This window comes from Pinus tabuliformis, chromosome 1_1 (genome assembly GCF_031772625.1).
Source record: "Pinus tabuliformis cultivar Carrire ecotype Pingquan chromosome 1_1, CPIR1, whole genome shotgun sequence".
NCBI lineage: Eukaryota > Viridiplantae > Streptophyta > Pinopsida > Pinales > Pinaceae > Pinus > Pinus tabuliformis.
The window spans coordinates 239,693,632-239,765,720 of record NC_142297.1 but is presented as its reverse complement, the minus strand read 5'-3'; the positions used below and the strand labels follow the sequence as shown (position 1 = coordinate 239,765,720).

The 72,089-nt window shown below is 39.3% G+C and overlaps 1 protein-coding gene across 1 annotated transcript; it reads left to right on the top strand.

Moving 5' to 3' along the window:
- Nucleotides 1–25,944: 25,944 nt before the first annotated feature.
- Nucleotides 25,945–28,560, top strand: LOC149212409 (disease resistance protein RPV1-like). The gene is made up of 3 exons (XM_089390605.1): nucleotides 25,945–26,825; nucleotides 26,920–27,713; nucleotides 28,005–28,560. Exons 1-2 carry the CDS (start codon nucleotides 26,176–26,178, stop codon nucleotides 27,674–27,676), a joined length of 1,407 nt encoding a protein of 468 aa, XP_089246731.1. The 5' UTR covers nucleotides 25,945–26,175; the 3' UTR covers nucleotides 27,677–27,713; nucleotides 28,005–28,560.
- The last annotated feature ends 43,529 nt before the right edge of the window (nucleotides 28,561–72,089 follow it).

Below are 72,089 nucleotides of genomic sequence, written 5' to 3'. Positions count from 1 at the left end.
TCGCCTTTACATTTATTTTCACATTGTTTGTCATTTTCTAGAGAGGAAATGCCCTAAGCATTCCTTGTTGATGTACACATGAGTGTCACTGACTTGCTTTTCATCACTACTAAACATAAAAATAAAGTATTTCTTTCTTCCTTTCTTATCCTAAAGCAACACAAGGATAAGTGACCTGTTGTAATGTGGTGATGATGTGTGGCACATCACAGTATGCCCCCATATAATAATTGATAAATCATAATTGTTGAAATTGTGGAGCTCCTCGGGCTTCTCCTTAAATCTAGTTGCATCACTCCACTTCCCAGTGTATAGAACATAAAACATCAATATTTGTTGCATATAGTGAAGGTCATTATCATCTACCTGGTCATATTATGCTTTAAATATATCTAATAGGAAAATAGTACCACTACCTATAAGTTCAGCTTTTAAGACTTGGACATTTGTCAGTAGCAGAATGCAAGTCACTAGAACTTCTCTACTTTTATCTATAAAGTGACAGCTACTGCTTAAAAATATTGGTCAAACTTATGTCATCATGGGAAACATTTGTTATAAAATACCATAGAAAAAGGCCTACACATGAAAATCTTAAATCAAGCTAAACCAAAAGTAGGCAAAATAAGAACTTGAATATTCATTTGTTGATCTCTGAATTATAGAAAAACTGAATAAAATGATTGACTGTAACAAACCGTGTTTCTTTTGCAGGAACCTTGCTTGCAAGTCTAGCTGTTTGAATGGCAGCATTAGTAGATGTTGCCTCAGGAGTAGCATGTAGAATCTCACAAATAAGCTACTGGAATTCACTCTGTCAGCCCAAGTCAAAGCAGGTTTCCACACATCAGTTGAAACAGATAAACATGTAGATGAAATCAATGCCATAACATGCCTACCAAACAACTTTTATTGGAAAATCAACATTCCACAATGACAACAACTTTTGTTGGATTGATGTTTAAGTTTACTTCAGACAAATAAGCAGTTCACTAGTTGACCATGATATAGGATTTAAGCAAGTTAACTATCACATGAAAGAAATAGGATTTCTCTCTTACAAAAGCACTGACTGCATGGTACATACCTGCAGAACCATCAAGGAGAAGCCCAAACTGTAGCCTCTAGTTGCACGAGCAGAATCAGAATCAGGATTCCAGCTTAAATCTCCATTTAGTGTGTTCGGTGAGCTAGATTTACCTTGAACTGTAGACTTCAGTTCCATCATTTCTCCAACTACAACATGATTTTATGTAATTTTCCAGTGTTGTCATGTCAATGCATACCAAGAAATTGAAGGAGAAGGGGTATCATATGAAATTTGAAAAAAAAATAATGTAAGGACGAGTGCAAATAACTAAAGCAGAGAATGGAAGGTATACATAAAAGGTGAAGTTCAACTAGTATTTGAAAAACCATTTCCAGTATTGATTCTAAAAGCTCCTGTGCTGCCACTTGAGCTGGACCCATAGCAGCCATTAAAGATGAAATTAGACCTACTGCAGGTGTTGGAGCTATGACTATTCTATCATTCTGATATTTTTGTTTGTCTGGAATATTTAACCAGCCAAACCTACTCCATTGGAATGTTTCAAACCAGGGAATAGCTTAAAATCCTTTACATTCCAGTGATCTATTGGCTATGATTTCATAGAGAGCCCTCTTTGGTTTGGTAGGGCTAGCTACCAAACTAAAATCTTGGTCTATGGTTACTTCCGTCGATCTCCTCATCAGCCTGGGACATTGTGGATGATAACAAAAGGCATAACAACTAGGGAGTGCCAAGGTGTTCTAGTGAATGTAAGGTTCCAAAGTCATGGAAAAATGTAATGCTAGTTGTGATGTCATGACTGCCAAGGTGTGTTAGGGAATGCTAGGGCATGCTACCATGTGCTAGATAGTACGAAGACATGTCAAACAAGCTAAGATGTGCCAAGTGCTAAGGCATGCCAAGATGTACAAGGGTTCCAAGTCCCTCCCTTCTCTTCTTCCATATGCTATCCACTTATGACATTTCCTTTGTAATATTTGGTGCATTTGCTAGTTATAGGTCATTTATAGGTTATAAATGTCTTCAGAGTTTCACTTCTAATTGAGTATTCAACTAAACATATTGATTCTCTTATACATAATTATTTTTCCCTCCACCCACTTTTCATAACTTCAATAACAATTAAGTAGGGACCTGCAACTTTGATGTTGCTTTGCTTGTTTAGTAAAATATTGCCGAGACTTTAATTTATTGAAAATTGTAGAATTTACAATTTATGATGTTTCAAGGTCTAATTTTTAAAAGTATAATTCGTTAAATGGTGCTAACTCAATGGAAGAGCACCTGCTTTACAAGCAGGAGGTTTTTGGTTTAATTCCATCGTGCCCTGACATCCATATGGAATGGCCAAAATAAATTTTTGGTGACGGAGGCTCTTTTGACCAATTCACTAGTGAGCTTTGGTGACATTTTTTGACCCTCACCAAAAATTTGAAATGATGATGGTCAACAAATGACACCACATATACGCATCAATAGTGATGACCCTCAAAGGTCCATAACCATAAATCGTTGTTGTTGATATGAAATGGTGACGGTCGTTGTCTGTCATTATAGTCATTATTCGTGACAGACCTTGAATGTCACCACAACACCTATACTTCTGGAAATGAGGCTTTTGGTAATGGTCAATGAACGTCAACATATATATGCATCAATAGTGATGGTCATTAAAGATCCATCACAATAAATCATTGTTGTTCATATGAAATGGTGACGGTCACTATCCATCATTATAATCAGTATTCGTGACAGACCTTGAATACACCTATACTTTTGGTGACATTCAATTTTTAGTGACCGAGGCTATGGCCCATCACCATTGCTCATATACAATGGTGATGGTCGTTATCCATCATTATAAATCATTATTGGTGACGAACTTTGAATGTCACTACAACACTTACACTTTTGGTGATGCCACCTTTGCTGAAGTTCGGTTTTTGGTGATGGAGGCTATGGTTCGTCACCATTGCTCATATGAAATGGTGACGGTCGCTATCCGTCATTATAAATTATTATTGGTGACAGACTTTGTATGTCACTACAACACCTATACTTTTGGCGATGCCACCTTTGGTGACGTTCAGTTTTTGGTGATGAGTGCTCTTTTAACTATCACCAATGAGCTTATGGTGACATTTTTCATCCCTCACCAATGTTCTTTTTTCTTGTAGTGCTCAGTAATAAAAAGGCTTTTGAGGATCAGTTCATAACATTTTTTCAATTCAGTTTTGGGAGCTCTCTCTATTTTGTATATTCTCTCATACTCTTACACACTTAGAGTATTCTTGGAGCACCCTAGCATTGGAGAAAGGAAAGCAAAGGAAGGAAAAGGAAGCAAAGGAAAGCAAGGGAAAAACAAGGAAAAGTTGGATCAAGAAGCTTCAGAAGGAATACTTGTAGGTAACAAGTTTCATGTGTGATTTCCTAGTCAGTTTATGGATGCATGGTGCATGCATTTATGTATTTGGTTCTTTTGTTGTCATTGACATGGGTTTTTCTAGGTGTGATAGTGGTTTCAACTTTGCCTTGTCATTTGTGGATAACAATTATACGATTGGGTTCTTTCATTTGGTTAAGATTTGTATTGCCAGATCATTTTGGAATCGGGTGATGTGGTCTCAGGAAAATTCACAAGGGGTTAGGAATCCCTTGACTAGTTTTGGCGGGATTGCAGTAAAGCTTGAGGGTGGAGACGGGAACATTCCTCAAGGTATTGGTGAAGAAACTCTAAGGCATCCAAGCTTGTTTTGGGCCTAGGAATCCCTTAACTAGTTTTTGGCAGGATTACAGTAAATCTTGGTAGTGTATGTTCTTTTTTTGGGCCTAGGAATACTTTCACTTGTTTTGGTGGGATTGTGGTAAATCCTAGTTGTATGTTTTTGGGCCTAGTGATCCCTTGACCAATTTTCGTGGGATTACAGTAAAGCTTGAGGGTGGAGGTGGTATAATGTATGGGAAGCCCTGTTTGTTTTGTTTTGAGTCCAACATTCATGATTGTAATATGGCACAGGGGTGATTGGATGAAACAAAGATTCAGTTCACCCGAGTCTATGTCCAGGTGGTATGTGGAAGTCCCTGACTTGGTTTGCTTTTGCATATGTTAATAAGAGCTCTTTTCCTCTTGTATTTCATGAGTATTTGTACTTCTTATCATGTGGTTTTGATGGTTGTTCTATTATGGTTATTATTCTAAATATATGTTGTTTATAAGCATGGTTCCATAACAGGCTCTAGCTATGGCTCTTAATATGTTTGATTCGTGGGTGAATGCTTATTGAATGCATTAGCTAGTAGATATTATTACAGCTATTGTGAGAGGGAATTATACCTTCTTGACGATTATCTGATAAGTATCAAACCCCTATGTTCATATATGCATTCATGACCTGTAGATTACATGTTCTCAATATGTTGGACGAAATGAGTGTCATGGTTAGGCCTGGTTAGGTCAAATTTGTGGTGAAAATTTGTATATTTCTCCTTTTCATTGAGTTACTTATAATTCTGGAAAGTCTCACTGAGTTTTGGGCAGTGGCCTAGAGGCTAACCTGGAATTTAGGCTTAGAATCTGGGACCGCACCCTCTAAATTGAGGAATTTATGTCACGACCTCTACCTAGTGGGCTTATGCATGTAGTTGGAGGCCCTCAACCACATGGAGGCATTCTCATGCATGTGGTTGGGAGCACAGGTTAGCAAAAATACATTCCATCTCAAGATTTGGGCACTAGGAGTGGTTGTTTGGCTCCTCGGTGTCCTGTAGCTCCTGAGGAAGGTTAATAAGGTTATAGTTTATTGATTCCACTTCCTTGATTGTACTTAGGAGGTTGAGTTATGTCATAGTAGCTTTTTGTCTCATGTTTACCCTGGCAGGGCAGTGAAAGTGGGTAAAGGTGGGAGGGCATGGTTAGAGGGTGGCATCAGAGCCACGTTCAATACTTGGACTAGATGGGTAGAATGTATTTGAGATGCATATATCTTAATTTCTCTATGGTTGTTAAGCACGCATTATCATGTTTATGGTTTTTGTGCATGAGGTCATTATATGCAATTGGTGTTATCATGCATGATGTCGATATATTGCTATGATTATGTATATACAAGTATCATGCTAATATGGATTGATTTTGCAGACAAGATAGCCTCCCCTAAACTTCATGTTAGTTATTTTTGTATTCGGTTTATATGACATGGTTTGTTTGCACGAAGAAGAGGATCAAATATGACTAGAAAAATGGTGGATTATAGTTCACGAGACTCAAATTGCAAATTAGTTGAGCAACCAAGAGAGGGGTACCCTCCTGACATAGCAAACACTTTGAGAAGCTGAAAGGAAGAAATCCAAAGTGGTAAGGTAGATAATGACAAAATCATCCAGTCACAAGAGAGACTTGCTAGGGCATAGGAGAAAAACGCAGAGGTCAATGCAGTTATCCTTCAGATTTTGTCAGACTTGTAGAGACATGGGCAAGCACAGATCAGTTATGGACAGGAGGATAGAACTAATGGGGCATATGGTAGTAGGTCTCATGGTGGGCATAGGTCGGATAAAGATCACACAGTTAGAGATGGTAGGTTCTTGGATACACCTGATAGGAGAGGCAATGGACATGGGTTCTATCCTAGTTTTGGTTCATAAAGGTATCATGGTCATCATCGCTATCATCCTTACAAGATGAGTGACATGGGATATTTTCTAGATGAGTTCAAGAAATCCAAGCCACCTATGTTTGATGGAGAGATGAAGAAATTGGAATATTTTGAGGTTTTTTTATTCGGATTGTCCACAGTCTCCATTTTTCAGTCAGAGATGAATAAACTGGAAGATGTAGAGGCACGATTTCTTGGAATGAAGAATTTCTTTGAGTTGCATGAATACACAAAGAACATGAAGGTCAGAATAGCTATTTTTACCCTCAAAGGGAATGAAAACATCTGGTGGGAATATTTGAAGTGTGTCAGAGACATGAAGATATGGAGTTGAGTTGACATAAATTCAAGAAACTCTTTAGGAAGAAATACTTGCTAGGAGGTACTATGATAGTAAGGCCAAGGAGTTCTACGAATTGAAGATGGGATCTATGACAGATGAAGATTACACGACTAAGTTCCTAGAGTTTTTGAGGCATGTTCCGTATCTTAAGGATGCGAAGTCAAAAGTTCAGAGGTTTATTAGTGGATTTCCGTTAGCATTTAAATATCAGATTGAGTATGATGAGCCTTAATTGCTTTGTTATGCTCTTGACCTATGAGAAGATACCAGAATACAAAATATGCGAGGAAGTATACCCAGAACACAGAACAATAAGAAATAACAGCAAGTATTTTATTATTCAGAAAGCAATGTTCACTTGCCTCTTCGAGGGGGCAACCTCCAATAGATCTAGGCTCAATTACAAAATAAGACATGATGCTCCTTGAGGGGAGTTCTCTATCCTTTATATAGGATTCATACATGCAATACCATGGTTCTTATTAATACCATCTATCTAATACCATGGCCCATTTACGACTAACTGTGGTCCCTTCTTTAAATGCAGGTCAACCACTTACAATTATTAATATGGGCTCTATTGACTCTTTACTTAACTATAACTATGACTTGATCCTATTACAAAAATAAGAGGGTTAGGGTTGGACCCTAACATGCCCTCCCCCATAAGAATAGCCTTGTCCTCAAGGCTAAAGCCATGAAAACTGCTGAAGGATAGTGGTTGGTTCCCAAGTCGCATCTTCTGGAGAGGTGTCTTTCCACTTGATGAGGACTTCCTTGATCATGTGGCCGCGTAGGTGCCATTCTCGTGTGTTAAGAACCTGTTCAGGTTGGAGCCAGATTGACCCTTCTTCATCCAATTCATGTAGACAGGTTTGAATTCAGCAATGGTTCCCAATCACTTTCTTGAGGCATGAGACGTGGAAGACTAGATGGATTTTTGCAGTGGGTGGCAAAGCTAGCTTGTAGGTGACTTCTCCAATGGGCTAAAGTACTTGATACAATCCGTAGAATTTTGGAGATAATTTCTAACAACCTTTGTCTTTGAGTGATGTTTGCTTATATGTTTGCAGCCACAAAAATACCTGATCCCCTTCTTGAAATTAGCGTTCTAAGCGATTTTGATCTACCTATTGCTTCATGCGGTTTTGGGATTAATGAAGATTCTCTCTAAGGTGGGCCAGCATGGTTGTGCGGTTCTGTAGAAGTTGATCCACTGCTTGTACCTTCGAGTATCCCTTGATATAAGAAGTAGCTGAAGGATTAAGTTGACCATAAACTACTCCATATGGAGTCATTTTGGTGGTGGCATGATAGTTGGTGTTATACCACCATTCGGCTAGAGGTAACCACTGTACCCATAGATGTTGCTTTTTTGAAGTGAAACACCTAAGGTAGGTCTCCAGACATTTGTTGATTGCTTCAATTTGACCATCAGTTTGTGGATGATGGGAAGTACTGAGCTATAGTTGGGTACCTTGTAGCCTGAAGAGTTCTTGCCAAAAGTTACTGGTGAAGATCGGGTCACGATCAGACACAATGGAAGTGGGCATGCCATGCAATTTGAAGATCTGATCCATGAAAGATTGAGCGACCAAATTCGGTGTAAAAGGGTGGGGTAGGGTGCAAAAATGAGCATACTTAGAAAGTCTGTCCACAACCACCATGATGACTGACTTGTTTCCTAACTTCTAAAGACCTGTAATGAAATCCGTAGAAACCTCCGTCCAGATTGAGGCCGGGATGGGCAATGGCTGTAATGTGCCTGGAGATTTGACTGTTTCTCCTTTGTAGTGCTGACATACGTCGCACTTAGCTACAAAATTAAGAATGTCCTTTTTCATGCCTATCCAAAAGAATGATCGTTGAATGCCAGCATAAGTCTTCTGAAAGCTTGAATTTCTTGCAGTGGGAGATGATTGCAACTCCGCCAAAATGCGGCTTTTGAGGGTGGATGTTGGTGATATCACGACTCTGTCCTTGTAGCGAAGAATCTCATCCTGCCAAGAGTAGCCCGCTGTGGAATTTGGATCCGCCTGCAATTGATTAATGAGTTGGGAGAGCCAGGGATGTGAAAACCATTCCTTGCGAGCCTCTTCAATCCATTCTAGAATGGGAAGGGAGATTTCTAGCAGTGTTCTTTTCTCCTCAAATTGGTGTGATAACGCATCTGCTACGGTATTTTTGCACCCTTTCTTGTAAATTATCTCATAATCATATCCCAGCATTTTGGTGAGCCATTTATTTTGTTGTGGTGAGGATAGGTGTTGCTCCAAAAAATATTTAAGGCTTTGATGGTCTGTGCGGATTTGGAAATGCCACCCCAATAAGTATGGTCGCCCTGTATCTACTACATGTAAGATGGCGATCATCTCCTTCTCATATGTAGATTGTCCTAGATTTTTCCCACTTAGTTGTTGGCTAGTGAAGGCCAAGGGTCGACCTTCCTTCATTAAGACTGCCCCAATACCCATACCAGAATCATCACATTCAATCACAAAATATTTGGTGAAGTTGGGTAGTGCTAATATGGGAGTGGAACACATGGCATGTTTCAGAGCTATAAAGGCCTGTTGTGATTCATCATTCTAGAGAAATGAATTTTTCTTGAGGACTTGAGTGAGGGGTCTAGCAATGCGACCATAATTGCGGACAAATTTGCGATAGTAGCCTATGAGACCCAAAAGTCCTCTCAAGCTTTTCAAGGTCTTTGGTTGAGGCCAATCCTGCATTGCATGGATCTTTTTGGGGTCCACCCTGACACCTTCACACCCCACAATGTGTTCCAAATACTCAACTTCTTCCATGCCAAAAGAGCACTTGGACATCTTGACAAATAATTTATGCTTTCGGAGCAGTTGCAAGAGCAGATCTACATGCTGAAGATGTGTGGCCCAGGTGCGGCTGTAGATGAGGATGCCATCAAAGAAAACAAGGACAAATTTTCTAAGATATGGTTTGAGCAGGTGGTTCAGAAGGCTCTAAAAAGTGGATGGGCATTACAAAGACCAAATGGCATGACTAGGAACTCATAATGGCCTTCATGAGTTTGGAAAGTAGTCTTTGGAATGTCTACTTCTTTCATGTGAATTTGGTGATAGCCCGAGCGAAGGTCGAGCTTAGTAAAGAATTGAGCCCCATTTAGTTCATCCAGCAAATCATCAACAACCGAGATGGGAAATGTCAAGTTGTTGAGGGCCCTGAAGTCTAGACACATACGCCATTCCCCATCTTTCTTGAGCACCATGACCACAGGTGATGAATAAGGACTAATGATGGGACGAATGATGCCTGCTTCCAAGAGTTCCTTGATGATTTTTTCAATTTCATTCTTTTGGGTGAATGGATATCTATATGGGCACACATTTGGTGGTTGGGCCCCTGGGACGAAAGTAATGCTATGATCATGTTCCCCTCTCGAGGGTGGAAGCTCATGAGGCTTGTCAAAGACTAGTAGATGGTTATTTAAGATCTGTTGCATCTCAGGATGAATATGAAGAGAAGTGGGTTCGAAGGCTTGGATAGCATTAAATTGGGCTATAACTCCATGGTGGCCCTTTTTTAACAATTTTTCCATCCTAAGTGAGCTGATGATAGAGGGATCACCCGCCTAGAGTCCGTGAAGGGTATGTGTGTGGTTGTTCTACTTAAAGCTCATATATAACTCCTAGAAATCCATTGTGATTGGGCCAAGTGTGCGAAGCCATTCAGCACCCAGGACAATGTGGCACCCTCCCATGTGTATGGAAAACATGTGGGTCTTTAACTAATAATCCCCCATTTGAAGTTTGACATTTTCAAAGTGGACTTCACATTTCATTATCCCCCCATCAGCAATTTGGACCTAGGAGTTAGAGACTGCTCTGACAAAACAATGCACTTCTTCCGCGACTCTTTGATGGATGAAGTTATGTGTACTGCCACTATCAATCAAGACTACTACCGGGTGATGCTTAATAAAACCTCTGATTTTAGAGTTTGGGGAGAATAAATCCCTTCCAAAGCATGCATCGAGATAACTGGTTCTTTAGGTACATTGTCCGGCTAGTTGTCCTCATCTTCCTCCTTTGGTTCCTCAAGTGGTGGGGCTTCCTCCGATGAACTCTGATCAGTATCATCAATTTGAAATAATTTGGGCTCCTTGCATTTATGCCCGGGGGAGTATTTCTCATCACAGTAGTAACACAATCCTTTCTTTCTTCTTTCCGCCATTTCCGCTGGTGACAACTTTTAAACCTTGAGTGTTTGGGTACTGCTTTGAGCCTAGGTGGGGTGACCCTTGGCTATGAAATTTGGGCGATTGGACTGGGCCGCTAACACACGTTCTATTTCACGAGCTATCCTGCAAGCATCCAGCCATGAGATAGGGTGTTGCAGTCAAACGTGGACTTGTATGGCTTCTTTGAGACCACTGACAAAACATTCCAAGTAGAACTAATCTTGTAGACCTCCTGTGTGGAAAGCTAAGGCTTCAAAGGCTATAATATATTTGTTCATTTTTCCTGTTTGTCGGAGCTTAGTGAGACGACCCAAAAAGTTAGATTCATGGCCAAAGTGATCTGTAAGAGCTTTTGTGAATTTCTGCCAAGTCACAGGCCTTCCATAGAAACATTGATGCCATTGCCACCATTGTCATCTTTCATTGTCCAAGTACATGCTACCCACACTAATCTGAGTCACATCATCTCTGATGTGATTCAGTGTGAAATATTGCTCCATTTGTGCTATCCATGTGGCCAGATGAGAGCCATAAAATTTATACATGTCCAGCTTGGGTGGTTGCATCTAGGATTGTTGGTGATTGCCAAAGAGGTGAAGAGAATGGCTAGACTCACCCTCAATGTTTTCATTGAAAATATATGCCTCTGCGCATTCCTCCATCTTGCCCTTTGTGAGTGTGTCAGCTAAGTTCTTAAGTGACGATAGTACTAAGTCCAACTTTATTTCAGGACTATCGATCTTCTCATTGGCCATAGCTTGAGCTCTAGTTTGTACCATGCACCGATCTGGAGCACTTAAAATTTGGGACCGCTTGAAATTTTTGACACTAACAATTGAATGGTACCACCTTGCTCAGCTCGTCGTCCTAATTCTGATGGGCCAAGTCTCCTATAAGCATCCCGAGTGGGCGAATCCTAGAAAAGTCAATGTTGCCCAATGTCCTATGAGAATCACACCCAAGTATAGGAGCCCACACAAATAGTCAGATCTATTGAAGAACCCTCAATTGCAGAGTATGAGTAGGAATGTGGCAGTGATCGAACCCCTTCTGCTAGATCTGAATGGTGGATCTAATTGTTGCGACTGCTATAGAACCCAAACTGCTAGATCTGGATGGCGGATTAGATAGCTCTAATTGGTGGATCTGATGGATCTAAATGGTAGATCTGATAGATCTGAATGGCGGAACTGATTGTTGGTGTTGTGACAGAACCCCACCTTCTAGATCTGATCTAGTAAAGATGATGCGTGATCCAGAGAGACACGAGAACTATGGTCTCAAGGAGTGTCAGGTGCTACAGATCGCAATATACATAAGGGTCTGACAGTAGTACTTGGCCCAATCTTTCAAGGCACTAACCAAGGAGGATCAACTGTACCCTTAGCCATACAACCAAACTACCCTATCATATGCGCGAGTAACCTCCCCGAGTGCTGTTCTTGGTGTACTGTAGCATCAAGACGGTCGGCGGTTTATCTAAGGCGAGGTTTCAAGAGAGCCTAGGGGGCTTCCGGTATACCCAAAGGGTACTTGGAAGACAGTCCGTGCGCGGTTTTTTCTAATGCACTACTACTCGAAGGGGTACCCACAAGGGTTACAACGGAGTCCAACAAGCGTGACCACCTCTTGTATTTCCTGCGTGCATGCCTCCCCAAATCCGTAGGTTTATGCGCTTAACGACAAATCCCGTGGTTTAAAGACGTCGGAACACGTCTCTAGCCAAAAAAAAAATTGCTAAAAATTGGAGATTCCACCAGCGCTGGAAAGTGCTCTGATACTACTTGTTATGCTCTTGACCTACGAGAAGATACCAGAATACAAAATATGCGAAGAAATATATCCAGAACACAAAACAATAAGAAATAACAACAAATATTTTATTATTCAGAAAGTAATGTTCACTTGCCTCTTCGAGGGGGCAACCTCCAATAGAGCTGGGTTCAATTACGAAATAAGACACGATGCTCCTCGAGGGGAGTTCTCTATCCTTTATATAGGATTCATACATGCAATACCATGGGTCAATACCATGGTTCTTATTAATACCATCTATCTAATACCATGGCCCATTTACAACTAACTGTGGTCCCTTCTTTAAATGCGGGTCAACCACTTACAATTATTAATATGGGCTCTATTGACTCTTTACTTAACTATAACTATGACTCGATCATATTACATAAATAAGGGGGTTAGGGTTGGACCCTAACACGCTTGAGAAAGTCATTAGGAAGTTGAAACATTGTTATGAACAATTGAAGCATAAGTCTGAATCTAAGCAAGGTTGGAAAAGGAATGAAAAAGCTAGGGGAAAATGGCCACCAAAGAGGGCAAGACCCTAGGAAACAGGTGAGAAAGAGAATGTTGCTCCTTACAAGAAATTTAATGTAGTAGAGAAGGGAAATGGGTCACAACCTGGAGAGTAGCAGAAAGAGGTGATGGTAGGAGACTGTTGCAGTGTTGGATATGTGGCAAGGATCATCTCAAGAAATATTGTCCATCATATCAGAGTGATAGGCCTCAGATCTATAGTGCAAGGGAGGCAGACATAGCTGGGTATGTTGGTTAGAGAATTCCATAGATCTATGCAACATTGGATAATAGGCAAGCAGATAACCAGGCATCTATTATTGAGATGCAATGTAAGCTCTGCGATCAAGTTTTTATTTTCATTTTGATTGACCCTAGATCTATTTATAGTTATGTTAACCCTGAACTGGTGGATAAGTGTTGTTTTAGAAAACAAGTGCATGTTGAATCATGGTTGGTGCAGTTGGCTACAAGTACTAAGAAAAGAGTTAATCATTGGGTAAGAGCTACAAGTACTAAGAATTGTTAGAAACATTATTAAATTCATAGGACTGTCCAGATCGAATGACCTTAATCTTGAGTAAACAATATCACTCTAATAAAAACAAAGCATAATTTTTAGTTGGGCATCTATAAGATAGAGCATCAGAATAAATGGAATAGACTTCCTTTGTCTACTCTAGGGATTTCCCGAGCTGGACTTGTACAATCTTTAGCTTTTTCTTCGTTGCTCTCAATTTAGCATAAGTTTCATCCTCGGTGATTATTAATGCCTTAAAGTTTTGCAGTAATTCTTTTTACTCCCTTCAGGGCACCACCTCTCCTTGATATTTCGTCAAGGTTTCTTTTTGTTCTTCTAGTTTATTATTTAACACCTGAATGGTAGCATCTATAGTTAAGGGGGTATAAGGAGGTACATACTCTTTCTGTGTAGTCCTGTCAATAAGAACTAACAATTATGTTTGAGTAATTGCTTCAACAATCATCACGTTGATGTCTACAACATCCAAGTCAGTCTATGTCCATATAGTGACATCAAGGGTTTCTTCCGTCTCAGTTTCTACAGAGGAAACAAAGTTCTCAGTTTGGGCTTCGGGTTTCTCACTTGCCTTTGTAATTCCTCTTGCAGTTCCTTAAACATTTTTTGAGCTGCTTTACCTTTCTCTGTAGTTTTAGATTTTCTCTTTTAAGAAACTCTATTTCATGACCAATTCCACATCACAAGACAAATTGTACGAGTTAACTAAGTTAATTTTACTTAGTTGGTTCAATTAATTCGAGTTGAAGGTATAAATTGAGTCATGTAGAGTGTCTCGTACTTTATAAGAGTTGTGGTTGAGTTTATTTTGGGTTGTAATTAATTAATTCAGTTCAAGTGAGTTAAAGTAAGTTAAACTAGTTTCAACTGATGGAGAAACTAGTAGTAGGTCCAACAGTGGGGTGTTGCTTCATGTGTTCAACTAGTTAATTGATAATTCAGTCATAAATAAATCATGCATGTGAGATCTGAGAGTTGCCCAGTTGAGATGATGCAGGAGCATCGGAATGGGCCAGCAATGTGGGAAATTGCCCACATGTTGTGGCCTGACAAAGTGGAATTCATTTCTGTTCAGTTTGTTAAAGAAGGCGATTTTACAAATAATTAGCTATTACTGTAATAGGCATGTCTATCTTATTGTTAAGATTGTTATAACAGGTGTATGCGAGCCCAAATAGGTAGGAGATTATTGTTAGAATTCTTATAATTAGAAGAATATGTATCGAGTAGCTAGGGGGAGAGTGTGACAGTGTGTATTAGAGTGAGAATGTGACAACGTGTATATGGTTTTGTTAGTTCTGGAATAATAAAAGAAAAAAAATCCAATCCAAAGCTCTGTTTTTATCTGTTTTGCATGATTATATTCCAAAAATCGAATGACAAACACTGGAGGTTGCGCACTGATGTCTGTGTAATGAATTTAGGTAAATTCAATCTGTGTTGTATTAAAAATCGCATAAAATCTGTGGGTATTTTGGCAAACAGAGCGCTGTCGCCCATTGTGAGTTGGGAAGTCCCTAACATAGAGAACGTGGAGTAAATTCCTATCGAATTACAGATGTGGAACTGAAAACCACCGTTTGAACTGAGTTGGATCAGAGAAATCCGCATTGGCGTTATGAAATCGGTAATAAATAATTGACAATCAGTCCTGGCGATGGCCGATCCACCGCATCGGAGCGGACTTGTGATCTACTAATGCGGCAATCAATTGTTGGGACAAATGGTGACTACCGATCCATCACATCGGAGCAGATCTGGATCCGGTATCGCGACATTCAATTGCGAGATTAGTGGGGGTGACTGTCGATCGCGGTAAGTGTAGTTGTGTTGTAATTGAACACCTGTCAATCGACATACGCATGTGTTAATTGACCGATTTCTATGGGATCACATTAATTTTAAACCAGACTGCAATGGTTGGCATCGTTTTGGGTTTTAATCGCGGCCAAATGCAACATAGGTATGCCTGCAAAGGTTTGTAACGAGCGCTTTAACACGGTTATATGATTGTTAAAGTATTGTCTTGGTTGCGCTGTCTTTAGAAGAGGCTAGGAATTCGGTTCCAGTGTTTAAACAAAACAATGTTCCTATTTGTATTGTGAATGGGTAATTGTTGTTCACCTGTTATTGGATTGCGCCCAGCAATAGTTGGAAGTGCGCCAACGTTTCAAAGATAATCATCATTTTTTTGTTTCAACAACAGAGGAGAAGTGCGCCCAGCGTTTTAGGTTCTTCATCATTTTTTTGGTATCGGAGCGAAAAGATACAGGTGGTTGCAGCCAAGATGCCGCCAAGGCGAGGAATTGGTTGAGGAAGACCAGAACCAAACGTAGTCCTAATAGAAGAAGTGTGAAGACTGCGTGAACGAATGGAGACAATGGAAACAACTCAGAGAAGAGCACCTGATGAGATAACTGAGAGTTCTTCAGAAGAATCTGATGAAGAGGTGGAGGCAGGAGAAGAAAATGAAACTGCCAAAGTCATCAAGATGCTGGCAAAAGTTGGCAGCAAACCCAAGATAGAAATTCCTATGTATGAAGGGAGTTTAAATGCTGAGGAGCTCATGGATTGGATCAGATCCATAGATCAGTATTTCGATTATGAAGAGGTTGAGGAGAATAAGAGGGTGAAGTTTGCAGTCACCAGACTGAAGGGCCATGCAACCATATGGTGGGATGAGTTACAAACATCAAGAACGAGAAAGGGGAAATCTAAGATCAAGCAGTGGGATAAGATGGTAGGCAAACTGAAAACTAAGTTTTTGCCTAAAGACTATCATTTGAATCTTTTTAAGCAGATGCAAAATTTGAAGCAGAAAGGAATGTCTGTTAAAGAATATACTGAAGAATTTTACAGGTTAAACATCAGAACAGGGCATGTAGAAGATGATCTGGAGAAAGTAGCCAGATATGTTAATGGGCTAAGGTATGAGATCCAAGACGAGATTAGCCTGTTAAGTTTGAAAACTGTTGAAGATGCCTATCAAGCAAGTTTGAAAGCAGAGGAGAAAATATTGCGGAAACAGAGTCAAAGAAACAGAGGAAAGAGCTCAGCAAGAGGTAGAGGATCAGCCAGATCCAGAGGAACACAACATCAGTTTGAAGCAGGAAGTTCAAGCAGCAGATCACCACAGATGGGTGAATCTAGTAGGGGGAGATTCGCGCCCAGAGGAAGAGGGCGAGGAAGAGATGTTAGGTGTTATACCTACGGAGAATGGGGACATATGTCGCGGGACTGTCCTTATAACAAATCAGCAAACCAGAGGGGTGCAAATGTGGCTGAGGCAAAGCCGGAACCACCTCGACTTGTAGAGAAGGAAGAACCACCGGAGGAAGGTGAATCATTGCTGCTCAGAAGAACTTTGCTAAGATCGGAAAAAGAGATTGGAGAACCTGCGCAAAGGAAGAACTTGTTCAGGACTACATGCAAATCAAAGGGTAAGTGTTGTAAGGTTATAATTGATAGCAGGAGTACTGACAATATTGTGTCTACAGAGATGGTGGAAAAGCTTGGGTTAACAAAGAAAGCGCATCCTGCACCTTACAAAGTATCTTGGCTTCAGAAGGGTCACCAAGTCATCGTGACAGGACAGTGTAATGTGGAAATGCAAATTGGCACATACAGAGATGTGATTTTATGTGACATAATGCCCATGGACGTATTTCACGTGTTATTGGGGAGGCCTTGGCAATTTGACAGAAAGGCGATTCATGACGGAAGAAGGAATACATACACCATAGAAAAGGATGGAGTTAAGCATACGTTGCTGCCAGTGAAGAATGATGCTGATAAAGAGCTGCCTGAAAATAATATTATGCTGATCAGTGGCAAAGAATTTCTACAAGAGGTGGATAAAAGCGCAGAGATGCATTTCGCTATTGTGGGAAGGCCAAAGGTAATTTTAACCTCCACAAATTTACATGATTTGCCTGAAGAAATTCAATCTGTGTTAAATAGTTACATGGATATCATTGTGGATGAATTGCCAAATGAATTACCACCGGTTAGAAGTATAAGTCACCATATCGACTTAATACCAGGAGCAAGTCTACCTAATAAAGCTGCATATAGATTAACTCCTCAGGAAAATGCAGAAGTTGCAAGACAGGTTCAAGAATTGATGGACAAGGGGCTGATTCGAGAAAGTCTGAGTCCGTGTGCTGTGCCAACGGTGCTTAGTCCAAAGAAGGGAGGAGAATGGCGCATGTGCACCGATTCCAGAGCTATCAACAAGATAACAGTCAGGTATAGATTTCCTTTGCCCAGGATGGATGATTTAATGGATTATTTAAGTGGATCCAGGTACTTTACTAAGATAGATCTGAAAAGCGGGTATCATCAGATCAGAATCCGGGAAGGCGATGAGTGGAAAACAGCTTTTAAAACCAACAGTAGATTGTATGAGTGGTTAGTGATGCCTTTTGGGCTCACTAATGCGCCCAACACATTCATTAGACTAATGAACGAGGTTCTGAAAGAATATACAGGTAAATTTGTTGTTGTTTACCTTGATGATATTCTAGTTTTCAGCAAAAGTAAAGAGGAGCATTTGGAACACTTGAAGTTAGTTTTGAAAACTCTGCAGAAAGAGAAACTACTAATCAATCTGAAGAAATGTAGTTTCATGAAAGAGGAGCTAGTATATTTGGGATTTGTGATTTCCAGAGATGGTTTGAAAATGGATCCGGAAAAGGTACAAGCAATCAAAAACTGGCCTACTCCCAGGAGTGTCTTTGAGGTAAGAAGTTTCCATGGACTTGCTAGTTTCTACCGAAAATTTATAAAGGGGTTTAGTCAAGTTTGTGCACCAATCCTTGAGACAATCAAGGAGGTCAATCAGCCATTTCGATGGATAGAAGCAGCTGATAGGAATTTTAATTTGTTGAAAAGAAAGATAACAAAAAAGCCTATTCTAGCCTTACCAAATTTCGAGAAAGTCTTTCAAGTGGAAATCGATGCAAGTGGAGAAGTAGTTGGTGCGGTGTTAAGCCAAGAGAAAAGGCCGATAGCATATTTCAGCGAGAAGTTAAATGATGCAAAGAAAAAATATTCTTCTTATGATAAAGAATTTTACGCTATTGTGCAGGCATTAAAAAAGTGGAGACATTACTTGCTACCGAAGGAGTTCATCTTATATTCAGACAACCATGCTTTGCAGTTTATTAATAATCAGCCAAAGCTAAATCATAAGCACGCCAAGTGGGTGGAATTTCTGCAAAGTTTCACTTTTGTAATAAAGCATAAAAGTGGTAAGTCTAACAAAGTGGCGGATGCATTGAGCAGAGTAAGTTTTCTTTTGCAAGAATTTAAAGTGGGTGTTGTAGGTTTTGATGAAATGATAGAAATGTACAAGGATGATGAGGATTTTAAAGACGTCTACACAACAGTGCAGAATCCGTTGAGCAATAACAGAAGTCAATGGATGGATTACCTTGTTCAAGGAGGCCTGTTATTTAAAAGCAACAAATTATGCATTCCTAAATGTTCCATGAGAGAGAACATCATTAAAGAGAAGCACAGTGGAGGATTGTCTGGTCATTTTGGACAAGACAAAACTTTTGCTCAGGTGAATGCTTTTTATTATTGGCCTAAAATGCAAACTGATGTTAAAAAGTTTGTTGAGAAATGCAGGGTATACCAGTATGCCAAAGGAAGGAGTCAAAATACCAGACTATATCAGCCATTGCCCATACCAGATCGACCATGGGATGCAGTTAGTATGGACTTTGTTTTGGGTTTGCCAAAAACTCAGAGAGGAAATGATTCTATTTATGTTGTTGTAGACAAATTTTCTAAAATGGCTCATTTTATTGCTTGTAAGAAGACTAATGATGCCACACACATAGCAAATTTGTTCTTTTCAGATATTGTAAGATTGCATGGTTTGCCTGTAAGTATTGTATCAGATCGAGACACTAAATTTGTAGGGCATTTCTGGAGGACACTTTGGAAGAAACTGGGAACTAAACTCAGTTTTAGTTCAGCTTACCATCCTCAAACGGATGGTCAAACTGAAGTTGTAAACAGAAGTTTGGGGAATATATTAAGAAGTTTAGTACATCAGAATCCCAAACAGTGGGATTTGGCATTAGCTCAAGCTGAATTTGCTTACAATGACACACCAAACCGAAGCACTCAAATGAGTCCATTTCAGATTGTCTTTGGAATGCATCCAAGAGGAGTATATGAGCTAAGAGACTTGGGGAAACAGGAAGCTAGAAGTGCAAGTGTTGAAGATTTTGCTGAACAAATGCAGAAGCTACAGGAAGAGGTTAAAGGTAAACTACAGGAAAGTAGCAAGAGATACAAGCAGAGAGCAGATTTGAAAAGAAGAGAAAAAGAGTTTCAGGTAGGAGATTTGGTCATGGCATATTTGAGAAAAGAGAGATTCCCTACAAAAACTTACAATAAGCTGAAACTGAAGAAGATAGGGCCATGTAAAATCAAAAGGAAATTTTCAGCCAATGCATATGAGATTGAGTTGCCGGAAGGGATCGGGATATCTCCCATTTTTAATATTGCAGACTTGTATCCATTCAAAGAGGCAGAAACAGAATTGCAGATTGAAGCTATAGGTGATGAAGTTCAAACTGTGGATTGGAAAGAACAGGTACCAAAAATATTCAAGAAAGAAGTTGAAGCTGTTTTAGATCAGAGGATATCCAAAAAAACTCGAGGGCAGACATATTTTCAGTATCTTGTCAAGTGGAAAGAGCAGCCAATGGAAGATTCCAATTGGTTGACAACAACTGAATTACAGAAATATGGCATAAATCTTGAAAGTTTAAAGAACCAATCTTTTCTTCTCTGGGAGTCTGATGCAGGAGCATCGGAACGGGCCAGCAATGTGGGAAATTGCCCACATGTTGTGGCCTGACAAAGTGGAATTCATTTCTGTTCAGTTTGTTAAAGAAGGCGATTTTACAAATAATTAGCTATTAATGTAATAGGCGTGTTTATCTTATTGTTAAGATTGTTATAACAGGTGTATGCGAGCCCAAATAGGTAGGAGATTATTGTTAGAATTCTTATAATTAGAAGAATATGTATCGAGTAGCTAGGGAGAGTGTGACAGTGTGTATTAGAGTGAGAATGTGACAACATGTATATGGTTTTGTTAGTTCTGGAATAATAAAAGAAAAAAAAACCAATCCAAAGCTCTGTTTTTATCTGTTTTGCATGATTATATTCCAAACATCGAATGACAAACACTGGAGGTTGCGCACTGATGTCTGCATAATGGATTTAGGTAAATTCAATCTGTGTTGTATTAAAAATCGCATAAAATCTGTGGGTATTTTGGCAAACAGAGCGCTGTCGCCCGTTGTGAGTTGGGAAGTCCTTAACATAGAGAACGTGGAGTAAATTCCTATCGAATTACAGATGTGGAACTGAAAACCACCGTTTGAACTGAGTTGGATCAGAGAAATCCACATTGGCGTTATGAAATCGGTAATAAATAATTGACAGTCAGTCCTAGCGATGGCCGATCCACCACATCGGAGCGGACTTGTGATCTACTAATGTGGCAATCAATTGTTGGGACAAACGGTGACTACCGATCCATCACATCGGAGCGGATCTGGATCCGGTATCGCGGCATTCAATTGCGAGATTAATGGGGGTGACTGTCGATCACGGTAAGTGTAGTTGTGTTGTAACTGAACACCTGTCAATCGACATACGCATGTGTTAATTGACCGATTTCTATGGGATCACATTAATTTTAAACCAGACTGCAATGGTTGGCATCGTTTTGGGTTTTAATCGCGGCCAAATGCAACATAGGTATGCCTGCAAAGGTTTGTAACGAGCGCTTTAACATGGTTATATGATTGTTAAAGTATTGTCTTGGTTGCGCTGTCTTTGGAAGAGGCTAGGAATTCGGTTCCAGTGTTTAAACAAAACAATGTTCCTATTTGTATTGTGAATGGGTAATTGTTGTTCACCTATTATTGGATTGTGCCCAGCAATAGTTGGAAGTGCGCCCAACGTTTTCAAGGATCATCATCATCATTTTTTTGTTTCAGTAGTAGAGAGAAGTGCGCCAGCGTTTCAAAGATAATCATCATTTTTTTGTTTGTTTCAACAACATAGGAGAAGTGCGCCCAGCGTTTCAGGTTCTTCATCATGAGATTGGAGTTCAAGGGTCATGCAGTATAAGTTGTATATTTATCCAAATTGTACAGATGGTGCATGCAGTCAGAGGAAGAGCCTAAAGGAACTGCACAATCCAATGGAGGAAAATTCTTATTAGATAGTGGCCTAGTTCCTCATTGAATAGAGCAAGGAAATATGAGCTTGGCAGACAACAAAATTGGCAAAGTATTGGCCAAAGTCAGCTTGTGAGATAGTGAGATAGATTATACATGTGGAGAGATTGTTCATTTTGAACAAGCATTGTATTCTTCTCTATTTTTCTGATCTAATGCAATATACAAATAGGAATGGGTTTTGAGCAACAAGATTTCCCCTTAGATAAATATTTGAGCATATGTTATTGAACCTTGTCTCATGTTTATGTTGTGATTTCTCGATCGACTAATTGTTTATGTTGATGAGTGGAGTAGATTCAAGTCTTTTGTTTTAGAAAATTACAGAAGCTTTTTGAATCTACAAGGAATTTCTACATGGTATCGGAGCCCTGAAATCACATTAGAACCAATCCTTGAAGTCCTCATGTACAATGATCATTTAAGGACTAATGAGTTGTTAGAAATAAGAGTTATGGATCCCTAGTTCAGGGAAGATCTAAAAGACCCTATGTGCAGAGTTCTTAAGGAAGCTAGAAGGCTGCTAGTGGGCAGATTAGTGAGCTAATGTTTAGTGACACGAAAAGGAGTTGTAATCATTGATATTGGTAGAATGAGGAGTAGAGAGATTTCCCACAGGAGATAGAGACTCATAGGGAGTCTAGTTTCAAAGGGAGCATCCCTATCGAAGCTAATACTTTAGGATCTGAGGAGATCAGAGTCATTATTGCAGTAGTTGCAGCAGCAGTGCGAAAGCAGCAACAATATGTGTAGATCATATTTTTCCATGCATGCATTCATACCTCCAGGAGTGAGGTGGGGTGATGTAGATCCTTAGTCTCATAATTGCATAAATTTGGGCATGGTCCATTAAGGTGGTTTTTTTCTCTCTCATGGACCATTACCTTGCTACGGGAGCACACATTATTCAATAGCGTGAGGATCAGTGTCAGTTACATATCGAAGAGTACGAAGAAGTGTTGACAACAGAGCAGGAAGGCTCAGTAGCAAAGTCAGCAACAACACTGTTTTCCTAGTAGACAGTTGCAGACATAGTTGATTCAATTTGTTATTTTTATGCTCTTTAGCTGCAAATGTTGCAGTAGAAAGAAAAAGTGTGAGAAGTGTTGCATGCAATACATTCCAAAGGTGTTGGATCGAGATAGATGTGAATCCCTTTCTTGTTGAGAGGGAGTGTTGAAAATGCAACAAGAAAATCTTGATTTAATTTTCCCTTGAATTAAATTAGGGAAAAGGTGTAATTCCACATCACAAGACAACTTGTATGAGTTAACTAGGTTAATTAGACTTAGTTTGTTCAGTTAATTCGAGTTGAGGGTATAACTTGAGTCATGTAGATTGTCTCCTACTTTATAGGAGCACTGGTTGAGTTTATTTTGAGATGTAATTAATTAATTCAGTGTAACTGAGTTAAATTCAGTTAAGCTAGTTCCAACTGATGGAGGAACTAGTAAGAGGTCTAACAACGAGGTGCTGGTTCATGTGTTCAACCAGTTTACTAATAATTCAGTCATAAATAACTCATGCATGTTAGACCTAAGAGCTACCTAGTTGAGATTGGAGTTCAAGGGCAGTGTATTATCAGTTGTATAATTATTTGAATTGTATGAATGGTGTATGCAGTGAGAGGAAGAGCCTAAAAGAACTGCACAATCCAATGGAGGAAAATTCATCATTGAATAGTGCAAGGAAGTAGGAGCTTAGAAGGCTAGGAAATTGGATAAGTATTGGCCAAGGCTTGTCTAGGAAGCAGTGAGATAGATAGAGATAGTGCAGAGGTTTCTCGGGCTTGAGAAAAGCATTGTAATCTTGTCAGATTTGTTGACTAATGCAATATATACATAGAAGGGGTTTTTGGTCATGGCTTTTCCCACGAAATCATTTTGTAATGTGTTGATTGAATTCTTTCTCTTGTATGCTTCGTGATTTCTCCATCGATTAATTGTTTCTGCTCATGAGTAGAGTAGAATCAAGTCTTTTGTTTTAGCAAATTACATAAGCAATTAATTGAATCTACACGGAAGTTCTACATTATTAAGGGTTTATTTGACACTCCTTCAATTGAGAAACACAACCAGAATATGCTCCATTTGTGATTTCCATATGGTAAAAATGGCCTTATTCAACTTTCCCATATATCTTAATATATTACTTTCCTTAGTCCCCTAGCTTACACGACCTACAAGTTTGATAAGAGTTGTTAATAAAAGATAACTGGAAAAATAGAATAATTAACTTACTTGACACAAAATTTCACTAAAAGATTTAACTCATACACAAGTGGAAAACCTCAAAAGGATTTGTATATATTGTAATGAGAATCATATTATATTATAATTCATTGGCTTCTTATTTCCTTTACCACCACTTCCTTTTTATTTACACTCCTTTAAAAATAGATTTCATTATAATACCATGGGCCCAATACCATGGATGGGAACAACTTGGACTTTGATTTGGCCTCATGACTAAGATCCCTATTGTTTAAAATGCACTTTTGAATGCACAAATGGATTCAACAAAGTAAAAATCCAATGAGGCACATTCTTATTGTTTAAAATGCACTTTTGAATGCATAAATGGATTCAACAAAGTAAAAATCCAATGAGACACATTCTTATTGTTTAAAATGCACTTTTGAATGCATAAATGGATTCAACAAAGTAAAAATCCAATGAAGCACATTCTTATTGTTTAAGATGAACTTTTGAATGCATAAAACTCCCACAGAAGTCTAAAATCTAACATTACTTCCCTGTACGGAGGGGAAACATGGAAGGAGATCTGTCTTCTCGAAATCTTGAGGACAAAATTGAGAGGAGAACTGCGGACCTGCAATTTCTAAAGCAATGTAGGAACAAGGAAAGTATTTATTTCTAGGCCGCATTCTCTTCTCTCTCAATAATCTCTCATTCTTATTCTTTCTAATTTGTCCTAATGATGGACCCCCTTTGGGGTTTGAAACGTTGGCAGAATGAACTGAGAACTGTGGTTAATCCGGATCATGAATCAAAAAACTCCCACAAAAGTCTAAAATCTTGCATAAATTGATTCAACATAGTAAAAATCTCATAAAACACCTAAACTTTGAAACTTAACCAATTTAAATTTATGATTCTTAAAAATCCCTATAAACCCAAATTATAGAAAAAAATGCCACTAAATTAATACTAATGGATCAAAATTACATTTGTAGTATTAAATGTACAAAATATTTACATTGATTACCAATTTAACAAATATATATACGAGGAACCAATTTAAACAACGCTACAACGTTATAGGAGGAAAAAACCTTTATAAATATATCATAAACCAAAGGAACGGGTGACCATAGTTTTTTTGTTCACAAGTTTTTGGGAAAAAGACCTTACCTAGAAACATAAAAATAAGAAACAAAACAAGGATGTTGGGGTGAATGAGCATATGGAGAAGTTCTAAACGATCTTGTCTCGCCTCTAGACATGTCATCGTTTGTTACATACATGCATGTAAAGACAAAGAGTAAACTTTATACAAAGATTGCATTTAATTGACATTCCATCGTAAGTTAAACTTTATACGGAGATGGAATTTGATCGTTGGAATGGGATAATTTGTCCATTGAATATGACTAATAATAATAAAATATTGGTAACCCTTGTCAACATTTTTAAATTAAACAGATAAAAAAATTCTACAAACCGTCTAATGAGTACCATGGCATTGAAATTCCTACCCTCCTCCATATAAAGTTGAACCGATGTTGACAGGCACATGGAGGGTCGATATTCTTTTGCTTTGGTTACAAAAAGTAAGTTGAAGCGATGTTGACAGGCACATGTAGGGTCGAGATTCTTTTGCTTTGTTTATCAAAAGTTAGCTTTTTACAAAATAATTAATTTCACTCATAAAGTTGAACCGAGGTTGATAGGCGCATGGAGGGTGGGGATTTTTTTGCTTTTGGTTATCAAAAGTGAAGAAGATGGGGATACAGCTGGAGGTGAATGGCACATGTTTTGTTTGTTTCAGCGTTTCTTTCCTTTGATGGGGATGAGGGGGGCCTATATGATCTTACGGATTGATTTGCTCTAATTTTTCCTCCCTTCGTCCACATTGTGTATTAAAATAATTAGACTGCGTTTCTTTCATTTGATGGGGATCGGGGGGGCTATATGATCTTACGGATTGATTTTTTCCTCCCTTCGTCAACATTGTGTATTAAAATAATTAGATTTAGATTCGAAAACGGTGAAGTTCAGATTTGAAATTCATACCCTGCTTCCCAATGAGGATTCAATCACGTGGTTGCAAAATATAAAAGAGCTAACCAGCCTGCCAGAGCCAACATCCTCACAGGTACATAATTCGCGACTTGACTTTGATTACAACTAAGTAAAAATGCCAATTTGATAGGGACCACAGGTACATAATTCGCGACTTGACTTTGATTACAACTGAGTAAAAATGCCAATTTGATAGGGACCAGGTGGGTTGTGGATGATTTGGCGTGGTCACAATAAAAATTGTCAAATCCGCATTAAACACACAAGCCACAGGAAGAGAGAAATAGAAAATGCATTTTATCCTCACAGTTGTGCTGGCCCAACCCAGTTTCAGTGCGTTACATAGTTTCTACATCTAAAAGTAAGAAGGAGACGAGTGCCCGAAACATAGAACTGGCTTGGAAGGTACCACTTCGGTGTGCGTTAGATCCACGAGACAAGAACTTATTTCTTCTGCTCTATCTGCCTATCTAAATTTTCATCACCTTATTTGTATGTATCCATCCTGTTAATTAATGGCTGATTCAACAATCATTCCTCATCAATCATTCGATCCCTCCTCCTCTGCGGGCACTTCCATGGATGTATCTCGCAGCACCAATTCAAATTCCAGTTACAATTATGAGGTGTTTATAAATCACCATGGGAAAGATGTGAAGAATACCTTGGCCAGTCAACTCTACCGTCGTCTCAATGACCGTGGATTCAGCACCTTTCTGGACCGCGACGAAATGCGGGTAGGAGAAAGCATAGATTCTCAAATAGAACGAGTCATTGCAACCGCGGATGTTCATATAGCAATATTTTCTCCAAGATATGCCCAATCAAAATGGTGCCTTAATGAGCTTGTGGAGATGCGCAATCAGATGCAGACAAGAAGAACTACAATTATTCCAATCTTTTATAATGTTGATCCTTGTGCTCTGCGGATCAGGACGGATGACGGCCAACATGGACTGTTGGGTCAAATCTTGAAATGCCTTGGACTGTTGGGTCAAATCTTGAAATGCCTTGGGTATTCCGCGCGCAACAATGGAGTCTATGCTGAAGCCTTGCAAGGTCATGTAAAGAAAGGGAGATACCCACAAGAAAAAATTGCAGATTGGAAAAAAGCATTGTTTGACGTTTCACTATTAAGCGGTTTGGAGCTAAAGACTCATAATAGGTTAGAACTTTTAGTCTTTCTGTTCCTAATAGTTTAAATGTATTGATAAACGAGGTTTTTAGTACTTATGTTTGGTTTTGCTGTGCATAACCAGTGACGAAAGCGAACTCTTGGATAGCGTACTTCAACGGGTGGAGGAAAATGTTAAAAAACCACAGTTGTATGTGGCTAAATATCCAACTGGTTTGGATAAAAAGCTGCAAGATTTTGAGGAAACAGTGATGCTGCAGCAGCCACACAGCGAGGAGCCCAAGGTTGTGGGGATTGTGGGTTCTGGTGGCGTAGGGAAGACAACTCTGGCAACTGAGTTCTTTAACCGCAAAAGGTCAGCCTACAATCGATCTTGTTTGCTTCACTTGCAGAATAAGCTCCTCAAAGACTTGATTTCACGGGATTTGAGAGTAAGTAACAGTGCTGAAGCTATATCCGTGCTTTCTCGTCGTCTCTCGCGTTCTCAAGCTCTCGTAGTTTTGGATGATGTCGATGATGCCAGGCAGTTAAATGAATTACTTTCACCTCTGAAAGAGGCCCTTAATTCTAATAGCTTAATCTTACTTACATCTCGCAATAGGGATCTTCTTTCATGTAACCGAGTCTCGCCCATTTACAAGCTGTCAGGCCTCGACAGAGAACAGTCACAAAACCTTTTCTGCATGCATGCCTTTCAGGAGCCTCAACCCCGTGCGGGATTTGATGAAGTGGTTGCAAAGTTTTTGGATGCGTGTGATGGGTTGCCTTTGTCTCTCGAAGTGCTTGGGTCTCAACTTTCTACAAAAGATTTAAAGTATTGGGAAGGCGAATTGCAGAAAATATCAGATTTAGTACTTCCCCAGGAAATACAAGAGTCTTAAGATTAGCTACGACCGTCTTGATGACCAGGAAAAAGAGGTATTCTTTGATATTGTCTGTTTCTTAATAAAAGAAGATAAAGATATTGCCTGTTTCTTAATAGAAGAAGATAATTTGCAGAGGGCTGTTAATGTTTGTAGATGTGTTATTAAATTAAATTGAAAAGAGTTCAAAGATAACAGATACATAATGTATATTTATGTTAAAAAAATTCAGTTGCCAATAAAAGTTGTGGTATACGTTTTTAATTTGTTGACATTTAATAGAGCTATGTGAAGATAGACCTGGGTCCGTAACAATTTTAGGATAATTAAACGGAGGGCATTGCAGGATCCTTGTTCAAGTTGTTTCCGCGCGGATTTGCACACGTAGGCAGACTACTGCGGTGATTCAGGAAAAGTTCAGCATATTAACTTGAATGGTCGATCTTCAAGGTTCGAATTGTTGCAGTCTTGCCCCTGTAACCTTCTTCAACTGGAAAACTTAGATCTGCGGGGGACAAAAATAAAGGAAGTGTCATTTCCTGAAGAGTTTTGTCCAGCCCTAAGGAAGTGTCAACATTAGCTGTTGTCAAGAACTAATGGAGGTTGGAGCGTTGCCAACACGACTAATATCTTTGAACTTGCAAGGAAGCACTGCATTGGAAAAAATAAGTGGGTTTCTCGGGTACTACTGGACATCAGCGGGTGTAACGAACTAGAGGAGCTGCCGGGTCTTGACACGTTGCCCTCGTAGTTAGAGGTGAAGGGGAAATCTGAATGCAGAAAGCTGTGTATAAGAATATCGAAAGGGAAAATGAAACTTGTCGCAACTAACTTTTGATCCTGTTAGGAAAGATTTCATTTTCCCCATTTATATTCTGCACCATTGTATTTAAAATTGTCACAGCAACCATATTGTTTTTACTAGTTTCTTTGGTATCCAAATAAAAAATAATCCTAATCAGGGATTATAATACATGTTCAATGAGACTCACTGTTAAGCGAATATCAAATCAATGATTATTGATACATGTTCATTGAGACTCACCACTCATCGAATATTAATCAGTTTCGTTAAATTAATATATAATATCTGAAAATGTTAAATTAGAGATAACTTATAATAAAATGTTTTACTAGTTTGAAAATTTATTATCCAATAATTATTTCAATCACAATATACCCATGACGCATATATATTAACATAGTTAATTATATTGTTAGACTGAATAGAATTTCTATAAACCTAATTTTACATTACAAATCAAATAATATATATTATTATTATAAAACCTACACAACCCCATAAAATTTAGTATTTTTTTTTTAACCAGGAGTACTAGTAATTTTTTTTTAACAAAGGAGTACTCTTTATCTTAATTTGGCCAGCAAAAGAGATTTACAATTCATATATAAAATTTAGTATTTTTTTTTAACCAGGAGTACTAGTAATTTTTTTTTAACAAAGGAGTACTCTTTATCTTAATTTGGCCAGCAAAAGAGATTTACAATTCATATATATCAATGGGCTTCAATTTTGTCATTGGCAGAAAGTCAATCCATGTCCAATTTCAATTTTGTCATTTGCAGTCAGTCAATCCATGTCCAATTCTTTCTGATCATTTAAAAAAAAGAATACTTTATTTATTCTATACTAAGATATACTCCACAAAATTGAGACATAAGGAAAACACAGTAAAAACCAGTCATTACATTGGAAGTTTAAGCATTAAAGCTCAATGCCCAAGTTCTAGACTTCAAAAGGGGAGCTTTGTTCTTCTGGGAGGATGCTAGACTTGGCCATTTGGAGATGGAGATCCCTGATCATGCTACACAGTGAACCGACCTTGTCCTCAAGCCTGGCAATCTACTTGCATTTGTCCTCCATTACATCAGGGTTTTCACAAGTTATTGCATTTTGATGGTGCAGAAAACCTTAATGTAAAAGAACTCTGTTTAAATCTCTGCGAGCTCCTGGGCACATTGCACACATATCGCAGGAGTCACCGGAACCAAGAGTGGTTGCTTTCAGCTCATTGTTAGATTATTAACATAATTTCCACCACACACCCTAAACGTAGCCATCCTCTAAGAGCGCCACTGCAATGCAGAGCAAGCACAAAAGGCGAAGCATAGGAAATTCAACTCACCATGTGGCTTATACTATATTGAAATGCACAGAACTCTTATTGGTGAAGCATAGGAAATTCAACTCACCATGTGGCTTATCCTATATTGAAACGCACAGAACTCTCATTGTGGCGAGAAATAGCACCTAATTAGGGAAACAAAATCCAAAATGAACACTGCAAACTCACACCTCTAAGACTTTCTCAGGATATTCTCACAGAGAGGATGGAACCGACTTAATAATTATTGAGATCATTTTTGGGAAATTAATGGAGAATAAGTCATAAAACTCTGCTCATATCCATGAGTATTACTAATCAAATTTCTAGTGATTTTGAATAGATTTTATATAATCTATATAACACTCACTACATTGGGTGATGCTCATAGAGGTAAAGAAGTAGGATTATGCATAAACACATTTAACTGTGGATATTTTCCCACAATCAAGCCCACTTAGCTTGTTTTTACCCATTTGCAAAATCTTAACAAGTATATGAACTATTGAATTAAAGCTTCTTCCACTCTTTTTAATTTAATTATTGATAATTAAATTAATATTTTATAAGTTTTATTTCAAAATAAACATGTTTATTCACATAAATATTAAACATATTAGAAAACAAAAACAAAAAAAGAAAAAAACTTATGATACTTTTTAAATCATGCACAATTTATTAAAGGAAGATGAAAAAGTTTCTTGATTATCATTAAGTAAAAAAACCAAAATATTCATTCTTGAGAGACTCTACTAGATAATAGTATGGTAAAACAAGTGTAATATGCAAAGTTGCAACTTAATCCCTCTCTCTTATATATATATATATATATATATATATATATATATATATATATATATATATATATATATATATAATTTTAAACTAATATTAAAATTTCCCCAACCAACTTATTCTCATATGTATAACTCTTCTGCTTATCATGTGTTGTCTTTAGATTCCATCTCTGCCAACATGTTCGGTCCAATCAACATTTTGATCACTCCAATTGATGGGAGTATTACAAATCCACCCATATAATACCTCAAGTAGACTCATTCTCACTCATTCTTGGTAACCATTAGTGTAAGCAAACTCAACCAATAGAAGATACTCTTCCTGCTCTCACTGCTAATGCATCACATACATCCTCATCATATCCTCCATTATCCTATTGACCCTCTATCTCTATCCATCTGTATGCAGATGATAAGTTTTACTTTGTAGGTTCTAACCCCACACAAAATAACCTGCATATGAATTCTAAAGCCAGAAAAAAAGCAATTACGAGAGCATAAAAAATAAAATAGATATAAACAGAGATTTTCCCCTGGATCCCAAGATCGAGACTACCAGATTGATTTTTCATTATATTCCTTTCAATGTTACAATACATATGTATACATTTTAAAGCATCCATAAACCCTAATCCATTAACTATGGATTATAGAATAATTGTAGTTCTATTGACCAGATCTACAAAATAGCATGGGAAAAAAATCATCATGCCCAAAACCATGTGCGAAAAACCACGCACAAAACCATAGGTAGGTCCACCCAACTAATATAGGGTTCAATTTTTTTCCCCAGAGCATTGCTCTGGACCCCGTAGAGGGGGTCTACGACCCCCCTCAACCCCCCTCCTGCCCCGCCTCCCCCAACCCTTGTGACCCCACCCTCTATGCCCTCCCCCTTTTGTGCGTGGAACTATACATGGAAAGAATATAACACACACCCAACATATTGAAGGCCAACTCTATCCCCAATCCTACAAACAACTCCTTCAAAAACTTGGAAGTGAACTTATCATCCTTTTCTAACACAATCTTCTTTGGAACACCATGTAATCTGAGCACATATCTGATGAAGGCCTGTGCTACATCACTAGTTTAATAAGTAGACTTCAATGGAATGAAGTGCATTACCATTATTAACCTTTCCACCACAACCATGATGGAATCATTTTGTCTAGATGTCCTCGGTAAACCTGTAATTAAATCCATGGAAATGACCTCCCATTTCCACTTTGGAATCATAATCGATTGTAGTAGTCCACCCGAATGCTTACATTATGACTTCACCTATTGACACTCCAAGCATCTAGCCACAAACTCTGCCACGTTAGATTTTCCCAATAATAAAACTTCCTCACGATTGTTAATTTCTTTTGATATCCTGGATTACATGAATACAATTTTGCATGAAACTCTCTCAAGATAGTTGATGAGGCTCATCAATAGGTAAATTATATGGACCTTAATGCCACTCTCCAGCTTATGTAAATAAAATTTTCTCACATTTCTTTACATATTTTATTATATTTTTCTTAGTGAGAAGGGTAAAGATTTGATGTTATGTCATGTGGCCTAATGTGCATTAATTGCAGGATTTGGAGCAATTTTGACTAATTTAAGTGTAGGAACTTGAAGTAGACAATAAAGAAGAAATTTAGGAGATTGCATCTCCTTCATTAACTCCTCAATCACTCAAAGATTCCTCCACCATATCTCATTAACTCAAAGTTACAAACAGCCAAGCCCGTCGAGGTCATTGGTAGCCAAACCAGTGATAGTTGAAGACAAGTTAATCTCAAGTTTGGGAGCCAAGCCTCCCTAATTTTAAGGAAGTTGTTGGTAGCTTCAGTTGTATAAATAAGAAGGCCTATGACCTCATTAGGATTCGAATTTTTTTGTATCCAAGAGACATTTTAACCTAATACATTGTGACTAATTACTCTTATGTATTTTTGACATTTTGATAAGAATGAGAAGCATTCCCTTGATCCAGCACTGAGTTGACTCAGAGGGCTGAAGCTCTTGGGTTAGGGCCCAACCCTAGCAGCAAAGGTTCCTCTTTTTGTATATGTATGCTTAGATTACATTCATAGTTAGTTTCTGAAGTGGTTTCTATTTTGTTTAATCTGCAAGTATTTGAATGATTACTTAGTTTGCTTCCATTTGTGAATAGATAGATCATTGGTACAATAGTGAAAGTAAATACTTTAGAAGCGCTTGTGGTAGTGGCCTCTGCCTCATCTCCCTTATAGGGTCATGGTTTGCGGGTTCCATTCTCACAGCCCAAAAACATATTTATCGTTTGATCACTACATAACTTAGGATTTCTTGTTGCATAGATCATTATTTCTCAATTGCTTAGAAGTACCCGCAATTGTCATTTTGGTTTCTTGAGTTTTCTATGGTTTAGAAGAACTTCCATTCATAGACTTAGCCATTAGCTATTAATAACTCTATTTTTTCTAAATTCAACTCATGTTTCCCATATATAAATGAAGTTGTGCATAAATGAAGAAAAGAATGTATGTTGTTGCAGGAGCTTCTAATCTGTAGGGAGACCTCATCTCACCATCCTCATCCAAATCTTCTCCACATATGCTGCCAAAGTCCACCAAACCCTAATCCAAAATTTTGTTTTGTAGAAAAGTGGACATCTTCCTTGAGCAAGTACAACCATCTTGAAGACTTCGATTGAGCCTTAGGTAGTGTACACCTCCTCTGAGCCTTATTCCCCCATCAGACACCTTTCACACACTTCATTCTACCTTTCCTACCTCCCTATAGCTTTCGGCCTGTTTCCTGTAGTAAAGTAGGGCATCCTATAGTAGAACTAGGACATCTTGTAGTATTACAGGAAACCCTTTAGTAGCCTATTTTAAGCTTGAATTGAGCATAAATGATCATCTGAGCTTAGGTTAGGCCTCCACTTAGCTTCCATACCCTCAACACCATTCTAGACCTGTTTTCATATACCCGTCTCCCCTGCCAAAGATCAAATTAGTTTCAATTAGCATTTACATTCATAAAATTGAAAATTAAAAAGGCTTTTCTGCAATTTCTAGTTAGTACATGCATGCAATAGTAACAATATTTTTAAGATAATTTCCATGCTTATTTAGTCCAGATAGCTAGATGTTAGGTGCAAGGTTAAGTTAGGTCACTTTTGTAAGAAATATGTGTAGATTATTAGCTACATGATTTCATGTCACTTTATAGTACTTTCCACTTCAACACTTTCATTTCCTAGAGTAGGAAACATTTCCTTCCTGCATTAAGAATAATTTTTCCTTTACTATTTGGTGGTTAGACTCCTTTTATTCAATAGAATATTGGTTTGAAGAAACATAGTGGTCTATCACCCCAGTTGAAAAGTGACAAGAGTATATCATTACATCCACTTTGTATACAACACAGTCACCTCCAAGTTTGTATGAACCCCGAGTTGATGAAGTAAAGTTGGTATCCCTAGGAGTTGCAATATCATTGTTGCAATACTAGAGCTCATCACCTTTTGGCGCCATTGCTGGGGAGGTGTCTAAGTAGATGTGGTTTCTTCTTTCCTTTTTGTCTTGCATTCAATAGATAGTTGCAATCCTTGCTTTCTTTCAATTATGCAAGGAGCTCCATTTAACAAATAGTTGAAAATCTTTGCTTTCTTTCCATTTTGTAAGTAGTTCCATTCAAAAATAGTTGCAAATCCTGCTTTATTTCCATTATGCAAGTAAGTCTAAAAAAACCATAAAAAATAAAGAAACAAATTCCTTTCATGCTTCGTAGGACTAGAGACAACTTAGGAAATTTTTTGCCAAATACCCCCACTGCGTCTCATATCCAACCTTCGCTCTTCTTCGGTGGTTGTGAGCTAGAGAATCCCATTAGGTGAACAACTAGAGATATTTGAAGAGCCTATTGGGGAAGAAGAAGAAGAAACCATTCCACCAACCTACACCATGGATGAAAATATAAATGGGATTGAAAATATAGAAGGAGATGAAAACAGAGCTGAGGGTGCTTTTCCCACCAAAAAAACTAATGGAGATGCTAGGATGAAAAACATAATCCCCTCTACCCTTCCTCACTTCCATGGCTTAACCTCAGAGGACCCGAATACTTTTTTGTTTGAGTTTGATGCCATATGCAGAACTTATGATTATACCTCTGACAAACAGAAGTTGAAATTATTCCCATCCACCCTCAAAGATGAAGCCTTGCACTGGTTCATGGGTTTACCTAGGGACAACATCACTACCTAGGATCAAATGAAATAATAGTACAATAATAATTATAGGGATTATTTCAGGTCCAAAGATACTAAAGAGGAAATATTTAGAATGACCTTGGGACATGATGAGTCTTTGGAAGATTATGAGGAAAGGTTCCAACTCAGCTACAAAAAGGCCAGATGCACCATCAAACTTGAATCACTCAAGCTATTCCTTATTAGAGGGATCAGGGAAGATCTCCTAGAAACCATAAACATAATTTCAGGAGGGGACATCTATCAGTTACCCTATGATGATATCAAGATAGTTTTCAAAAATCATTCTAGGGCATAAAGAAAGAAGGGTAGGGCTAGTCAATCTTTGGCCAGTTCATACTCCTCCAACACATCCATCAAAAGTGAAATTAGGAGCATATTGGAATACTTCAAGAGTGAAATGGTGCATACCCTTGCTCTGAAAATGGACACCATGCAGATAAAGAGGAAGAAGGAGGAAGCAGAAAGAGCCTCAATTGTCTTTTTCCCCAGATACAATAGAAGGCACCCTAGAAATGAATGGCCATTGAATCTTATAGATATCTTCTCAGTCTTTGAGGAGAACCACTCCATAGACAAGTTCCCTTCTCTGCCTAGGTTGAAAGTTGTGTATCAAGGAACTGAAGGGGTGACTAAACAACTCTACTATATGAACCAAAGAAGGCCTCAAGGACTTCGACCATACCAACAAGGCATGCAAGGGGTGTCCTATTCATATTACAACCCTAACTAGAATGCATCTATTCCCCCTTGGTGTCCTCTTGCTCATCATTCATGGTCCAAACCTTCTCCCTAGTATTTTTCACTCAATACCATTCGCAACTTTCCAATCAATCATTTTAGCCATATGCTCCTCCACAACCTTAGTGGAATACACCATCCTAGGGGTGGAGCCCCCCATACAAATAATATCCAACTTTACTGCCTCCACCTCCATCTCAACCATAGCTCCTTCACCCTGCTCCACCTAAGCAACCTCGGAGGGATTTTCAACCAAATCCGAACCCAAAAAATGAACAAGCACAACAGATCTATAGTGGGGAAACATCTTACCCTGTCTATGATATGGAAATTCAAGAAATCAACCTTGGGTTTGGAAGAGTGCTTCTAGATAATCAAACTCCATCTCCACCTGAGGAGCTTTAAGACAAAAAGGTGTAGAGTGTTCCTCAAGCCAATCCACCCCCTTTTCCTGAGAGATTATTCCATCATATCTAGCACACCCCATAAGAGACCAAACTTCTGGGTGAATTGAAAAACTTGTGTGTTAAAATCCCGCTCCAAGCTATCAAGGATGTCCACATATAAAACAAGTTAATCAAGGATCAATGCTTCAAACATCCTGGGAGGAGAAAGAAATACATCCCTACCATTAATGTCATTGGACATTTGTTTGATTTAATGTTGGGGCATGTGGTTTTCCTGAAGTATCTAGATCCTGGAAATTGTGTGGTAGATGTGCACATCGATGGTATCATTTCCCCCCATACGTTGATCAATCTTGGGGTTGCCATAAATGTGATCACCAAGGAGACTATGATTAAACTGAATCTCCAAGGATCATTAAGGAAGACCACAACAGTATTGCATCTTGCAAACAGATCCATAGTAGCTCCTGAGGGAGTTATTAAGGATGTGATGGTCTTCATTGATTCGAAGGAATACCTTGCTGATTTCTTAGTTCTCCAACCTAAGACAAAGTTCAATGGTTATCCTCTCATCCTTGGAAGGCCATGGTTAGCCACTGTTGATGCTTACATAAGTTGCAGGGATGGGAATATGACCATTAAAAATGGGCATTTTTCCAAACAATTGGTCTTGTACCCTCCTACTCAACCATATCTAGAGCATGACTTACCTTTATGGTTAGAAGAGGAGGAGGAAGATGAAGTCTACTCTTCCCCAATATGTACCCTAGATGCTACTATAGGAGGGGGGCAACCTGATGAAGATGACTTGATTGAGAAAATCCTCCAAAATCAACCCCCCAACACCATGTCTCTTGAGGAGTTAGTAAATAAAGTTGAAGATAACCCTTGGACTGATTTGTGCCTATCTAACTCAAGTCCTACTCATGTCAAGATGATAGAATTTGGTCTAGAAAGAACATTGAAAATCAACCCCTCTCTCTATCCACATTAGGAAGAGGAGTTATGTGACATGTTAAGAAAACATCTGGATGCATTTGCCTAGAATTATAAAGAAATGAAGGGAGTGCACCTTTCGGTGTGTACTCACCACATTTACATCAAGGAAGGCTGCAAGCCAGTGCACCAACCTCAGAAGGGAATGAAACCAACCCTCAAAGATATGGTCAAAGAAGAATTGCATAAGTTGTTGGATGCAGGGTTCATTTACCCCATCTCAGATAGTGAGTGGGTGTCTCCTCTAGTTCTAGTTCCAAAGAAGAATGGGAAATGGAGGATCTATGTGGACTACAGAGAGCTAAACAAATCCATAAAAAAGGGCCATTTCCCTCTAAATTTAATTGACCAAGTATTAGATAGTATATAAGGAAAGAAGTTCTTCTCTTTTCTAGATGGATTTGGTGGTTACAATCAGATCCAGATCAGCCCAGAGGACTAGGATAAAACCACCTTCACCCATCCTTAGGGTACCTATTTTTATAGGGTCCTTCCTTTTGGATTATGTAATGCCACTGCCACTTTTCAGAGGGAAATCCTAAGCATCTTTGAAGAGCTAATCCATGACTTTGTGGAAATTTATATCGACGATTTCATCCCTTATGGGTGTGATTTCCTTGAGGCTCTCTCCAACTTGGGAAAAGTATTAAACAACTGCATTGAAATGAACTTATCCCTTAGTTCTAAGATGTGTGAGTTCTTGATAAATGTCGAGACTGTTCTAGGTCACTCAATATCCCAGGAAGGACTGCAAGTGGACCCAAATAAAATTTCTATCATAAAGAGGGTCCCTACTCCTCAGAAGTAGACTATTGGCCAAGTACTTCGAATGATTATGGTTAGAAAGTTGTGAAGAGGCCCTAGAAACGCTAAAGGACAAGTTGACTACTACACCTATACACTGAGGCTGAAATTTGGCTTTTCCTTTCCACATACATGTTGATGCCTCTGAAAAAAATATGGGAGAAAATCTAGGCCAAATAGAGGACAAGTTCCCTTATGCCATTTACTTCATCAACAAAAATTTGTCCAAGGCTGAACTAAACTATACTGTGACTGAAAAAGAGCTCCTATTTGTTGTCCATTCCTTGAATAAATTTAGAAATTACATCACTAGTTACCATACCTTTGTACATTCTAACCATGCTACTATTAAATATTTGATGAAAAATACTAATGTGAATGCCAAAATTATTATATGGTTACTTTTGTTACAACAGTTTGATCTAACTATCGTTGATAAGCCTGGTAGAAAAAATGTAGTTGCATATTTTTTTTCTAGATTGGCTTTGCCTATAGGTGAGGAAGGAATGGTTGATGATCAACTACTAGATGAGAATTTATTTGCTATTTTAATTCTCTCTCTGTGGTTTGCTGATATATCCAACTAATTAGTGGTTGCAATTTTCCCTCCAAATCTATCCTCCAATGAAAAGAGACGAATTATAAGAAAAAATGCACCATTCACTTGGATTGGGGGAAATCTCTTCAAACTAGGCCCAGATCAAATTCTGAGAAGATGTGTCAGGGAGGAGGAAGTTTTTGACATCCCTATGGCCTGCCATGATGGGCCTTGTGGAGGTCACTTTGCAATGAAGAGGAAAAACTTCAAGGTACTACAAATTGGCTACTACTGGCCCACTCTCCACCAAGATGTAAGAATATATACCAATCGATTTGACCAATGCCAAAGAATGGGAAACCTACTCCCAGGGACGAAATTCCTTTACAACCTCAAGTGACTCTTGAGCCATTTGAAAAGTGGGGCATGGATTTCATTGGGCCCATTGATCCAGCATTAGGGAAAAAAAGTACATAATTGTGTGCATTGATTACTTGACAAAGTGGGCTAAAACCAAGATGGTCAAGGTAGCAATAGAAGAGAAAGTGGTTGAGTTCTTAAGGGAGAATGTGTTTTACAAGTTTGGGTACCCTAGAGAGCTATTCATTAATCAGGGCGCTCAATTCACCTCACACCTGATTGAGAATATGTTGAGCTGACATAATATCAAGCACAAGAAGTCAACTTTTTACCATCCTCAGGCGAATGGACAAGTAGAGGTTACCAATAGAGCATTGGAAAGCATTCTCACAAAGATGGTGAGCAGAAATAGGAAATATTTGGCTGATAGACTAGTGGAGGCCACTTGGGCCTATAATACAACTTGGAAGATAACCACTAGCTTCACCCCTTATGATTTGTTCTATGGGAAGAAGGCTATACTCTCCATTGAGTTTGAGTACAACACTTTGAGAATGAAAACATAGTTTGATTTGGATGTTACAAGATCACAACAAGAGAGGCTGCTCTAGCTCAATGGGTTAGATGAATTTAGGATGCAGGCCCTCCTACACACATAGGTGACTCAAGTACAAAGACAAGTTTGGCATGACAAAAACATAAAAGACAAAGTTTTTCAAGAGGGTGATAGGGCTTTGCTATATGACTCTAGGTTCAAGGATTTCAAAGGCAAATTGATGACCAGATGGCTGGGTCCATATGTGATAGAAAAGTGCCATGAAAATGGGGTTGTTTAGATAAGAACCATTGATGAAGAAGGTATCCCCTTGCTTGTCAATGGGTACAGATTGAAAGCCTACAAAATACCTTTGTCAAAGGAAGAGTTTATCAGTACTATTAGTAAGGAAGTGTCTTGACTTCCAACTCACTGAATTATTGAAGACTGTTTTATTTTTGAAGAAAAAATGAAAAAGGGAGAGAAAACAATGAGGGACCTAGGTGAAAACCTCCATGAGGTACCTGAGGACAAATTTTGGGATGAAAACCTTCATTGAGGTGATCTATGTATCTTTCAAAAAAAAAATATAGAAAACAAAACAAAATTGTTATGGTAGGGACCTCAAACCTATCCACTGATAAAATTCTATGATTTTCGCATGTTTTCAAGGCAACAAATGACACCAATTTTAGAGGGAAGCAAGCCAAGAAACACCCCATTCTTCCTTCATTCGCTTCATATCTTCCATTCCTACCATGTCTCCATAATCCATCCTCATTTCCCAACATCAAAAACTAGTTTGCATGCAATTTTTTGACTTCTACAGGATTTCCTGTAATTACTATGGGAGTTTCTTGTAGTACTACAGGATGTCTTGAAACTCTACATGAATGGAATTTCAGTTAAGAAATGATAATGAAGGTCTATTTTGGGTTAAAAGAGGGTACCATTGACCTCACCGCATCTCACCCAACACCAACTCATGACCATGCCACCCTCCGTGTCCATAAAAAAACCACTCAAATATAAATATATATATATATATATATATATATATATATATATATATATATATAGATATAGATATATATATATATATATATATATATATATATATATATATATATATATATATATATATATAAGAGAAAAAAAGGAAAAAAGACACACACAGTAAAGTCCAAGGGCCATACTATTAGTGGCCTCTCTCACCTACCACTCCATTTCCACCCCTTCCACTCCTACCTCACCACTATTCCTCCAAGAAGAAAAAAACAAAAGAATTAAGAAAGAGGTAGCTACATGATTTCTTGTAGTACTACATGAAACCTTGTAGCGGCCTATGTGATGAAAACAATAGTCTCCATGCTCCTCCTTCAGCATCCATGTAGAGAAAGAGTCTCAGGACCCTTGCAGGGACTATGTCACCAATCCAGAGCTCAACATCAACATAAGAGGCTAAGAACCTGCACACCACAACAAAAAATGCAAACATATAAGTTGGGTGAAATCAACAAAACAAGAGCCAAGAAAAACATGTATATGAACAAGAAGAAGCACAACAGAGCCACCCTCTAGCATGCATCTACCAAGTGAAGGAAGGCACAAGTATGGAACCTCATCCACACTCTTTTGTAAGTACGAATATGATAAAAGTGTAGGAATATGAAAAAATTGATTTTATAAGCTGAAGGTGGCTAGTTAACTTGGCCACCCTCAGCTTGAAAACAAAAAGTAAACTGCTAGTCAGCAAGCCACATGGCAAGGTCACATCAAAGTAAATAAGTCGAAAATGTGGTCGAGTTAAGTTGTATAGGAGTAAGTGATGATTATGAGGGAAGGTTGCATGATAAATAAGGGTGGGCCAATGATCCAAAAAGGGAAATCACGTACACTGCCAGCCAACACAATGCTCCAAGGAATCGACCATAAATAGAAAAAAAATATAAATTTCATGCACACATCATTCATTTCAAGATTTAGAGAACTGGGACTGTTATATAGTAAAATTACCTCCTCATCAACTCATAGGAGAAAGATCATTTGAGTGAAGGTTTGACCAAGTTCAAAGTCATATTTTCTAGGGTAACGCTCCCTAGGAACTAACAAGATGAGTTATAACGCTCCTCGTGCATGAACCAGGGGCGTTAGTCCCTAGGGTAACTCTTTTTTTTGCCTTAGGGGCAACATTACTCAACTTCTGTGAGGTTTTGAAGGTCAAAGGAGCAGGTTGACTGAATAATATCCCACATTTTACTCGTATGTTAGTCCGAAAAGTAGGAAACATCCATCTTCGACCTATTTGAGGACATTTCTATTTCTAATGGAGTCTAACAGAAACGGAAAGAGAAATAAAGCAAAGAAACATCCTATATTTTTCCAAAGGAAACTCATGATAGAGTTGGCAAGGATTAGGCTCTCATTCTATATATTGGAGGCTTAGGGCATTGCGAAAGAGGTTGAAAGGTTAAATGATTGCTAAATTATTGTCGAAACTTTGTATGAGACAGTGGTTTACCAAGAGGTTAAGAAGAGAGAGAGAGAGAGAGAGAGAGGAGATGGAAGAGTAAGGGAAGCTTGATTCACCTAATTGTTGTAATCATCCTTTGCTATTATTAATATAGACTTATAGTTGTGTTGTATACTCTATGGTGCTTATGTTGTGATTCAATTATGTATTGATGAAATGCCATAATTTATGAGTAGATTAGATGCATGTTAGTAGATATCATTATGTATTCCTATTTTTATTATCATAGTTATATGATGTATTATTACTTCTTGTCTTGTCTATATGCAGGTGTTGATCTAGGAGCTAGTAGAGAGATCTTCCACTCTGCTACATTGGATTCTCCAACAAAACTGCATCAAGACCTGAGGAAATCTCTTCCCGCTTACTTGGAATATCATTTCATTAATATGGATATGTACATGTTTCTTTTTTCCATATGCAGTTAATCTGATCTGTCTGCCAAGGATCTCAGGAAGATCCTTGAGAGTGTTCTAGTGACAACCACCCATCCATTAATCCCTACAGCAGAATTGGCGACTCCGTTGGGGACCACACATAGTTCTCGGTTTTCTCCAACCAAGTTCCTAGATCTCTCTTTCTTCTAGGCCCTCATGTACTTCTTAGTTCCCTTCTGACCATTCAAGAATATTCAACACCCTCCTCGCTATGCTCATCTTTTGTTCTGACCCTAAAAGACTTCTTTTTGAGCTTCTACCCCCCTAATGCACCCCAACAGTGCAACTAAAGAGTTATAACGCTCTGCTGGTTTGCATATATAGCGTTAGTGCAGTCACTAACTCTCCGTGCCCTCTTCTGAAGCACATTAGCCAGTGAAATCTTTATCAACAACCAGTTTTGTGAACTCCTGGGTTGGGGAAGTTGCCTATAGTCTGATCAAGGATCTGCAATTGTGCACTTTTGTTTGGTTGCCTGTTTCTTGAAAATTTTTATTTTTAGAAAAATAGCTTCACTGCTTATGTTTTTCAGAAAAAAAATAAAAAAAAAATTGTTAAAGTTTTTTCTATTTAGTTGGTTAGATTATGCATTTATTTGGTTTAGTTGTTAGAGAGCATTGCATGTCTGCAAGTTGTGCTTGTGTTTTACTGCACTGGATGCATGGTATTGATTGATGTATAAATGATCCTCTGCTTGCATAAATAACTCATTCATCGAACTGAAATTGAAAGCATTTTCTGCATGGTTTGTGTCAAAGTCCCACCGAACTCCATACTTCAACACCCCTTCTGAAGAAATTAACAAAGTACATTAAAAATATATCTTGTTATAAAATCAATCAACAACTCTTTATTGAGTATACAAACATATTAGTCTAGGCTAGGATCTTGGGTTAGGCAGTTGTGGGTTAACTTTCCAAGATAGAAAAATCGAGACTAGTGTTGTTAAAGAGGGAAAATCCTACTACACACACTCATACTATCTGGGACCACACCAGCCAAATTGGAGCTAAATGCAAGAAAAAATTGGAATGTGAAAGAAGGTATCCTGCCTTCCATTACATCTCCTTTGGGTATTCTATGTGTCGGGGATCCCTTCAGGGGTATTGCAGCTGAGTCGGGGACTCAGCTATCCTGCCCACACAGTGTACAGTCTGCGACCATATCCCCCCCAGTAGTGTCTGTGATTTGAGGTAACCATAATGGCCATACTTTTATGGACAAACACAAGTTGACTGGGGCGGGATGCCCTGGTATCTAAAGAGACAAACCTATTGATGAGCCTCATCATTAGGTAACTATATGGGCCTTAATTCACTTACTAGCTTAGTCAAACCAACTTTTTTCACAACTTATTACATGTTTTTTATTATATTTTGTTCATGAGATGAGTTAGAGTTGGATATTATGCCTAGTGGACTAATATGCATTGAATGCAGGATTGAAGGAGAAAATCAAGGAATTTTGGCAAATAATAAGGTTAAAACTCAAATGGGATAAGGGAGAGGGATTATAGGAGGTAAATCCTCCTCATTTACTTCTCCCCCATTCAAATATTCCTCCATCCATCACACTAGCTTGGAGTGCAAGAAACCAAGCCATGAGGATTAGAAGGCAGCTGAGCAAGTGAGAGACAAAGAGCTAGTTTATCTTGCGTTGGGAGAAAAGCCTCCCTAATTTTAAGGAATTCGTTGGGGAATTTAATTGTATAAGTAGAGAGGCCTAGACCCTCATTAGGATTCTTATTTTTGTTGTAAAACTCTAAGCTATTTTCGAGCTCCAGACTTGTGAAATTTTTACTCATGTAATTTTCTATTTTGGGTAATAAGAATGAGTTTTTTTTTTAGCCATCACTAAGTTAACTTATAGGGCTGAAGCTATTGGGTTAGGGCCCAAAACTAGCATCCAAGGCTCCTCTTTCTTGTATCTGTATGTTTAGATGAATCTCATAGCTTCATTGTTAAATTTCTTTTAGATGTGTTTTCATCGCAAGTAGTGTAGATTGGATTGGTTGTTTATTAGTTTGCTTCCATTTGTGCCTTACTTCAGTAGTAGGTTAGCAGGCATAAAAGGATTGCCACAAGGTTGTCAGTGGCTGTGTTGGCCTCATTTCCTCCCTTCGGGATCATGATTTGAGGAAGGGACCTTTATGTACCCCCAAAAAAACAAATTTCTATTTCTTACATAAGCTTTAGAGTTTACTGAATTTAAGTTAGAATTTGATCAATTTTTTAAAGTAGGATCTCATTTCCATCTCTTCTATCTTCATTCTTGTAGTAGATCTCATCCATGATTTCATTCCTTTCAGCAACTTTCCTCATGCATAATATAGGCAGTTAGTTCATTAATTCTGCTTTTCTAGCTTATAGGAATACTTTTGGTTTACATAGCTTTTTGGGAATTATACATGTTTTATGTAGAGCAGGCGCTTTAGGAGTAGACAAAGGATTCATAGCTAGAAACCACCTTCCACTTCATCCACCATAATAATTCCTTGTTTTCACAATTGCCTTCACTAGTTTTCATCATTTTTCACAAAATTTCTTCCAAGCACATTGGGCGAATACAACCATCCTCTATCTTTGTTGTTGGATTTTGAGTGATCCTAGACCTTTTCTCACTTCATTCCACCCATCTACCACCTTCCATAAGCCTTCCATCACCTCTAGCACCTTCCATTTTTCTCTCGATTGTATCTTGTAGGTTTAGAAGGAATCTTGTAGGTTTCTAGTACATCCTATAGGTTTTCCTGAAATGGCCTGTTTTGAGGCCAAATTGAGGAGAAACCTCTAGGAAGTCACCAAAATCCTCCCAAGGGTCTCCCACACCATGCAACGATCTCATAACCCTTCCATCCATCCTCCAACATCCTTAATTCACCCGCCACATCACCAAAATAAATTAGTTTGCATGATACTTGATTTTGCATGAAAATACAAAAAGACAAAAACAGATTTATTTGAGTCCCTTTTACTTGCGCATTAGTGATGTTTGATGCTTCTTACTTCCATGCTTAGATAGTAGCATTTGGTTCATGTTAATTTAGCATTATTTCAAAGCATAGTTTCTTGGCAGTTAATTAGGAAATGGAGTCATTTAGCATTGAATTTTGGTCTTTTCCATTATTGCAGTAGAGTAGCTCTCCCTTAGAGTAGATTTCCCTTTCTTCCATCAAGAAACCAAGCTTCTTTTGACTCCATAGAGGTCTGGCTTGAAGACCCTAGTGGTATCTCGCCAGATAAACTGTGACAAAAGGTAGAACCATCTCTTTTACTTGTGTATACAGCATTGTCACCTCCAAGTTTGTATGAACCCTAGGTTGACAAAGTAAAGTTGGTAGCCTAGGAGTTGCAACATTCTTGCTGCAATACTAGTGCTCATCACTTTTTGGCGTCGTTGCTAGGGAGGTGTCTGAGTAATATGTGAATACTGCTTCTTTATTCTATTTTGTTGTCTCTAATATTCTACCATTAGTTTATTTCTGCAAAAGTAATTTAGTTGCTTCCTTTTTCATTCTACATTTTTTGCTTTCCTTTGCATTTTGCAAGCAAGATTTCAATTCAGCAAGTAGTTTTTCATTTAATTATAAATTTCAATTCTGAAAAGTACTTTCCAAGTTTGAAAAAAAAACACAAAACCAACCTAAAAACATTTCCTTTCATGCCTTGTAGGAATAGGGATAACTTAGGGAAATTTTTGCCAAATACCCCCACTGCATCAAACAACCAACCTTCCCTCTTCTTCGGTGGCTGTGAACTGGAGGAACCCTTAGGTGAGCAAACTGACATATTTGAAGAACCTACAAGGGAAGAAGAAGAAGAAGAACCCATTCCTACTGAACCAATGGTTGAAAACAGAACTGACAGAGGGAATAGAGAGAGAGTTGAGGGTAACTTCCCCATCAAAGAAACCAATGGGGGCACTAAGATGAAAAATATAATCCCCTCTTCTCTACCTCATTTCAATGGCTTGACCAAAATGACCTCGGCAATTTCATATTATTACGTGCTAGATTCATTTACCTCATTCCTTTGATGGAATGGGTTTCCAATCTCGTACTTGTATATAAAAAATAGGGTACCATCTGGGTCTGTGTCAACTATTGGTATTTGAACATTGCGTGTCGAAAGATAATTATCTGACACCGTTCATCAACCAAATAATCGATGATTGTAACAGTTTCAAATCCTTCTCATGTATGGATGGTTTCTCAGACTATAACCAGATCGCCATAAAACCTACGGACTAGCACAAAGCTGCCTTCATTTTCCCATTGGGAATATTTCGATACAGAAAACTCCCATTTGGTCAAAAGAATGTTGGAGCAACTTTTGAATGGGCGATGGGCATTCCATCATATCAAACACATTGTTCAAGCTTTACTTGTACGACCTTCTAGCCCATTTCAAGAAGTGAGCCCAACACCTAGTTCATCTTCAAGTAATTTTTCTTAGGTGTAAGTTCTATAACATACATCTGAATCCGCAAAAATGCATTTTCTTTGTCAAGTCTAGATGCCTACTTGGTTTCATTGTCTCCAAACACAGGATTAGGGTTGATCCCAATAACGTAAAGGCAATTACTAAATTTCATTTCTCGTGCCACAATCCATTTTATAGCTCCAACATTTTCAAGGGAAAGAGAACTTCTTATGACGATTCATCGTAAAATATGTCGAGCTGACGAAAGGATTTATGCACCTACTAAAGAAGAGATTACCATACTTATGGGATGATCAAGCCCAAAGATCATTTTATGCCTTGAAATAGACCCTTATATCTGCCCCACTGCTTAGTGCTCCCAACTATTTGCACGACTTTCTCCTATCAATGGCAGCCTCACCATCCTTTATTGCTATGGTGTTGGTTCAAACCCATGTTGATCTTTGTTATCACAAAATAGGACCCTAATAGGCTGCTTGATCAGGGAGACTTTGAGTAACTATTTCAAACCAATCTTTTGGTTGAGGCTTAACCTCCTCAACTTGAAAGGGCTCTCTCACTAGGTTAAAGATTTTAATTTGAAGATTAGATGGCTAACTCTATGGAAAAGTCAAACAAAACTGTACAAATGGTTAAAATACCAATCAACAAACATCTATTGGGATATGGAGTCAAAGTATGTTTCAGTACAATAGCAAGATCAACTTAACATGGAAGTTAGGGCATAAAGAGTCTTAATATATCGGAAAAACAGAGACATAGTGCAAGGAACACAGTTTGTAAACACATGAAGGAAGTTAGAGCATTATCAATGAGTTCTAAGTAACATGTGTTTATACCACTGCAAGTAAGTAAATGAAGAAATCCATGAGAAAAATCAAACATTAAAAACCCTCTCTGAATCCTAAGTAGTGAAGCCAATATCTCTATATTAACATGAAAACATACAGTCTCATACAATAGCACAGTGTGCTTGTTTCTTTTGAAAATTTCCAACCTTAAGGAATTCTGCCTCTTGTATTTTATAGAGTTATCATTGCAATCTTGGATTCCCTAATCCATCCAAAGGGGAATTCAAATTTCCTATCTTGACACGTATTCATACCTAAAACGTACTATTAATTACAAATAATAGTTAACTGCATGTTTTAGAGTATTAATACAATTAGGAATACAACTCCTTATTATGATAACAAAAAACTAATTTAGGAATTAAACTCGATGCTTGACAGATACTCCTCCTTAACTTCGACCTTGGTAATGTCCATGACCCTCCTGCTGGCCTTTAATAATTTTTCCTTTATCTGGCCTTAAAACTAGGAATATATCCCCTGCACTATAGCCTTGGTCTTCAATGATGTTACTTGAATCTTCTGATGACAAAACTAGCCCCTTTAATCATGTAACATATGTTAAGTTAGCCATATAACCCTTCTCTTTCATAATCCCCTTGAAGGTGCATGAGAAAGGTCAATCTAGATGTGCTACGAAACTAACTGTTGTTTTTGTAGCGCAGAACCTTGCTTTTACATATATCCTTATCCTTTGAGTTTTTTCCTTGCTTGAGCTTTAAAATTTCATAAGTGACCTCCTCACATTCTCTAGCAGCATCATTCTCCAAAAAATAACCACTTCTTTTCTTTGATAATTTGATCAAAACATCAAAACTGCACCTACAACAGTTTCGTAGCGCACTACAAAACTTCTATGTGAATCAATTTACACAATTTTCTTCCAAAGTTTTTCTTTCTAAGGATTCTTTACAACTATTCCACTATGTAAATATGCCATATATACTTAACATCCCCCATCCTTGAAACATCTTCAAAAAGTAATGTATTTGTTTCAACCAAAATTGTATTAGGGTTTCATCACTTACTGCCATGTTCATTTATGCTCAGGCTGACCTCCAGACTTGCTCAGCTGAATTTCAAGGTCTTTAATTTGTCTTTTCATCCTCATGATATTAGTTCTTAATCTGCCATTGATCCATCTTATATACCTCGCTTCTTTGATTGCACGGACAGTCCACGTAAAGTATTGAGCCTTTTTTCTAACTACTTCAGGTTTTGAAGCTTTTTCAACTTCCCGTAGAGCCTTCATCATGTTGAAATTGGACTTCTTAGCTGCATGTTTCCTTGCCCTTTTCTTAAGTTTAGCAATCTCAATATTGGCAAGTTCCAATTTCTTCTTAGATTCCTCATAGTTATTTTCTTCTTCTTGAGTATTGACCACTCTGTTTCTGTCATCTTTGTGCATGGCTGATGGTGGAACTATGGGCTCTTCATGAAAACGTGATGCCTCCCCTGTTTTATCTACCTCTGGTTCTGCCTCTTGTAACCTTTTTGACCGCCTAGTCATAGGCCTTCTAGGCTTGAAGGCAAATTCTGAAACCTGATGATCAGACCGTAACTTTTTTGAGGATTTCATCTTTTTTGACTTGCCCTCACCCAATTCAATGAAGTCTGCTTACACCAGAGGGGACTCTTAAATGTCAATAGCCTGAAGAATATCATTGAAAATGCCCTTTGAGACGGGGGTTTCATCAGTGACCACTGTTTTACCCTTTTCTTTGGCTATTTGACTTCTAGTTACCCTTCTCTGGACTGTTTCACCAATGGACTGTTCTTTTGCTGCTTCCTTAATTTGAACTTTCTTCTTCTGTGAATGCTGAGGAGTATCATGAACAGTCAATGGTGTTTCAATCACTAGCTCCTTGAATCACTTTCTGGCCTTCAGTTTAACAAACCTGCTTGACCTTGTTTCTGTAGGGTAACTAGTCTCTGGTGATGATATTTCCTTAGCCCTAGGGCTAAGTCCTGTTTCAACTCTAAAACCAGACATAAAGAGAAATGCAGACCACTCTCTATATACCTTCTGAAGTTCATGCAATATGATTAATTTAACTAAGCCATGATGGAACAATGAAGTTTCACATGCCTCTTTCTTCAATTGTATTTTATCAGACATCTTGCCTAAACTTCGAAACAGAAAGAAAGGTAGATCTAGAGAGATTATCCCAGTGAAATGAAATAGGAGTTTGAAATGATAATAATACACCTTATGGTATCTTCCTTCATAGGTGAAGTACCTTTGTATGCATGAGACTAGGTTGGCATATGCATCTTTGACATAGCCCCTTGGCACTACTTTAGTTAAATCTGTGTCTACAAATTCTGGCTTCAAGAATATCTTGCAGGGTGCCATTTCAAACTTAAAATTCGTAAACCACCTTTCTTGACATCTAGGAATTTTTGTCACTAAAGATATAATTTTAGGAGAATTTTTCAAATCTAAAACTCCAACCTTTGTATGTGAACCTGTGAAATTTAGAGCAAATTCCTTGGTCACTTGGTTATGTCCTCCCTGTAGTTTCTCACAGAACCTCCAGCAACCTACCTTTTTGAAGGCTTCTTCAATGGATTTATCTTTCATGAGAGCATCTAAGCCTTCAGGTTCCATTCTCAGACATCGACCTGACCTGTGATTTCTTCTTTCTTCTGACATTTTTCCTTTGAAATCCCTATAGACAGAAAGCCTGGAAGAAAACTGCCTGTATTAACTAAGGACCTACCTCGCTTGAATTTGATGAAAAATTGCCTCACTTGAACCCTGTAGAAGAACTCTGGTTTCTGCTCACCCTGGGCTTGTTTACTCAGACTAAGAATAACACCAAGTGTCTCTTGCATGAGTATGACAAAGATCAACACGAAAATGACCAAGATCAACTAACCTTTTTTGAAATTTAAAATGACAAATGACCCCTAACGAATCTAATGATGGATATGAATGGTTGCATGTGAGAGGAAAGGTTCGTGGAATGACACCTGATGATGAAAATTTAATTGTTTCTGGTGGATTTGATAGCTAGATAATATTGATCATGAATCCCTGATTTCGTAGCACATCTAGTGTAAATTCGGGGTTTTGCGCTATGAAAAAAAACTAGTTGTGAATCCCCGATTTCGTAGCGCATGTAGTGTAATTTCAGGGCTTTGTGCTACGAAAATGACTAGACAATTTCGTAGCGCGTTAAAATTTTTGAAATGACTAGACACATGAAACTTAGAACATGATATGGGATACATAAGGGGCCAGACAATGCTGATGGATTTTATTTAATGATGGAAATGAGACTCTAATGCTATAACTGAAACTCCTAAAACATAAACAGTGATTGGACCATGTCTAACACAAAAGCTTAGGAACCGTGTGGGTTGTCCAAAATTTTAAAAACTTTTACAGTGATAACAATATTAGTGAGCATGTGATCTATTATCTCTCGAAAGGCCTGGTTGGGCCTGAACTCCAATATTCGAATGTGGAAAAATTGTCCTTGGTCGTTGTCTTTACTGTCAATCACTCCCGACACTATATACTGTTGTGACAGACTACCACCAACACTTTGGAGAATCCCATGAGACACATTTTGTCATCAGAAGAAAATATTCCAAATGGATTGTTATCCTCTAACAATTTGATTTGGTTTTCGCCACTGCCAAGTCGAAAAAATCCTTAGTCTTCGCAGAACTATTGTTAGATCTTCCCCTTGTCGATCCAAATGAGATAGCCCATGATCCTCTTTTGGATGAATCTGTCTATCTAATCGACTCAATTGACCCTTAGTATGGTGACATTCTTGTGTACCTCCAAGCGCAACGATTCTCACTTGAACTATCACTATGTGACCATCGTCGCACCCGTCACCAAGCTCGGCACTATTTAGCGTTGAATGATACTTTATGTCATCGTGAAATTGATATAGTTCTTCAATGTTGCCTCACTCATGAAGAGGTAGAACACATTTTAAATGACTGCCATTTTGGTACATGTGGCAATCATATTTCTGGCATGGATACTGTCCAAAAAATTCTACGCGCAGGATACTACTAGCTGATCTTGTTTAAAGATTGTATCAAGGCAAGCCAACAATGTCACCCTTGTCACATATTTACAATGAAAATGCATGTACCACTGACCCCCCTACACCTGGTTATCTCCATCGGCCCTGTTACCGGGAAAATTGTCTATTTAGAACTGCTCTATCCCACTAAGGTGTGATAGATGCCTTAGAAACAAACAAAGAAAACTACTTTTGTATCTCCTTTATGAACTATAAATAAAGAGGAATAGGAAGAACCAACCTGTGTCTTGCGCTAGTCCTTTGATCCAATCTCTCTCCTCTTTGACAGCTTCCAGCTACCTGCTCCCTTACTTGCCCAGCTTCACCAAGTACCTGTAAGATCACAAAAGAAGAAAACTATACAAAGACATGGTTTTATATTCATAAATAACTTAGGATCAGATTTAAGTTAACCATACAAATTTAACAAGCATCAATGATACAAAATCATGGAGGAGAAACTCAAATAGTTTTTATTGATATACAAGAAGATCCAGGAGGAGTTACAACCGATGATTCCTGACCCAACATCAACCTCCCAGCAAAGAAGCCCCTCTTCACCTCCAACAAAGCATAGATCACCCAATTCTCCGATATGTGTCTCAAAAGCAACAACAATTCCTTACAATGTGCAAAATTCCAGCCTCTCGATCTCTGGGATGAGGAATCCATATATAGATGTATGCAAGGAGGATAAGTTACCTTGTGATTTGATTAGTGGCTTCTCTCTGTCAGTTATTGCTTCCACTTGGAGACTGAAGGCCCCTTACTCATCCTTAGTCGAATTCAGTGAGGCAAGTGTCATAAGAGAAGATTCTAGAAGCTTCAATTGTCTCTCCACCTTGCAGAATGACACTGCCATTTTTCATTTCCCGCTCAACGCACCCTGGTAGTGCATTTAGGTGTGTTGCAACGCAACTAGCTAGTGGATTTAGGTGCTATGCAATGCACTTAGCTAGTGGAGCAGCTAAAATGATCCTGTTTTGACTTATTTTGAGCAGTTTCTAGTGGAGAACTTCTGGGAGAAGCTATAATTTGTTGACCTTGTTCCTTTAGGGGTTAGAACAACACTTTTAGGGACTTAGGAGCCCTTGTTTTATGGACATTTCATGCTTGGAGCTGCAAGGCACAAAAATGTCTATAACAGTTGCCCCCTAAAGTATGAGGCCGTTTATTGGGTGAAATGCTTTATTATGAGGATCCGAAGTTCTTTCAATGCTGGGAGGTGACCTGTAATAAGATACAATACAATACATTATCTTCATATTGCTTTCATGATCTAGCTGAGGCAAGCATTCCCATGCTCAGCTTTATAAATTCATTTTCATGTACATAGGACAGACAATTGTCTGATGGTAGACTGATGATTCTGATAGAGCCATCATCCTTTTGGTAGGATGATTATCTATGCTGCAATGCTATACATTTGAATGTCTTTATTTTCCTGAATATATATCGCAACCTGGATGGATGAAACTAGATCCGGGGTATTCAATCTCATCTGATCTTCACTCGAAGTACAAGTCGATCCATGTGAGAAATGTTTTGAAGTCGAACATGAAAAGACATCGCTTGATTACTAGTCAATGGTGTAAACTGTTAACAAGCATGAGAGGAATCACCGATAATGATAATGATCCTCAAAGTACTACAGTACAATTCACGTGGTGTGAATAAAGGACTTGGCGTCGAAAACCACGCAAAATCTTTCGGTCAAAGGTCATTGATGTAAACCTGTCGCCAGAAGTGAGAAACTTGCCATTGAGGCATGCAAGCTTCAAAGTACTGAATGGGGTGTTCCTAGACCAACTTCTTGGATAATGAGCGGATGTCGACAAGAAGTGATCCTTCATAGGAGGGCCTTAATGAATCCCACATCAATGACACGGAACGGAGCAAATGATTTTGAAGGAGGTGAAAACGATCTGATGATATATGGTTCAGGGTGGCGGTCATGAAAGAATGGAGTATAATGTATGGTAGTGGGCGGGACACAGGTGGCCTTTCTGGATGACATCTCTTGAACATGTCAGCGACACTGATGTGATGGATTGGTAGCATTAACCCCAAATGTGGATGGTATGGCGTGACCATGGCGATGTGACCGGTGAATGAAACAACCCAACCCGACTTGGGCACGGAGCGGAGGTGTCATGTTCAAGAGCGACTTGCTACCAATAAAGATTCTTTGAGTTTTCTTCCCAATTTTTCCCCAGTCATTGCTGACCAATACCACTTTATTTTTGTCAAACTTGAGGAGGATAACATATGGTTGTTCTATAATTTTCCCTTCGGGCAAACCCATCGCTATGTTTTAACGAGCCTAGCGATAGTGAAACTCGTTCTCGTCTAAAGACAAGTTTGTCGCTATTAACCTTTTTAGCGAGTTTAACGACAAGGATAACTCGGTCATTTTCATTTTTAGAGGGTCTGAAAAGGTACGTAAAGGTAACTCCAAAATTCCTTTTTCGTCATCTAATCCCTTAAGTCCGAAAAAGTATAAAACAATACAGAAGGGATGAATTTTCAATAGCTTTAACGAGCCGAACAAAACAAACACTCGATCTTTTTTTGCAATAATCCCTCAGGTCCAAAAAGATTAAAATCTAGAGGAGGGATAGCACTTCCCGACGGTTTAACGAGCTGTAAGGCCAGAAATTGGCAATCTTTTCATATTTTACGAGTCAGAAAAGAGCTTAAAGAAGACTCGTCTTTTGAGGAACGAGTTATAAAATGGGTAGCAGCTGATTCCAGGTAAGGTTTGGAATTTTCCAATCACGACAGTGTCACAAGGATGGCTAGTGAAATCACTCTTCGCAGTTGTTCCTCAAAATGGGTAAACAATCAAATGGAGGTGAATGATCGGCCAATGAAAAAGTGGAGGTGACGGTGCAAACACAACCAAGGCTTTAATGGCTGAATTACTACATTCACGGTGGTTATTTACCAGGAAATAGTTCATTTTTAACGAGCTTAAACGCGGGTGGAAACATTTGCTCTGTCCGGGTTTATTTTTTAAGGAGCTTGAACCTCGCGGTAACACTGCTCGATTAGATGGTCTTGTTTTGATTTTACCATAAATAGCTTTGTCCTTCCAAAGATCGTACTGTATTTTCAACTGCTTCATCAAACTAGTCAGACATGAACAATATTTGTTTGAAAACGAGTTTAAAATGCTTAATATTTTACTTTGAACTACGTAAAAGTAACTAAAAAGTGTTTTTACCTCTCATTTTACCATTTCATTTGAACTTGGTTTGTTGGAGCTTTTTAGGTGCTTTTCCCCCTCGATTTTCATCAGTTGATTTCAGGAGATTCTGTGGACGATTCTCGGCGCTGTCTGGACCAGGTAGGAGCTAAACCTAAGCTCTTTCATTTCATGGTTTCCATTCTGCATTTTGAGCTTGATTCCTAGCTTTTCTGAGCCCCTGGGGTTTGAGGAACTCGTTCTGCCATCAACGCACCCCCAGTGTATCGAAACCTGCGTTGAATGTTGGCCTGTCTAAAGGCTATCTGACATTCAACGCACATAGAACACTGGGGCAGGTGCGTTGGGCGAAAAAAGGGAATTTGATGAACAATTTTTGATGGAAATTTTGCTTGTTTCTCACCAAAATCAGGACCTAACTCCTCTCTTGTTCGTTTTTCAGAGATCTTTGGAGTAAGATGACCCTTACATGGCGAGAACGTGAGCATGAAGAAGAGGACATGATTTCCTTACATGATCCAGTTACAGTGAACGGGCTGTGGAATTGTGGCTTGATGAAGTTCTTCCGCATTTCTAGCATGAGACAGCAGATCAACTTACTGCAGTATTTGCTCGATGCTTGGGATCCTATCAATCAGGTTTTCCAGATTAGGGGCAAATCTATCCCCTTGACTGTAGTAGACATCTATTTCTTGACTGGCTTGTCGAGGCGGGGTGCCCTCATCTCTTTGTCAGGTTCGGCCCGAGGAGGCGATTCTGTTAGAGATTATGTCCACCAGTATTGCAGAGAAGGATCTCAGCCAAGTAAAGACGACAAGATCATCATCCGTGATGTCACTGACAGGTCCCTTAGGACTATTCTGTTTTATTTTGGTAGGATGGCCGGTAGTGTGTCTCTTCACGTAGCCAACCGATCTTATATGCAGCATGCCTTGGAATGTCTCCAACCGAAGGTGTCCAACTGGTGCGACGCAGTACTTCTTGTGATGAAAGAACAGTTGACCAAGATAAAGAACGGGAGGTTGAAGAACTTTGGGTATGGTTCTATTTTGACTGCCTTTGCCTTGGAGAAGATACCACTGATGCAGCCACAGTACATTGCACTCGATTTACCTTCTCCTACTGAACCACGTATGCAGAGATGGGTTGACCATATGTCTAGGCATGCTGGCCAGTCTCAGATTTCATTTTCTGATACCTTCTTCAGGTGGTTTGATCGTCAATAGATGGTTTATTCCGAGTATCCATATGCTGGAATGGACTTCCGGGGTGATCCAGATTTAGTACTGGCGGATGGCGAGCAGTGGGGTGCCATTGGTAAAATATTTGACCATCTTGCTGTTTATCGTTTTTGTTTATAATGTCCTTGTGCTTTATTCTATCAAGACTTTAATCAAACTCATGTGTACATGCAGATTTTGGTCTCGTTCGTCTAGTAGTTCGCTTGAGAGTACCAGCTGTTGCCCCAGCAGGAGAGGCTGCCGGAAGGGCTATTCTTCGTGACCTCGATGTGGCCGAGACTCCACAGCTTTGCAGGAGCAGGTTGAGGGCCTCACTCTCGGTATTCCATATGTGAGGACCGATAAGCTACCTTTGCGGTTACAACGACATACTACTGGTGTGCCCAGACGATGGACTCGTCTCCTACGCATGATCACACAGGCTGTGACTTGCTATCACGAGCATCATTAGACTAGGGTGCCCCCTAGCATTTTGAGTTTTTGGGTCGCTTGACCGATTTTGTCTTGGTTACAAAACATTATGTGTAAACCATAAACAACTATATATATATTTTTGATTTTCAGAGTTTTATTTTGGTTGAGCTACATGATCCCCATGCAAAACATTGATGTGTTTCTTTTTATAAATGTTGCAAATGTCTATCTAACACATAGTTTGCTAATGAGTCGGTTAATGTGTTTAAGTTTCTGGAAATATGTTGATATTGAATAAGATCAAATTGCCTTTCCAAAATCTTAACCCTTAGGAACATGCGATAAATAGCTGGGTTTCGGATGGAATATATACCATTGAGTTGTAGTATTACGAGTTGTGAGTCTAGCCTGACAATTAGTCGGCATATACCATGAGTGATGGCATCAGAGAGAAGTTCTATCAACGCGCTATACTCAGGGATGTTATTCATTGACCGACCAATACATACACCTCTGAAACTTACTAACTCGCCGCATGGATAAAAAATGGTCCAGGCTGCAGAGGACAGGTTCCGCGAACTACGACTCGCTCCGTCGGCATATCCAACACATGACTCCAATAGGTTTGACATCTGCAATAAATGTAAAACGTGGATTACTCGACCAAAACAAACACTTTAGCGAAAACAAAAATATAACAAGAGCATATTGGTTACTATTACGCATAGTAACGCTTGAGGTACAACCCATTACGAGGTTGCGCCAGTGGAATTTCGTCATAATCCATTAACTCGTAGGCTCCCTTTGCTAATACTCGCTTAACAATATAGGGGCCCATTCATAAAGACTTAAATTTACCTGCTCCCAATTTATCGGATTCTTGGTCGTAAAGCAAGACCAAGTCACCTTCTGAGAAGACACGGGGTTTGACATTTTTGTCGAACTACGCCTTGACTCGTTTCTTATGGGCTTCATTAGCCAAAGCGGCATCACGATAGGTTTCATCCAATTGGATTAATTCCAAGAAACGAGCCTCTTCTTCTGAAGTTCCGGGGAGGAGATCAATTGTGAGTTTGAGAGACGAGATTTCACACTGGACTGGTAAGACTGCTTCCAGGCCATATACAAGTTGGAAGGGTGTGAACCCGGTTGCATTCCTTACTGATGTTCGGTAAGCCCACAGAGCTGAGTACAGGATTAGGTGCCATCTTCTTTTGTGAACTCCGATCATCCTTTGCAGCATGCGTTTCAGGACCTTGTTGATCGCTTCAACTTGTCCATTGGCTTGCGGATAATATGGAGTAGAGCTGTTGTGAGACAACCCTAGTTTGGCAGCTAATTCAACCATCATGTGATTGCGAAAATGCGATCCATGATCTGTGACTATAGCCTATGGTACGCCGAATCTGGCGACTACATGATTGAAAAATAAGAGGGCAACTGTTTCACCAGTATTATCTAATGTAGGCATCGCCTCGGCCCATTTGGTAAAATAGTCAATTGCGACTATGATATACCCATGCCCCCTGGTCGAGGTGGGGTTGCATGTCATGAAAGCGATGCCCCATTTGGCGAATGGCCCAACAACAACTATTGGCTGTAAAGGTGCGGGTGGTCTTCTGGTTTTGCTATCAAAAATTTGACAAGCATGGCAACTTCTGATTGCGGTTATGCAATCTTTGAACATTGTTGGCCAGAAGTATCCTGCTCGTAAATTTTTTTGTGCTATAGCATATCTAGATTGATGCTCCCTACACGCGCCTGAATGACACTCATTCAGGACTTTTTCGGCCTCCTCATGGGTGAGGCACCTTATCAGAACTGTATCGATACCACGACGGTAAAGTGTATCACCGACGATCATGTAGTCTTTTGCTTGGTATTGAATACGTTTTTGTTCAGAGTGGGAGGTGTTTGGCCTAAATTTTTGGGTTTGAAGATAAATGATTATATCCCCATACCAGTCATTGCTTGTAGATATCAGAAACAAAATTTCATCCACGATTGATTCTTCGTATGTTTCATCGTTGGATGACGATGGGAGATCGCATAATAATTCTGTGAAAACTAGAGCTTTCTTTGAATTGGATTTTACAAATTCCAGATCAAACTCTTGTAGGATTGCTATCCATTTTGAATATTTTCCCCCCAGTAATTGTCGCAACAATATATAAGTCATGGGGTTGCAATCTGACAGAATGGTAGTTTTCCGAAAGAGGACATAGTGTTGAAATCTTTGTATCGCTTGAACAGCTGCAAAAGCTAGTTTTTCAACGTAAGAATATTTGATTTCTGTATCATTTAAGTTTTTACTTAAATAATATATAGGATGCTCAATTCCATCGACTTCTTGAACTAAAACCATTGCGATGGTCGTATCTGCTACAGCCAGATACAGGTTAAAATCTCTTTGATAATCAGGGGCGTACGTTAATGATGCTTTCATTAGGGAATCTTTTAAAGAATCAAAGGAAGCTTGCGCAACCTGATCCCAGACAAAGGGTACCTCCTTTTTCAAGAGACGTGTATAACCTTTAGCAAGTTCAGCGTAATTTGGAATGAACCTCCTCAGAAAGTTTGCTTTCCCTTGGAGTTTATGAATCTGAAGCAAATTCGAAGGTGGAGGCAAATTTATGATTCCTTGGACCTTACACGGGTCAAGACGAATCCCATCCTTGGAGACTACAAAGCCAAGTAAACGACCAGAACTGACCCAAAATACACATTTGTGTGGATTGAGTCGTATCTTGTAGTAGAAATATCACTCTTAAATGCTGCGGATGATCAGTCCGCTTTCGTGAATGAGTTGGAAGGTCGTCGAGGTATGGTTGAATGATGTTTTTGATGTCATGGAAGGCATAATTCATTGCCCTCTGAAACGTCGCCCCTGCGTTCTTTAAACCAAAGGGTAATTTTCGATATGCGAATGTGCCCCACGGACAAATAAATGCAGTCTTTGACTGGTCCTGTGGGCGGATATTTATTTTATTATACCCGGAGAATCCATCCACGAATGAAAAGATTTCGCATCCGACGCATTCATCAATTATTTGGTCAATGAAGGGTGTAGGGTAGTTGTCTTTTGGACAAGCTTGATTTACATCCCTATAATCGACGCACACTCTAATTGTCCCCTGTTTTTTCATAATAGGGACAATATTCGATACCCAATTGGTTAGAGGAACCAGGTAGATGAAACCAGCATGGAGAAGTTTTTCAACTTCTGCCTTACTGGCAGCAGCTTTCTTGGGGTGCACCTGCCTTAGCCATTGTCGTACCGGTTTGACATTTGGATACATCTTAATTTCGTGTTCAACGATACTCGAGTCAATGCCTGGCATTTCACTGTATGAACAAGCAAAGACATCTCTGAATTTGCGAAAAAGAGCGTTATATATTTCCAGTTCTGAAGGAGAACAACATTTGCCAACATAAATATTCTCTACAACATCTGTTTTGGTCGAGATATTTATGGTTGTAGTCTCTTCAATGTTGGATAAGTTTCGCTCGGAATCCACCGTATTTACAGTATTTGATAGAAAATAAACGACTGAGGGATGATAAAGGTCATTTTGAGTATCTTCTCCACAATCCGGAAGAAGAGAACGATGGTGGGATTCATTCCATGGTGCTCCTTCAATTACCATAGATTGGAGAATTCCTTCGTCGGTGACATGAAAAATTCAGGGACATTTTGTTACCGGGAAAAGTGTCTATTTAGAACTGCTCTATCCCACTAAAGTGTGACAGCTGCCTTAGAAACAAATAGAGAAAAATACTTTTGTATCTCCTTTATGAACTATAAACAAAGAGGAATAGGAAGAACCAACCTGTGTCTTGCGCTAGTCCTTTGATCCAATCTCTCTCCTCTTTGACAGCTTCCAGCTACCTGCTCCCTTACTTCCCCAGCTTCACCAAGTACATGTAAGATCAGAGAAGAAGAAAACTATACAAATACATGGATTTATATTCATAAATAACTTAGGATCAGATTTAAGTTAACCATACAAAAGTAACAAGCATCAATGATACAAAAGCATGGAGGAGAAACTCAAATAGTTTTTATTGATATACAAGAAGATCCAGGAGGAGTTACAACCGATGATTCCTGACCCAGCATCAACCTCCCAGCAAAGAAGCCCCTCTTCACCTCCAACAAAGCATAGATCACCCAATTCTCTGATATGTATCTCAAAACCAACAACAATTCCTTACAATGTGCAAACTTCCAGCCTCCGGATCTCTGGGACGAGGGATCCATATATAGATGTATGCAAGGAGGATGAGTCAGCTTATGATTTGATTAGTGGCTTCTCTCTGTCAATTCTTTCTTCCACTTGGAGACTGAATGCCTCTTACTCATCCTTGGTCGAATTCAGTGAGGCAAGTGTCATAGGGGAAGATTCTAGAAGCTTCCATTGTCTCTCCACCTTGCGGAATGACACTGCCATTTGTCATTTCCCGCTCAACACACCCTGGTAGTGCATTTAGGTGCGTTGTAACGCACCTAGATAGTGGATTTAGGTGCTATGCAACGCACCTAGCTAGTGGAGCAGCTGAAATGATCCTGTTTTGACTTATTCTGAGCAGTTTCTGGTGGAGAACTTCTCGGAGAAGCTGTAATTTGTTGACCTTGTTCCTTTAGGGGTTATAACAACACTTTTAGGGACTTATGAGCCCTTGGTTTATGGACATTTCATGCTTAGAGCTGTAAGGCACAAAAATGTCTATAACAGTTGCCCCCTAAAGTATGAGGCCGTTTATCGGGTGAAATGCTTTATTATGAGGATTCGAAGTTCTTTCAATTCTGGGAGGTGACCCGTAATAAGATACAATACAATACATTATCTTCATACTGTTTTCATGATCTAGCTGAGGCAGGAATTCCCATGCTCAGCTTTATAAATTCATTTTCATGTACATAGGACAGACAATCTTCTGATGGTAGACTTGATGATTCTGATAGAGCCATCATCCTTTTGGTAGGATGATTATCTGTGCTGCAATGCTGTACATTTCAATGTCTTTATTTCCCTGAATATATATCACAGCCCGGATGGATGAAACTAGATCCGGGGTCTTCAATCTCTTCTGATCTTCACTCGAAGTACAAGTCGATCCATGTGAGAAATGTTTTGAGGTCAAAAATGGAAAGACATCTCTTGATTACCAGTCAATGATGTAAACTGTTAACAAGCGCGAGAGGAATCACCGATAATGATAATGATCCTCAAGGTACTGCAGTACAATTCATGTGGTGTGAATAAAGGACTTGGCATCAAACACCACGCAAAATCTTTCGGTCGAAGGTCATTGATGTAAACCTGTCACCGGAAGTGAGAAACTTTCCATTGAGGCATGCAAGCTTCAAAGTACTAAATGGGGTGTCCCTAGACCAACTTCTTGGATAATGAGCTGATGTCGACAAGAAGTGATCCGTCATAGGAGGGCCTTAATGAATCCCACATCAATGACACAGAACGGAGGAAATGATTTTGATGGAGGTGAAAATGATCTGATGATATATGGTTCAGGGTGGCGATCATGAAAGAATGAAGTATAATGTATGGTAGTGGGTGGGACATAGGTGGCCATTCTGGATGACTTCTCTTGAACATGTCGGCGACACTTATGTGATGGATTGGTAGCATTAACCCCAAATGTGGATGGTATGGCGTGACCATGGCGATGTGACCGGTGAATGAAACAACCCAACCCGACTCGGGCACGGAGCGGAAGTGTCATGTTCAAGAGCGACTTGCTACCAATAAAGATTCTTTGAGTTTTCTTCCCAATTTTTCCCCAGTCATTGCTGACCAGTACCTCTTTATTTTTGTCAAGCTTGAGGAGGATAACATATGCTTGTTCTATAATTTTCCCTTCGGGCAAACCCATCGCTATGTTTTAACGAGCTTAGCGATAGTGAAAATCGTTCTCGTCTAAAGACAAGTTTGTCGCTATTAACCTTTTTAACGAGTTTAATGACAAAGATAACTCAATCCTTTTCATTTTTAGAGAGTCTGAAAAGGTATGTAAAGGTAACTCCAAAATTCCTTTTTCGTCATCTAATCCCTTAAGTCCAAAAAAGTATAAAACAATACAGAAGGGATGAATTTTCGATATCTTTAACGAGCCGAACAAAACAAGCGCTTGATCTTTTTGTGCAATAATCCCTCAGGTCCAAAAAGAAAATCTAGAGGAGGGATAGAACTTCCTGTCGCTTTAACGAGCTGGAAGGCCAGAACTTGGCAACCTTTTCATATTTTACGAGTCAGAAAAGAGCTTAAAGAAGACTCGTGTTTTGAGGAACAAGTGATAAAATGGGTAGCAGCTAATTCGAGGTAAGGTTTGGATTTTCCAGTCACGGCAGTGTCACAAGGATGGCTAGTGAAATCACTCTTCGCAGCTGTTCCTCAAAATGGGTAAACAATCAAATGGAGGTGAATGATCGGCCAATGAAAAAGTGGAGGTGACGGTGCAAACACGACCAAGGATTTAATGGCTGAAGTAATACATTCACGGTGGTTATTTACCAGGAAATATTTCATTTTTTAACGAGCTTAAATGCGGGTGGAAACATTTGCTCGGTGCGGATTTATTTTTTAACGAGCTTGAACCATGGGGTAACACTGCTCGATTAGATGGTCTTGTTTTGATTTTACCATGAATAGCTTTGTCCTTCCATAGATCGTACTGTGTTTTCAACTGCTTCATCAAACTAGTCAGAAATGAACAATATTTGCTTGAAAATGAGTTTAAAACGCTAATATTTTACTTTGAACTACGAAAAAGTAATTAAAAAGTGTTTTTTACCTCTCATTTTACCATTTCATTTGAACTTGGTTCGATGGAGCTTTGGAGGTGCTTTTCCCCCTCGATTTTCATCAGTTGATTTCAGGAGATTCTGTGGACGATTCTCGGTGCCGTCTGGACCAGGTAGGAGCTAAACCCGAGCTCTTTCATTTCATGGATTCCATTCTGCATTTTGAGCTTGATTCCTAGCTTTTCTGAGTCCCTGGGGTTTGAGGAACTCGTTCTGCCATCAACGCACCCCCAGTGTATCGAAACCTGCGTTGAATGCTGGCCTGTCTAAAGGCTATCTGACATTCAACGCACCTAGAACACTGGGGCAGGTGCGTTGGGCGCAAAAAGGGAATTTGATGCACAATTTTTGATGGAATTTTTGCCTGTTTCTCACCAAAATCAGGACATAACTCCTCACTTGTTTTTTTTTCAGAGATCTTTGGAGTAAGATGACCCTTACATGGCGAGAATGTGAGCATGAAGAAGAGGACATGATTTCCCTACATGATCCAGTTACAGTGAACGTGCTGTAGAATTGTGGCTTGCTGAAGTTCTTCCACATTTCTAGCATGAGACAACAGATCAACTTACTGCAGTATTTGCTCGATGCTTGGGATCCTATCAATCATCTTTTCCAGATTAGGGGTAAATCTATCCCCTTGACTGTAGTAGACATCTATTTCTTGACTGGCTTGTTGAGGAGGGGTGCCCACATCTCTTTGTCAGGTTCGGCCCGAGGAGGCGATTCTGTTAGAGATTATGTCCGCCGGTATTTCAAAGAAGGATCTCAGCCTAGTAAAGACGGAAAGATCATCATTCATGATGTCACTGACAGGTCCCTTAGGACTATTCTGTTTACTTTTGGTAGGATGGCCGGTAGTGCGTCTCTTCACGTAGCCAACCGATCTTATATGCAGCATGCCTTGGAATGCCTCCAACCAAAGGTGTTCAACTGGTGCAACGCAGTACTTCTTGTGATGAAAGAATAGCTGACCAAGATAAAGAACTAGAGGTTGAAGAACTTTGGGTATGGTTCTATTTTGACCACCTTTGCCTTGGAGAAGATACCACTGATGCAGCCGTAGTATATTGCACTCGATTTACCTTCTCCTACTGAACCACGTATGCAGAGATGGGTTGACCATATGTCTAGGCATGTTGGCCAGTCTCAGATTTCATTTTCTGATACCTTCTTCAGGTTGTTTGATCGTTAGGAGATGGTTTATTATGAGTATCCATATGCTGGCATGGACTTCCGGGGTGATCCAGATTTTGTACTGTCGGATGGCGAGCAGTGGGGCGCCATTGGTAAAATCTTTGACCATATTGTTGTTTACTATTTTGTTTATAATGTCCTTGTGCTTTATTCTATCAAGACTTTAATCAAACTCATGTGCACATGCAGATGTTGGTCCCGTTCGTCCACTAGTTCACTTGAGAGTACCAGCTGTTGCCCCAGCAGGAGAGGCCGTTGGAAGGGCTATTCTTCGTGACCTCGATGTGGCTGAGACTCTCACAGCTTTGCAGGAGTAGGTTGAGGGCCTCACTCTTGGTATTCCAGATGTGAGGACCGACGAGCTACCTTTGCGGTTACAGCGGCATACTACTGGTGTGCCCAGACGATGGACTCGTCTCCTACACATGATCGCACAGGCTATGACTTTCTATCACGAGCATCATTAGACTAGGGTGCCCCCTAGCACTTTGAGTTTTTGGTTCGCTTGACCGATTTTGTCTTGGTTACAGAACATTATGTGTAAACCATAAACAACTATATATATTTTTTATTTTCGGAGTTTTATTTTGGTTGAGCTTCATGATCCACATGCAAAACATTGATGTGTTTCTTTTTATAAATGTTTCAAATGTCTATCTAACACATAGTTTGCTAATGAGTCGGTTAATGTGTTTAAGTTTCTGGAAATATGTTGATATTGAATAAGATCAAATTGTCTTTCCAAAATCTTAACCCTTAGGAACATGCGATAAATAGCTGGGTTTCGGACGAAATATATACCATTGCGTTGTAGTATTATGAGTTGTGAGTCTATCCTGACAATTAGTCGGCGTATACCATGAGTGATGGCATCAGAGAGAAGTTCTATCAACGTGCTATACTCAGGGATGTTATTCGTTGATCAACCAATACATACACCTCTGAAACTTACTAACTCGCCGTTGGGATCAAAAATGGCCTAGGCTGCGGAGGACAGGTTCCGTGAAATACGACTCGCTCCGTCGGCATATCCAACTCATGACTCCAATAGGTTTGACATCTGCAATAAATGTAAAAAGTGGATTACTCGACCAAAACAAACACTTTAGTGAAAACAAAAATATAACAAAAGCATATTGGTTACTATTACGCATAGTAACACTTGAGGTACAACCCATTACGAGGTTGCGCCAGTGGAATTCCGTCATAGTCCATTAACTCATAGGCTCCCTTTGCTAACACCCTTTTAACAATATAAGGTCCCATCCATAAAGACTTAAATTTACCTGCTCCCAATTTATCAGATTCTTGATCGTAAAGCAAGACCAAGTCACCTTCTGAGAAGACACGGGGTTTGACATTTTTTTCGAACTGCGCCTTGACTCGTTTCTTATGGGCTTTGTTAGCCAAAGCGACGTTAGGACGGGTTTAATCCAATTGGATTAATTCCAAGAAACGAGCCTCTTCTTCTGAAGTTCCAGGGAGGAGATCAATTGCGAGTTTGAGAGACGTGATTTCACACTGGACTGGTAAGACTGCTTCCAGGCCATATACCAGTTGGAAGGGTGTGAACCCGGTTGCATTCCTTACTGATGTTTGGTAAGCCCAAAAAGCTGAGTACAGGATTAGGTGCCATCTTCTTTTGCGAACTCCAATCATCCTTTGCAGCATGCACTTCAGGACCTTGTTGATCGCTTCAACTTGTCCGTTGGCTTGCGGATAATATGGAGTAGAGCTGTCGTGAGACAACCCTAATTTGGCAGCTAATTCAACCATCATGTGATTGCGAAAATGCGATCCATGATCTGTGACTATAGCCTGTGGTACGCCGAATCTGGCGACTACATGATTGAAAAAGAAGAGGGCAGCTGTTTCACCTGTATTATCTAATGTAGGCATCGCCTCGGCCCATTTGTTAAAATAGTAAACTGCGACTATGATATACCCATGCCCCCCGGTCAAGGTGGGGTTACATGTCATGAAATCGATGCCCCATTTGGCGAATGGCCCAACAACAACTATTGGCTGTAGAGGTGCGGGTGGTCTTCTGGTTTTGCTATAAAAAATTTGACAAGCATGGCAACTTCTGACTGCTGTTATGCAATCTTTAAACATTGTTGGCCAGAAGTATCTTGCTCTTAAAAAATTTTGTGCTGTAGCATATCCAGATTGATGCCCCCCACACGCGCCTGAATGACACTCATTCAGGACTTTTTCGGCCTCCTCATGGGTGAGGTACCTTCTCAGAACTGTATCGATACCACGACGGTAAAGTGTATCACCGACGATCATGTAGTCTTTTGCTTGGTATCGAATACGTTTTTGTTCAGAGTAGGAGGTGTTTGGCCTAAATTTTTGGGTTTGGAGATAAATGATTATATCCCCATACCAGTCATTTCTTGTAGATATCAGAAACAAACTTTCATCCACGATTGATTCTTCGGATGTTTCATCGTTGAACGACGATGGGAGATCGCATAACAATTTTTCGAAAACTAGAGCTTTCTTTGACTTGGATTTTACAAATTCCAGATCAAACTCTTGTAGGATCGCTATCCATTTTGAATATTTTCCCCAGAGTAACTGTCATGACAATATATAAGTCATGGGGTTGCAATCTGACAGAATGGTAGTTTTCCGAAAGAGGACATAGTGTCGAAATCTTTGTATCGCTTGAACAACTGCAAGCACTAGTTTTTCAACATAAGAATATTTGCTTTCTGTATCATTTAAGTTTTTACTTAAATAATATATAGGATTCTCAATTCCATCGACTTCTTGAACTAAAACCATTGCGATGGTCGTATCTGCTGAAGCCAGATACAGGTTAAAATCTCTTTGATAATCAGGGGCGTACATTAATGATGCTTTCATTAGGGAATCTTTTAAAGCATCAAAGGAAGCTTGCGCAACCTGATCCCAGACAAAGGGTACCTCCTTTTTCAAGAGACATGTATAACCTTTAGCAAGTTCAGCATAATTTGGAATGAACCTCCTCAAAAAGTTTGCCTTCCCTTGGAGTTTCTGAATCTGAAGCAAATTCGAAGGTGGAGGAAAATTTATGATTGCCTGGACCTTACACGGGTCGAGACGAATCCCATCCTTTGAGACTACAAAGTGAAGTAAACGACCAGAACTGATGCAAAATACACATTTGTGTGGATTGAGTCATATCTTGTAGCATCGGCAACGTAGAAATATCTCTCTTAAATGCTGCGGATGATCAGTCCGCTTTCGCGAATGAGCCGGAAGGTCGTCGAGGTATGGTTGAACGATGTTTTTGATGTCATGGAAGGCATAATTCATTTCCCTCTGAAACGTTGCCCCTGCGTTCTTTAAACCAAAGGGTAATTTTCGATATGCGAATGTGCCCCACGGACAAATAAATGTAGTCTTTGACTAGTCTTGTGGGCGGATATTTATTTGATTATACCCGGAGAATCCATCCATGAATGAAAAGATTTCGCATCCGGCGCATTCATCAATTATCTGGTCAATGAAGGGTGTAGGGTAGTTTTCTTTTGGACAAGCTTGATTTACATCCCTATAATCAACGCACACTCTAATTGTCCCCTGTTTTTTCATAACAGGGACAATATTCGATACCCAATCGGTTACAGGAACCGGGTAGATGAAACTAGCATGGGGAAGTTTTTCAACTTCTGCCTTAATGACAGCGGCTTTCTTGGGGTGCACCTGCCTTAGCCGTTGTCTTACTGGTTTGACATTTGGATACATCTTAATTTCATGTTCAACGATACTCGAGTCGATGCCTGGCATTTCACTGTATGACCAAGCAAAGACATATCTGAATCGCGAAAAAGAGCGTTATATATTTCTAGTTCTGAAGGAGAACAACATTTGCCAACATAAATATTCTCTACAACATCTGTTTTGGTTGAGATATTTATGGCTATAGTCTCTTCAATGTTGAACAAGTTTCACTCGGAATCCACCGTATTTACAGTATTTGACAGAAAATCAACTATTGAAGGATGATAAAGGTCATTTTGAGTATCTTCTTTACAATCCAGAAGAAGAGAACGATGGTGGGAATCATTCCATGGTGCTCCTTCAATTACCATAGATTGGATAATTCCTTCGTCGGTGACATGCACTCGCGACCAAGGATCTGAAGGAGTACCATATTCTCTAGACCTATCTATCCAAACGCTTGATGAGCGTTGATTTGGATTTGCCTCCCATGCTAGGAACATTGATTGCTATAATATTTCCATTGGGCTTGGGGGCAAAACCACTGCATGATCCATGTTGATATCATTTTCTGAGATCTTTGTAGAAGATATCATGTTGCAGGTTCCTATCGACGCTACTTCCGCCAGATTGATTGGAGGTGGAAGAACGAAAGTTCCCATTAGTATAGGATCTTTTAGTAGGCCTACTCCGATATTCTGAAGCGAATGGGGGCTTCCATGGATCATGGGAATGCTTCCAGTAACTTGAGAACCATTGGGGAGGAAGTTCTGTTGATCGACGATTGTAATCCCTCCTTGAAAGGGAAATGCAATCTTTCTAAAATAGGTCGACACAATAGCTGCCATGGCATATATCCATGGTCTTCCTAGTAGGATGTTGTAATCAAGATTCCCATCGATGACTTCAACATCTATTTCTATTGTTTTCCCTCCTAGTTCAACTTTCAAGCTATTTAGGATACCATATGGGGTATATGTCCTTCTGTCGAATGCTTTTAATGTCATTGCAGACCGTGACAAGGTTGGAGATCCTAAAGTTTTCCAGAAACTCATCGACATAATACATTTAGATGCCCCCTCATCAATAATTGTTCTAAGAACAGTTTTGTTGAGGGCTTTCACTTGAATAAGGAAAGCTAGTTGAGCTGGCAACTGAGGATCGTATCCTTTATGATCGAAGGATACAAGATTGGAATCCTTTAGATCAATCCCACCAATGGTCGATAATAAAGCTTGCCTTTGGGATGGGCAATTTTATAGTACTTCAAGAGTCGACATAGCGGATGGCGATTGGGCCAAATCTTCCACTATGTTATAATACTATGCCACTCTAGTGCGGGGATTAAATGTCGACTTGTGTACTACTACCTTCGGCAGTTTTATCATCAATTCAGGGATGGTGGGTGGTACAACTTCTGTCGAAGTTGTTGTCGAACTACTTGGTTGCTCTTTATCCTTGTTGTTCGACAGCTGTGGATTCCCATAATCTTTGTTCCTTGTCGATATCAAAGCATCATTTTGTGTTTTGAAACTGACAACATTAGCACTTGAGACGGGGAAGCATTTCCACTTTCAACCAGATTTTTTCTTGGATTTGGAAACGGATCAGTTAACACTGCTGAGGTTTTCGAATTCTTAAAGAATTTCTTAAGCTCAACTCCGTGTGGACAATCTAAAGTCCGATGATCCTCATCGCATATCATGCATGGAAATTTAGGTTTCCTATTTCAAGGAGGGTTTGAAGAAGATTTTTCAGGTGATGATTCCTCCTGTTTCTTCTTCTTCCCTTTGCCTTTCTTCTTGCTTCCTGGTTGCTTGGTTTCTTTGCCCTTATCTGTCGATACAGCATTTACTTCCGAATCAAGAAGTTCATCTTTTGCATTTTGACCTGAAATATTACGGGCCTTTTTGGATGTAGCCTTTGTCGATTTCGTGTCTGTCGCGCCAATCACGCCATTGCCGGCATGAGAGTCATTGTTCGATTTAGGAGGAGGAGGAATTGAGAATTACGGTCTAGGGGCATTAGGTATTTTGTCATAGAGTGTGCCGGACTGAGTGTAAATCAAGTCCAGGTATTCTGCACGAGCGATAACTTGCTCTTCTGTTACGACTCCCCCCTTTGCCACATCTTCCGTGATGGAAGGTAGTAACGACTTGATAAACCATTCAGCTAAGAGCTGATCGGGAACGTAATTTTTTACCATCCTACGACGATGTCGCCACTCATGTATATGATCAGATATGTGAGTGGCCGTTGTATGTTTAAAGTTGGTAAGAAGTTCTGTTCCAGTTTCGTACCTTATTGGTAACTGAAAATGGGTTAAAAAGGTTGTGGCTAAGGTACTGAAGTTTTCGAACGAAGCTCTAGGCAATTCAATGTACCATTTTGCAGCTGGACCCGTTAACGTCCTCTGAAAGAGGCGAAGTCTTATCGAATCATCATTTAGGGTCTTTGATGAACACCATAGATGAAATGTCATCACGTGATTCGATGGATCTTCACCCGGATTTCCATTAAATTTAGGAATATCTGATGGAAATTTATGCAGAATCACTGGCCACCAAGGGGTGTAAGCAATTGGATCGTTTGTTAACCAATTTAAATCAGGTAACTCTAAGGTTACCACGAAGGGTAACTGTTGATTCAGTTTGGGCGAAGCATACCCAGGATAAGATGGAATCGCCTGAGCAGTTGGTCTTTGCATACCGGCATAATGCATTTGATGCTGGTATGTTTGGTAAGTTTGGTGGACTTGACCATTGTAAAATGGTTGATTTTGACCGTTTTGAATGTACGTTTGTCCACTGTTCGCAAAGATTTGCTGCTCAGAACCTTGGTATACTTATTGGAATTGCGGTTGTTGGTATTGCACCAGCCACGGTTGTGAAGCCATGTGTTGTTGCCCGATACTAACCGTTTGACCAAGGTGAGGGGTAATTGTACCCGTCTAGACCTGTGTCGTCTCACTAGTCGGCGATTGTGGTTGAGTCGCAGGGTCAAGGGGTTGTTGCATTACAACCTGAGAAACCTGAGTTTGGCATACAACAGGCAGCGCTTGAACTTGCGACACTATCACAATAGCTGGCGTAGTTGGGTTGTTCGACATAGGTACGCATTGTTGCATCGAATATACAACTCTTGTTTGTTGAGGTAGTATAGGTACCCAACCACTTGAGGTAATTCTAGTATAATCTGAATGCTGTTGTGAACTCCCGTATGGATATCCTCCCGGAGGGGATAATGAAAGGGCATACTACCCCCCATACGGTGGTAATCTAGAACTCAAGGGAATTGTTTGCCCCTGGGGACCAGACTACCCAAATTGACCTCCAAATGGATCAATTTGTTGAGACTCAACATAAGAGTTTCCAGATATTATTCCGGATGAACAAACAGGAACGGACTAGACTGTCGAAATAGCCCCTGAGTGGGCTCCTTCTAGCGGTTGAGAGCTAGTTGGGACAGATGGTATGCCGGCGAACATTGTCCGAGTGATAGCAGGGAGCTCTGTCGTCGCTGTGTCAGACGACACAGTCCTAGATGTTGATGGTTGTTCAGACATTTGTAGTCTATCCAAAAGATTTCCTAGCGATTCTACAGGAGATTCCGCTGGTGGTAGAATAACTTCTGATGTCGAAGGATATAGAGTGATCCCAACTCCAAAGTGCGTTGGAGTACTCGTTTGAGGATCTTCTATAATTTATTCTATTGCAATCAGACCAGGTGGAAGGGGAAGCCTGTCAGGTCCGCAAAATATTTCTGGTGCCGAAGAAGGTGTGAAATCAGCATTGAAAAATGTTTGAAGAGTAAGACTCTCCGAACTAGTTATAGATGGAACGGGTTCGATAACACAAGTGTTTATTCTCAAACTAGGATTAGTATCACTGTCCTTCTGTGGCTGTTGAAATTCTTTTGTAGAGGCAGGGATTCCAAAAATGTTTGGAGTAACCGGAGTCT

What these genes read in the sequence shown, in the direction of transcription:
- LOC149212409 (XM_089390605.1), top strand. Translation starts at nt 26,176, where the DNA reads ATGGCTGATTCAACAATCATTCCTCATCAATCATTCGATCCCTCCTCC. An exon ending in GAGCTAAAGACTCATAATAG is followed by an intron (nt 26,826 to 26,919) that starts GTTAGAACTTTT and finishes GTGCATAACCAG; the next exon opens with TGACGAAAGCGAACTCTTGG.